The sequence below is a fragment of the Ceratotherium simum genome, chromosome 28 (genome assembly GCF_057802395.1).
Source record: "Ceratotherium simum simum isolate JZ-2026a chromosome 28, ASM5780239v1, whole genome shotgun sequence".
NCBI lineage: Eukaryota > Metazoa > Chordata > Mammalia > Perissodactyla > Rhinocerotidae > Ceratotherium > Ceratotherium simum.
In genome coordinates this window covers 33,140,962-33,213,050 of record NC_141927.1, presented here as the reverse complement: position 1 = coordinate 33,213,050, position 72,089 = coordinate 33,140,962, and positions in this window count along the sequence as shown.

Below are 72,089 nucleotides of genomic sequence, written 5' to 3'. Positions count from 1 at the left end.
GGATATGAATAGAGATTTCTCCAAAGAAGACATACAAATGGCCAACAGGTACCCGAGAATGTTCTCAACATCATTAATCAACAGAAAAATTCAAATCAAAACCACAGTGAGATATCACCTCACATGATGTACAATGACTATGATCAAAAAGACAAGAGATAACAAGGGTTGGTAAGGATGTAGAGAAAAGGGAATCCTTGTCTGCTGTTGGTGGGAATGTCAGTTGGTGCAGCCACTATGGAAAACACTATGGAGGTTCCTCAAAAAATTAAAAATAGAACTACAGTATGATCCAGCAAGCCTAGTTCTCAGTATAGATTCAAAGGAAATGAAATCACTATTTCAAAGAGATAACTGCACCCTCATGTTCATTGCAGCATTATTCACAATAGCCAAGACACGGAAGCAACCTAAGTGTCCATCGATGAATGAATGGAGGAAGAAAAAGTGATACACACACACACACACAGGAATATTATTCAGCCATAAAAAGAAGGAAATTCTACCACTTGTGACAACATGGATGGGCCTTGAGAGACTTATGTTAAATGAAATAAGTTAGACATACAAAGACAAATACAGTCATGAGCCGCATAATGACATTTTGGTCAACAACACACCACATATACAACAGTGGTCCCATAAGATTAGTATCGTATAGCCTAGATGTGAAGTAATCTATACCATCTAGATTTGTGTAAGTATACTCTATGATGTTCACACAACAATAAAATCACCTAATGACACATTTCTTAGAATCTATCCCTGTTGTTAAGTGACACATGACTGCACTGTATGATCACACTTATATGTGGAATATTAGAAAAATCAAACTCATAGAAACAGAGAGTAGACTGGTGGTTGCCAGGGGCTGGGAGTGGGGGAAATGGGGAGATGTTGGTCAAAGAGTACACTCTCCTAGTGATAAGATGAATTAGTTCTGGGGAGCTAAGTTACATCACAGTGACTATAGTTAACAATACTGTATTTTGTACTTGAAAGTTGCTAAGAGAGTAAATCTTAAATGTTCTCACAACATTCAAACACAAATGGTAACTATGTGAGGTGATAGACGTGTAAATAACCTTATTGTGGTAATCATTTCACAATATATACATATATCAAATTATCACATTGTACACTTCAAATTCACACAGTTTCATGTCAATTATATCTCAGTAAAGCTGATAAAAAAGCTAATTAGTTGGAATTTTTTTATAGGCAGAAGAGGGAGTGTTTGCTTTTTGTTTGTTTGTGTCTTTTTTTTTTTTTAAAGCTAAGGAGCATATTAATCAATTCATGTTTTAGAAAAGGAACTCCAGAGGTATTGTAGAGGATAGACTGGGCCGGGAGAAGATGATGCAGGAAGACCGGTTTCATCCTTTCACTTATTTATTTTTTATTTCATTCCTCCTCTACTCTATCTTCCTCCCTCCCCCCTTTCCTCCTCCCTTCTTTCCAGTTATTATTTGTTGAGAGCACACCAGATTCTGAGCACTGTGTTTCATCTTCTTTAATTCTCAAAGCGATCCTGTGTAGTAGATATCATTGTTCCTCGCTTTTAGACTCAGGCACACTGAGAATTAAACTGAGAGGATAAATACCAACCCTGTTCAAGCAGCTGGCAAGTGGCCCAGGTGATCTGAATCCACACCCACAGGCTTCCTGACCACAATAATTCACGACTGTCCAGATCTATACTTTATTGATTGTTCTTTCTACATTTATGCATTTTCTAAATTCAAGTCACTAAATGTGCATTATTTTATGATATGACTTAATATGTGATCAGTAGATTCCTAGAGACACTGAAATTTAATACATGCACACATATAATAAGAATTTCAACATCATTAATACCTTAATTATTTTTAGGATAATTTGTGAATTTAACCACTTACCAATAAAAATAGTTTAAACATTTTGTTTTAGTTAGACAAACTGGCTTCATTTGAAAATGCTCATTTGGAAAAAATAAAAAACAGGATTAGCCAAAACAACTTGTGAAAAAGAATATAAAAGAAAAAACACTTACCCTGCGAGCTATTTAGACATATTATAAACCTATACTAATTATAAAAATCGAGTTGTTTCTCTTGGAACTTTTTAGGTATAGAAATACATCATTGCAGATATATATGTCCTCCTTTCTGATTCTTAGGACTATTTTTCTTTTTCTTGTCAAATTGTGTTAATATTTGCAGAATAACGCAATCTATTAAAATATTTCTCTACCTTTTCGTAGTTTTTAAAAAATAGACTTTATTTTTTAAAGTAGTTTTACATTCACAGAAAAATTGTGTGGAAGGTATAGGGATTTCACACATACTCTTCTGCTCTCACATATGTACACAGCCTACCCAACATCAACATCTTACATCAGAGTGCTACATTTGTTACAATCGACAAACCTACAGTGACCTGTCATTATCACTTAAAGTCCATAGTTTACATTAGGGTTCACTCGTAAAATGTACATTCTGTGGGTTTGGACAAATTTATAGTGACATGTATCCACCATTATAGTATCATGCAGAGTAGTTTCACTGTCCTAAAAATCTTCTGTGCTCTGCCTATTCATGCCTCCCTCCCCCATAACTCTTGGCAACCACTAATCATTTTACTGTCTCCATAGTTGTGCCTTTCCCAGAATGTCATACAGTTGGAATTATATAGTGTGTAGCCTTTTCAGATTGACTTCTTTTTCTTAACAATATGCATTTAAGGTTCCTCCATGTCTTTTCATGGCTTGATAGCTTGTTTCTTTTCAACATTGATAGCTTGTTTCTTTTCAACATTGAATAATATTCCATTGTCTGGATGTACCACAGTTTATTTATACATTTACCTACTGAAGTACATATTGGCTGTTTCCAAGTTTTGGCAATTATGAATAAAGCTGCTATAAACATCTATGTGCAGGTTTTGTGTGGACATAAGTTTTCAACTTGAGTCAATACCAAGGAGTGGAATTATGGAATTATGGAATACAGTAAGAGTACATTTCATTTTGTAAGAAACTGACAACGTGTCTTCCAAAGTGGTTGTACCATTTGAATCCCTACCAAAAATGTATGAGAGTTCCTGTTGCTCCACATCCTTGTCAGCATTTGATGTTGTCGGTGTTCTGGATTTTGGCCATTCTAATAGGTGTGTAATAGTATCTCACTGTTGTTTTAAGTTGTAATTGCCTAATGACATATGATGTGGAATATCTTTTCATATGCTTATTTTCCACCTGTCTGTCTTCTTTGGTCATGTGTGTGTTCATTCTTTAATCAGGTTGTTTGTTTTCTTATTGTTGAGTTTTAAGACTTCTTTGTATATTTTGGGTAACAGTATTTTATCAAATATTTCTTATGCAAATATTTTCTCCCAGTCTGTGGCTTGTATTCTCATCCTTTGACAGAAACTTGTTTTCTCATTGTTTTTGACAAAAGAGCAAAGGTTTTAATTTTAATGAAGTCCAGCTTATCAATTCTTTTTTTAATGGATTGTGCCTTCGGTGTTGTGTCTAAAAATTAATTGCCATGCCCAAGATCATTGAGATTTTCTCCTGTATTATGTTCTAGGGTTTTACATTCAGGTCTATGATCCATGTTGAGCTCATTTTTGTGAAGGATGTAAGGTCTGTGCCTATATTCATTTTTTTTGCATCTGGATGCCTAGTTGTTCCAACATCATTTGTTGAAAAGACTATCTTTGCTCCATTGTATGGCCTTTGCTCCTTTATCAAAGCTCAGTTGGTTATATTTATGTGGGTTTATTTTTGGACTCTCTATTCTGTTCCATTAATCTATTTGTCTGTTCTTTCACAATGTCCCACTGTCTTGATTACTATAGTAAGTCTTGAGGTTAGGTAGTGTCAGTCTTTTGAATTTGTTCTTCTCCTTAAATATTGTGTTGTCTATTCTAGATCTTTTGCCTCTCTCTATAAAGTTTAGAATCAGCTTGTCAACATCCACAAAATGACTTGCTGGGATTTTGATTGGGATTGTGTTGAATCTACAGATCAAGTTGAGAAGAACTGACATCTTAACAATATTGAGTCTTCCTATCCATAAATATGGAATATCTCTCCACTTATTTAGTTCTTTGATTTCTCTCATCAGAACTTTATAGTTTTCCTCATATAGATCTTATACATATTTTGTTAGATTTATTCCTAAGTATTTAATTTTTTTCAGGTGCTAATGTAAATGGTGTTATGTTTTAATTTCAAATTCCATTTGTTTATTGCTGACATGTAGGAAAATAATTGACTTTTGTATATTAACTTTGTATCTTGCAACATTGCTATATTCACTTATTAGTTCCAGGAGGTTTTTTGTTGATTCTTTCAGATTTTCTACATGGACAATTATGTCACCTGTGAACAAAGTTTTAATTTTCCCTTTCATCCCTGTAGTGTCTGTACTGTGATCAAAGAGGAAAAATAGACATTAAGGGCTGTATTTTGTAGCCAAATCTGTCTCTTAATTTAAAGTCGTTTTTACTCCAAGACCTCCGTTCTTCATCTGTGAAGTGAAGGGACTGATCTACCTAGTCTCTAAGCCACTTTTAGCTCTAATATGTTATGTTCTATCTGTGATTCTACTCTCCTGATTTTCAGGCATCTTTCTTGAGAATGAGTTATCCTGATAGAGTCCTGGGAACTCCTCCTCTATTTCTGGAGTGAGCTCCTGCTGCCTTTGTATTCGTTAGGCTGTCTGGACAAGCAGTTGTTCTCAGAAAAGGCTGACATACACTGAGTCTCCAGCTGCCATCAGAGTGATAAAAGCTTGTCCTGAAGCTTGTGATTTCCAGGGTTTGCATATTATGAAGCTGCTAGTTTGAGGATGTAACAAATGGAAGGGGAAGCATTCCTATGGAAACATCTCTAAATATATTCAAGTTGCTGCAATTTCTATAGTTCAGAATTGTACATGAAAAGTCTACAAACAAAAGGTAATGAAGCATGATGACCAAAGTCTGGTTTAACTTGCTATTTGAAATTGAGCAAGCCACTTAGCCTCCATTTCCCTACCTATAAAATGGGAGTTTGCAGTAACAGGTGCACCTCATCATTTTCCAGGTAGTGGAGGGATATACTAGACAAAACTTAGTGACACTTTGAGCAGTGTGAAATATATAATGAGTCTTTGAGCTATGTTTAGTTTTAGCCTAGCCTGTGGACATTAGAAAGTTCCACTGAAGTAAATCCATACAGCAAGTGTTTACATGAATCATTCAAAACTATCACTGACATTTGTCTTCTTTTTTCTTTTCTGAGATGACCATGGGATACATTATATTTACTTGAAATGTTTATAATTCTTTTTGTCATGGGATAATATCCCAAGTGTGAGCTTCAGAAGGGGAATAATGATATCTGTGCCACTATACTCAGTTCCTTCTGTCTCTAGCCATATCCTGCACACATCTCCCTGATAGACCAAATGAGCCAAATGTAAAGTGGATGCTAGAGGTTTAGACATACATATATGCAATACACACACACACACACACACACACACACACACACATACTTACCCTTTTTTATCATGAAGTATTGAATAACCAAATTATCTTTAGATGCTCTTTTGAGAATGCCAAACATGGTTGCGTAGATTTATTGATCTGACAGTATGTATGTATCAGGTTATTAGTTTAAGCTCTGGAGATATAACAGTAATCAAATCATACTCCTTGCTGTTACAGAACTTACATTCTAGATGGAGGAGATAGATAATACATAAATAAATATGAATGTAAGATGGTGATAACGTTCATAAAAATATATAAAACAGAATAAGAAAGTAAAGAAGGAGGTGTTATTTTAAATAGCATGGTCATGGGAACCTTTTCGATGAAGTGACGTTTGAGGAGAGACCTGAATGAAGTGAAGAAGTGAGCCATGTGGATATGGACATCTGGGAGCATAATGTTCCAAGAAAAAGGAACAGAAAGTGAAAAAGCAGACATATTAAAAAATTTACTTTAGGCCCTATATGACTGGATCAGAGTGAATGAGGGGGAGTGGCAGGAAATGAAGTTGAAGAATAACAAGTGGCCAGATCTTAGAGACCATGTTGATCATGGTGAGAGTTTCAAATGTTATGCTGAGTGAAATGGGAGCCACCAGAGAACATAAGATATCTATTTTGGTGCAGTTAAATAATACATATTCTAAATTAGAAGTAAACAATTTGTATAATATTCTATCATTCTTCTGATACTTAACCTATAGCATCTCTGCTAAGAGTCATAAAATGTCAAGGAAATCACCTCCTTGGAGATATTCCCTTCAATCTTTATATATATATATTTTTTTTTGTGAGGAGGATCAGTTCTGAGCTAACATCCATGCCAATCCTCCTCTTTTTGCTGAGGAAGACTGGCCCTGAGCTAACATGCATTCCTATCTTCCTCCACTTTATGTGGGAGGCCGCCACATCATGGCCTGACAAACGGTGTGTTGGTGTGCACCCGGGATCCGAACCTGGGCCGCAAGCAGCAGAGTGCGCACACTTAACCGCTACGCCACGGGGCCAGCCCCCTTATATGTTACTTTTTGTCAAAATATTTTTTCCCATCTGGACACAGAATCTGTCTCCGTGACCTCTTCACCACTAGGTACCACTTGTATTTACACCACAAGTTTTCTTCCTTAAGAAAACCATTCATGTATTTTCCCCCTGTTTCACCTCTAAAGTAATCCACTCTGTCTTGATCTGACACACAAGTGAATCTTCTAATTATGTTCTGCAGGTCCATTTTTATACTTTTATATGTTTGGTGACCAGAACTAAATGTTAGATTCATTTCTATCCATCTTTCTTTTTTTTTTTTTTTAATTTTTTGTTTATTGCAGTAACATTGGTTTATAACATTGTATAAATTTCAGGTGTACATCATTATACTTCTATTTCTGCATAGATTACATCATGTTCACCACACAAATACTAATTACAATCCCTCACCACACACATGTGCTGAATTATCCCTTTCGTCCTCCACCCTCCCCCGTTCCCCTCTGGTAACCACCAATCCAACCTCTGTCTCTGTGTGTTTGTTTATTGTTGTTGTTATCTACTACTTAATGAAGGAAATCATACGGTATTTGACCTTCTCCCTCTGACTTATTTCACTTTCTTTATTGTTATTTTTCACATTAGTTCAAGGCAGTTTATTTTCCAACTTTTGAAATAATTTCATGCATTCTCTTTGAGTAACCTATTTTCCTTACATCAATTGGCTTCAATTTGATGGCTCATGAGAAACTAGGCATGTTGGCATTAAGTATTTCTGCTCTCAATCAGCAGTGTGCACCCTATGAGCTGGAGTCAAACAGCCCTGTAGCAATTCCTGAGAAGACCCTACTATCCCCAACATAAGCAGCTCTTTTTTCTCCCTCCCTCTTCATTTTTTTCCCTTCCTTTTCCTTCCTTTTTTGTTATTATCTCCTTCACTTTTATCTTTTTCTCCTTTCATTTCCATCTATTTACTTCTCATCTTGGAACTGAGAGTAATATTTAGTGATACCCATAAACATTTCTTGGTCTTATTATAGACCAGAACCAAGTTTCAAGTATAGAGAAAGGATGACAGTAATTTGGATTACACACTTTGCATGGTACTAAGAATAAATCTTAATATCTGAAATTCCACACTCAGAGATTCTTCCTTTGGCCCAAATATCCAAGATAACACAATAGTCAGATTATCATGCTGAAAAGAATCAGAGATCTTACCCCATATCAAACTTTACTAATAGTTTCAAGGATACATATAATCAAGAGATATAGGTAGAACAAAGAAAGGTCTGTGATCCTCAAGACAATTCTACAGTCCTTCCTTCCACATTTAGATGCACCCAATTTTTTCCAAGATCCAAGGGGTCCCTGGTACAAATTTAACACCTAAGGTCTCTAAGAGAGATGTGTGTGTGTGTACGTGTTTCTGCAAAGGTAGCTGTTTCAAGCATGCAACCTTTCCATTTCAGTCTCACGTAACTACAAAGTTGATCACATTTTCCAGAGAGTCCTGCCCCGTAAATCTATAGATTTACCATACTAATCTTAGCTGACCAGGTATCCTGCTAAAAGCATCCTATAGATAAAGACATTTTTCAAGTAAATACTATCAACAGGTCCAATTAGCATGTTTATAAGGAAATTAGACTAGTTTATTTTGCTTTGTTCATTGTTTTCACTTTCTAGAAATTCCCATGTTAGGAAAGATGGATTTCAGACCAGCTGATAACTTTTTTCTTTGCAGAAGAACTCAAACCACTATTACCGGCTTTTAGAGATGGAGGAAGAAGGAATGTGGGTGCCCTCCAGAAACCGGAAAGGGCAAGAAAATGGATTCTCCTTTAAAGCCTCCAGAAATAGCCCTGCTGCATCTCAATTTTAGCCCAGCGAGATCCATTTCAGACTTCTGAACTATAGAAACTTAAGAAAATAAATTTGTGTTCTTTTTAAGCCACTTACATTGTGATTTTTTTTAGGGCAGCAGGAGAAAAATAACGCAGGCATGTACAACTAGAGTTCATTCAGAGGCCATCCATGAGGAAGGAAAACCGAGTCATATGAGGAAGAATAGGAAATACTAAAGGAAAATATATTTGGGATATGAATAGGAACAATATTTCAAAAGCCTTTATATGGAAGAGAGATTTGCTGTGATTTTTTTTTTCCTTTGGTCTCAAGAGAGAGAATTAGGAACAATGAATGACTCAAAGCAAAGTGAGATAAATTTTATGCCAAAATAAGCAAAAAATTAATAGTTAGATATCTTCAAAGATGTTCTGGGTTGCCTCAGAAGATAATGAATTCTCCATTACTGGAGAAATTCACACACTATCTAGTCATCCACATAGTTAGAAAGGAAGAATTAGATGGGTGATCATATAAGATGTTATGTTCTCACGAAATCCTGGTAGGGAGAAGATCCCTTGAATATGAGCTAAATAGCTAGAGTGGAAAGTTTAAATCTGCAAGCCCTTACCAGAACTGTCACAGACTAATTGACCCAAGGAACTCAAGGGAGGATTAGGAAGCATTTAACTGTTTCTCCAAATTGTTTTTCTTTTTCTCTTTTGGTATATTAAAAGATGCAATCATCAACCACCCTGAACCAGATGGAGCCCCATCACAAGAGGAGCACCTGCTCAGATGAGCTGAGAGATGACCTAAAGTCACTCTTTGCTTAACATGTGGGTATGTGGAAGCACGTTTTCCAACTGAGCCTAAGCAAGCAAATATGCAGCTCTCCCTTTTGAATATTCGTTCCCCATCTGAAAAAAAAGACCCCCATTGTTCCATGATCTGGGAGACCCATGACTTTGGAAATGATTCTGTGTGGTCTCCTATTTGCTGCAAATAAACTCTAATTTGTGTGACAACTACTTCTGGTGGAGAGTCTGATTTTAACTCACCAGGAAGCAAATCCACTTTGGTTTGGTAACAGAACCACCAGATTTCAATCACAATAATAGGCAAATAATATTCCATTTTAGAAATTTGGTCTATTAAGAACTTCACAACTGAATTATCTAAAACTGGATATACAGACCATTCACACTCTGAGAATTTTTCCAAAGGATTGCACTTTAGGAATAGCTTTTTAAAGTGAGAACATGTCTACTGTCCATTTCTTTTTTATTTTTTAAAGCATTAATGTATTTAGTTCTTAAGTTACTTTCTAAACAATGTCATAAGCCAGGAAAAATATCTTCATGGACAAATTGATTGTACAGCCCAGTTGAAAGCTGTGTCACTACTATATTTGAAAAAAAGGACAAAAATGATACTGCTTTCCACAGTTCCATGATCCAATTTAATATGTTTCTTCCTATTTGTGGCACTATAATGTAAACTCTCTAGGTCTTCCCTTTTATTTACTTGCAAGGAAGTTTTATAATAACAGGTCAACGTAATAAGCACATGGCAGTATTTAATATTGCCTTTGACTTTGAGATGCTTATTGTGTATGAACTTGTGGCATAGGTAAGAGCAAAGAAGGCCTGAGCAGGTGGACTCAGGATCTGAAGTCTCTTAGATATCATGGGTCACCAAGTTAGTTAGTGCTTTAAGAACCAGGCAGCTATGGTAGGCTACTCAGGTGAGATATTGACTCTGGAGGGGTAGATGAGGTTAGAAATTTGATGGAGGAAGAATGGGAAAGAAATTCATTCATATAAAGGAGGAATTCAGAGGAAAAAAAAAATCAGCAGATTTCAATTGTCTGAACAGATGTGCTGGTGGAAAGCATAAGAAGTCAGGTCATCAAGGAACCCAGGATCCTTGGGCAGAAGCTGTTCACTCGCCCTTCAGGTTTGTTCTTCACTTTGTGTGTAATGACTTGAAACGCTCTATTTGCAGCCTGAGGGAAAGCCTGGATCTGGTAATTGTATGTACTCCTGAATAATACAAAGACAAATTTCCTGACCTCTTAGGGATTTTTTGCACCAAAGAATGAACACAAGAAGCTTAGATTGAGCCAACTGAAAGCCAATTACAATCTTTCCCTAACAATATTGCCATCAGAATATCTAAGAAGAGCATATGTTCCTTTATTATTCATTCATTAATATCATTCAGATATTTATTGATTTTGCCCATTATATGCCAGGCACTGTTCTAAGTGCTGGGGATACAGCGGTAAACAAAGTACATAAATGTCCTCTCCTGTTGAAGCTGATATTCTGGGGGTTGAAGGAGACATAATACAAACAAATAATGAAATAAACATTTAATATTTTAGATGGTAATAAACATTATAGAGGCAAATAAAACCGGGCAAGGGAAGTACCTAGAGGAAAGTCTTCCTGTTTTACATAATGTGGACAGGAAAGCTCTTGTTGATGAGGTGGCATTGGAGTAGAAACTTGAAGGATGTGGGCGATGAGCTCAGATGATTCTAAAAATATATCAACAAATTCTTTAATATTCCTTCCTCCTTAAATGGATGAAGTTTAATTTCTCTCCTCTTGAGCATAGTCTGGACTCAGAGACTCCTAGGATCCAGACTGTCGTGAACAACCCTATCAAGTGGCTATGTGAGGAGGTACTGAAACCTCCTGCCAATGAGATCTGGAAGCAGATCCTTCAGCCCTAGTCAAGTGTTCAGAGGCTGCAACCCTGGCCAACACCTTGACTGCAACCTCACAAAAGACTCTGAGACAGAACCACCTTCTCCCAGATTCTACACCACTCTCAGATTCTTGATACTCAGAAATTATGCAAAATCGTAAATGTTGACTGTTTTCAGCTGCTAAATTGTGGAGTAATAGATAACTTATTCATGAGCCATGGGGATATCTGGAGTACGAGCAATTCAGAAAGAAGAGCACCAATTACAACGATCTCATGGAGGGAGCCTGGCATGTCTGAGTAAAGCAAGCAGGCTATTTGACTTGACACAGAGTGAATCTAATGGTAGAATAGAGGGAGATGGTATCTGAAATGTAGTGTGGATCAGAACAGTCTTAGAAGCCATTGTGAGTTGAATTATAAACAGACATGTAAGCAACCCAAGTGCCCATCAACAGATGAATAGGTAAAGAAGATGTGGTATATATATATATACAAGGGAATACTACACAGCCATAAAAAAAGACAAAATCGTGCCATTTGTGACATCATGGATGGACCTTGAGGGTATTGTGTTAAGTGAAGTTGGCAGACAGAGAAAGACAAATACCATATGATTTCACTTATATGTGGAAAATAAACCAACAAACAAACACATAGATAAGGAGAACAGATTGGTGGTTACCAGAGAAAAGGGGGTGGGGGGAGGGCAAAAGGTGTAAAGGGGCACATATGTATGATGACGGATGAAAACTAGTCTATTGGTGGTGAACATGATGCAGTCCATACAGAAGCTGAAATATAATAATGTACAACTGAAATGTACATAATGTTATAAGCTAATATGACCCAAATAAAATAATTGCAAAAAATAATAAAATAAATAAAAGGAAGTCAGCTGGAAAGATTGGAGGTAGTGGTTGGAGAATGGATGATTGAAACTGAAATTGTGGAAGGGTACAGTTATTGGTCGAGGATGTCATGACAGAGGATTGGATGCAAGATTATTGATAAAGAGGTTAAAAAAACCTGAAGAAAAAATCAAGTTTTAGACTTTCTCTATGAAGATTTCAGTTTGTTTCACCCCGACATGTCTGCTTACATGTATGCTACATTAGTCACAAGGAGAAACAGGCAAAATGTTGAATAAGTCATCTCAATTCCAACATCATCACTATTAGTAAGACAAGACAAAACGTATTATTTTCTTGCAAAGCACGCATAACCTCGATTTCAAAAATGAATACAAGTTAGTAAACTTTCTAATTCTTAGAGAAGTAAATTGCACGAGCACTCCTAAATTAACACCTCCAGCTCTCTATCACTCTCATCTGTTTTATTCAGTGTAAATTGATTTTATTTTCCTGTTCCAAAGAGATTTATCAAATTTAAGCTCTCAAAATTTGGTAATTTCTCAGTCAACTGTCTTTATACATATTTCTCATTTAAAGAGTGGCTAATTTTGTTAAGTATAAATTGGAATTTATTTCTTAATTTTTTTTTTTTTTTTGGTGAGGAAGATCAGCCCTGTGCTAATATCTGTCAATCCTCCTCTTTTTTTTTTTTTTTTTTTGCTGAGGAAGATTGACCCTGGGCTAAATCTGTGCCCATCTTCCTCCACTATATATGGGACGCCACCACAACATGGCTTGCCAAATGGTGCGTCGGTGCACGCCTGGGATCCCAACCTGCGAACTCTGGGCTGCCACAGCAGAGTGTGCACACTTAACGACTTGTGTCACTGGGCTGGCCCCTGGAATTTATTTCTTCAAGTGATATTTGAGAAAAGCATTGAATCCCTCAGTCTGAAGGAGGGGTCCTCTTCCTTCTGGATTGAATTTAGTACAAACAGAATTAGTGAGGTTATAATTGCAAGATGCTCAACTTTGAATAAAGATGGTAATTAACAGTGGTCACAGTTAAAAAACTGACTTCAGAAAGAATTTGTATATATAAGGCAATAATAAATATATGTTGTTCTGTCACCTCAGTCTTTTCAATGAAGCATGTTTTCTATTTTCTAAGATCACTCTTGTCAATTGATTAATTAACTACAACCATGCAGCCAAATATTAAATAGCACATATGAATTAGACTATTCCACAGCATCAATTTTATTTTATAGAGCCACTGTGAGCACAGTAATCTCAGACTGTGAGAAACACTTAATACTATTTAATATTTTAAGCTGTATAGCTTGTCAGACATTTGGAAGTTATTTTGTAATCATTTTATTTCCATCTTTTGAAGTTTTGAAACACTTGATTTAGAATTATTTTTTTCTCAGGCAGTTTTTGCCACCTCTCCCTCCTCCTCCAGCACTCAGGGAAGCATACAATGTAGAATCATTTAACTATTTGAGTTTTAGAGGATCTATAATTCAAAATTGCAGGTTTAAAGTTTTTCTTAAAAGCGCCAATTAAAAGAATGCCAATAATTTTTTTTTGTAAATAACTGTTTTCAGCAGATGGCTGCGAACAATGGCAAGCTAAAATCTCACAGTGCTTAATTACCTGTGAATATAAAATTGGGTAGAAAACACACATTATGCAGATTGGTATGTGTGTGAGTGTATAGTATGTGTCTTATAGGAAAAAATGTTGGGGAAAAACAGTAGTATTTTCTTAAAGCTATAACTTGCCACAGAAGAAATATAACTAAAGTAACTGAGAAAAGATCAAAGTTCATGTTCTACTCAATACCATTTGATCTAAATATGTCAATGAGTACCGTGTGGCAAATTAAGCAAATGGGCAAAGAATAATTTTCTGTGAAATAGGGGACTATTAAGAAACAGAATATGCCATCAGCATTGAAGTTCCAGAAACATTATTTAAAGTAATTTATAGGTTGGCCAATGATTACATTTTTCTTTCTCATTTGCACTCAAGAGAATTATTTTTAATTAAAATAATACACAGAGCTCAATTTAGCTTGACACATAGTAGATGAAAATAAAAGTTTGCTAAGCTATTTACGTTTGTTTAGTTTGGCAGGATTATTTGCCCCTTCTTTCTCACTTTTTCATGAAATCTCAGCTACAGAAGATTTACTGTGTTAACAGTGTGAAATATGAAGGAGAAAACTGGGAAGGTATTGTTTCTGTTTTTGTTTTGTGTCATTTACCTGGGGTTTTTATTAGCACTGATGAGAAATTTTATTGCATTCACATAAATTGACATAAGAGGAGCAAATCCTACTGCTTGTGCCTAAAACCAGCTTGGATGTTTTACTTATCTGGAAAACAAAGCCAGATGCTCCCTTTGTCTCACAAACTGTGAAGTTCTATTCCTAAGAAATAATTTATTTATTCATCAAATGTTTACTGAGATCTTGCCAAATATTAGCCAATCTAGGCATTGGGGGTACATTGATGGAAAAATAGACAAAAATCCCTGCCCCTATGTAGCTTACTTCTAATTGGGAAGACAAACAATAAATATATTGAGTTAGTGAATTGTATAGGAAGTTGGAAAGTGATAAGCAGTGTGAGAAAGGAAAAAACTAAAAAGGAAGGGAAAGGGGGTAGGGAGGAGAAATGCAGCTTTATTATTTTTTTTCCGGCTCTATGTGTTTGTTTATTGTTGTTATTATCTACTACTTAATGAAGGAAATCATACGGTATTTGACCTTCTCTCTCTGATTTATTTCACTTTGCATAATACCTTCAATGTCCATCCATCTTGTCACAAATGGCTGGATTTCATCGTTTCTTATGGCTGAGTAGTATTCCATTGTGTATATATACCACAGCTTCTTTGTCCTTTGATGCACACTTAGGTGGCTTCCAAGTCTTGGCTATTGTGAATAACGCTGCAATGAACACATGGGTGCATGTATCTTTACGCATTGGTGTTTTCAAGTTCTTTGGATAAATACCCAGCAGTGGAATAGCTGGATCATATGGTAGTTCTATCCTTGATTTTTTGAGGAATCTCCATACTGTTTTCCATAGTGGCTGCACCAGTTTGCACTCCCACCAGCAGTGTATGAGAGTTCCCTTCTCTCCACATCCTCTCCAACACATGTTGTTTCCTGTCTTGTTAATTATAGCCATTCTGACGGGCGTCAGGTGATATCTCATTGTAGTTTTGATTTGCATTTCCTTGATAGTTAATGATTTTGAACATCTTTTCATGTGTCTGTTGGCCATCTGTATATCTTCTTTGGAGAAATGTCTGTTCAGGTCTTTTGCCCATTTTTTAATTGGGTTGTTACTTTTTTTGTTGTTGAGATGCATGAGTTCTTTATATATTTTGGAGATTAAGCCCTTATCAGATGTATGGTTTGCAAGTATCTTCTCCCAATTGTTGGGTTGTCTTTTCGTTTTGTTGATGGTTTCCTTTGCTGTGCAGAAGCTTTTTAGTTTGATGTAGACCCATTTGTTTATTTTTTCCATTATTTCTCTTGCCCAGTCAGACATGGTGCTTGAAAATATGTTGCTAAGACCAATGTCAAAGAGCGTACTGCCTATGTTTTCTTCTAGAAGTTTCATAGTTTCAGGTCTTACATTCAAGTCTTTAATCCATTTGGAGTTAATTTTTGTGTATGGTGTAAGGTAAGGGTCTACTTTCATTTTTTTGCATGTGGCTATACAGTTTTCTCAACACCATTTGTTGAAGAGATTTTCTTTTCTCCATTGTATGTTCTTGGCTCCTTTGTCAAAGATTAGCTATCCATAGATGTGTGGGTTTATTTCTGGGCTTTCAATTCTATTTCATTGATCTGTGTGTCTCTTTTTGTGCCAGTACCATGCTGTTTTGGTTACTATAGCTTTGTAGTATATTTTGAAATCAGGGAGTTTGACACCTCCAGCTTTGTTCTTTTTTCTCAGGATTCCTTTAGCTATTCGGGGTCTTTTGTTGTTCCATATAAATTTTAGGATTCCTTGTTGTATTTCTGTGAAAAATGTTGTTGGAACTTTGATAGGGATTGCATTGAATCTACAGATGGCTTTAGGAAGTATGGACATCTTAACTATGTTAATTCTTCCAATCCAAGCGTACGGAATATCTTTCCATTTCTTTGTGTCTTCTTCAATTTATTTCAGCAATGTTTTATAGTTTTCTGTGTACAGCTCTTTCACCTCTTTGGTTAAGTTTATTCCTAGGAATTTATTCTTTTTGTTGCAGTTGGAAATGGGATAGTGTTCTTAATTTCTCTTTCTGCTACTGCGTTGTTAGTGTATAGAAATGCAACTGATTTTTGTATGTTGATTTTGTATCCTACAACTTTACCATATTCGTTTATTACTTCTAAAAGTTTTCTGGTGGATTCTTTAGGGTTTTCTATATATAAATTCATGGCATCTTCAAATAGTGACAGTATCACTTCTTCCTTTCCAATTTGGATCCCTTTTCTTTCTTTCTCTTGCCTGATTGCTCTGGCTAGGACTTCCAATACTATGTTAAATAGGAGTGGTGACAGTGGGCATCTTTGTCTGGTTCCTGTTCCTAGAAGGATAGGTTTCGGTGTTTCACCATTGAGGATGATATTAGCTGTGGGTTTGTCATATATGGCCTTTATTATGTTGAAGTACTTTCCTTCTATACCCATTTTATTCAGAGTTTTTGCATAAATGGATGCTGTATCTTGTCAAATGCTTTCTCTGCATCTAGTGAGATGATCATGTGATTTTTATTCTTCATTTTATTAATGTGGTGTATTATGTTGATTGATTTGCGAATGTTGAACCATCCCTGCATATCTGGAATAAATCCCACTTGATCATGGGGTATAATCTTTTTAACATATTGTTGTATGTGATTTGCTAGTATTTTGTTGAGGGTTTTGGCATCTATGTTCATCAGTGATATTGGCCTGTAATTTTCTTTTTTTGTGTTGTTCTTGTCTGGTTTTGGTATCAGGGTGATGTCAGCTTCATAGAATGAGTTAGGGAGCCTACCCCCCTCCTCAAATTTTTGGAAGAGTTTGAAAAGGATAGGTATTATGTATTCTTTAAATGTTTGGCAGAATTCACCAGGGAAGCCGTCTGGTCCTGGACTTTTATTTTTGGGGAGGTTTGTGATTACTGTTTCGATCTCCTTACTGGTGATTGGTCTATTCAAATTCTCTACTTCCTCCTGATCCAGTTTTGGAAGGTTGTATGATTCTAAAAATTTATCCATTTATTCCAGATTGTCGAATTGGTTGGCATATAGATTTTCATAGTATTCTCTTATAATCTTTTGTATTTCTGAAGTGTCTGTTGTAATTTCTCCTCTTTCATTTCTGATTTTACTTATTTGTGCCTTCTCTCTTTTTTTCTTGGTGAGTCTAGCTAAAGGTTTGTCAATTTTGTTGATCTTTTCAAAGAACCAGCTCTTGGTTTTATTAATTTTTTCTATTTATTTTTTTTTAGTGTCTATTTCATTTGTTTCTGCTCTGATTTTTATTATTTCCCTTCTTCTACTGATTTTGGGCTTTGTTTGTTCTCCTTTTTCCAGTTCCTTTAGGTGCATTGTTAGATTATTTATTTGCGATTTTTCTTGTTGGTTGAGATAGGCCTGTATTGCTACAAACTTCCCTCTTAGAACCGCTTTTGCTGTATCCCATAAATTCTGGCATGTCATATTTTCATTTTCATTTGTCTCCAGGTATTTTTTGATTTTTTCTTTGATTTCTTCGTTGACCCAGTCATTGTTCAGTAGCATTTTGTGTAATCTCCACGTATTTGTGGCTTTTCTGATTTTCTTCCTATAGTTGATTTCTAGTTTCATAACATTGTGGTCAGAAAAGATGCTTGGTATTATTTCAATCTTCTTAAATTTATGGAGACTTGTTTTGTGGCCTAATATGTGATCAATCCTGGAGAATGTTCCATGTGCATTTGAAATAATGTGTATTCTTCAGTTTTTGGATGGAATGCTCTGTATATATCTAGTAGGTCCATTCGTTCTAGTGTGTCATTTAAGGCCAATGTTTCCTTATTGATCTTCTGTTTGGATGATCTATCCGTTGGTGTAAGTGGAGTGTTAAAGTTTCCTACTATTATTGTGTTCCTGTCTATTTCTGTTTTTATGTCTGTTAATAATTGCTTTATATATTTAGGTGCACCCACATTGGGTGTGTAGATATTTACAAGTGTTATTTCCTCTTGTTGGATTGTACCCTTGATCATTATGTAATACCCTTCTTGGTCTCTTTTTACAGTTTTTGTTTTAAAGTCTATTTTGTCTGATATGAGTACTGCTACCCCAGCTTTCTTTTCATTGCCATTTTTGTGGACTATATTTTTCCATCCCTTCACTTTCAGTTTGTGAGTGTCTTTAGGTCTGAAGTGTGTCTCTTGTATGCAGCATATATATGGGTCTTGTTTTTTTATCCAGTCAGCCACCCTATGCCTTTTAATTGGAGCATTTAGTCCATTGATGTTTAAAGTAGCTATTGATAAGTATGTACTTACTGACATTTTTTAACTTTTTTTTTTCTCAGTGTTTTAGTAGTCCTCCTCTGTTTCTTCTTCTCTACAGAATTGATGGTCTCTTTAGTTTGACCTCTGTCTGAAAACTATATTCTTTAACTCCCCTCCTCCCTCCTTTTATGTTTTTGATGTCATATCTAACCTCGTTTTTGTGCGTTTGTATCCATTACCCTCTTATCATGGAAATAGACAATTTTTCCTATTTGCAGTCTTCTCTTTTCCCCTTATATCAGTCCCTTTAACATTTCTTGTAGCACTGGTTTCTTGGTGACAAACTCCTTTAATTTTTGCTTGTCTAGGAAATTTTTGATCTCTCCTTCCATTTTGAATGATAACCCTGCTGGGTAGAGTATTCTTGGCTGTAAGTTTTTTCCTTTTAGCACTTTAAATATATCATGCCACTCTCTTCTAGCCTGTAAGGTTTCTGCTGAGAAGTAAGCTGATAGTCTTATGGGATTTCCTTTGTATGTAACTTGACTTTCTCTTGCGGCTTTTAGGATTCTCTCTTTATCTTTAATTCTGGACATTTTGATTATGATGTATCTTGGTGTGGGCCTCTTTGGGTTTATCTTGTTTGGGGCTCTCTGTGCTTCCTGTACCTGGATGTCTGTTTCCTTCCTTAGGTTAGGGAAGTTTTCATGTATTATTTCTTGAAATAGATTCTCTGCCCCTTTGTCTCCCTCTTCTCCTTCCACGACACCTATAACACGGATGTTAGTGCGCTTGATGTTGTCCTAGAGGTCCCTTAGACTGTCCTCACTCTTTTTAATTCTTTTCTCTTTTACCTGTTCACCTCTGGTAATTTCTTCTAGTCTTTCATCCAGCTCATAGATCTGTTCTTCTGTATCCTCTACTCTGCTTTTGAGTTCCTCTAGTGAATTTTTCATTTCCAGTATTGTATTCTTCACTTCTGATTGGTTCTTTTTTATATCTTCCATTTCTTTGGTGACATTCTCACTGAGTTTGTCTATTCTTCTCCCCAGATCAGTGAGCATCCTTAACACTCTTTGTTTGAACTCTCTGTTGGGTAGGTTGCTCATTTCTGTTTCATTTAGTTCCTTTTTTGGGGTTTTGTCCTGTTCCCTTACTTGGAATATATTCCTTTGCCTCCTCATTTTGCTTCTTTTGCTGTGATTGTGTCTACTATTAGGTAGGTCAGCTAAGCCTCCTGCTCTTGGAGAGGTGACCTTATGTAAGTGATGGCATAGGAGGCCTGCAGTGTGCTTCCATCAGTTCTCAATGTTCCAGGGGTGACCCATTTGTGGGCTACATGTGTCCTTCTGTTGTGGCCTGTTTGCTCTCCCTGTAGGCATCCAGGGAGGCCGAGTTATGCTCCTGGCTAGCTGTTGTAATGCTCAGCTGCTTGTAATTTTTGTGGGCCCTTCAGTCTCTTTATCAGGTGTGGGGAGTCCCAGCACAGTTGGCTGCAAGTTCTAATACCACATTTGTGTTGCAGTATTTCTTTTAACTGAGTAGGCCCCCAGCGTGGCAGGTTGTTAGGCTCAGGGCCTTACAATTGCTATAAGCCTCCAGCCTTTAGGTCTCTTGTCAGCTCTCTGAGGATTGCAGCTGGATGGGGCTGGCCTCAGGGACAGGAGCACCCAATTGTTTCAGGCTTTGGAAGGTGGGGCAAACCCCCTCTATGGGTCTTTGAGAAGCACAAGTCTTCTGCAGCTGACAAGCCCTGACACCCACAGGTCCACACACAGTCAACACAATCCTGCCCCGTGTGTGCTCCTCGACCTTCTGTAGCAGACCCAGTCTCTCCATGGCAGGAGCCCCACACACTCCACCACCGCCCCACACTCTCTACCCACTCCTTGTGCACGCCCTGCCCCACTGAAGTGGGCTCAGTTGCCAGGCTGCAGAGAATCCAGTCACCAATCTATGCAGGCCCACAAGTTGCCTGAGGGCTTGTTGTTGGGTGGGGCTAGTCTCTAGGGTGGGCTGCCTGTCCTGGTTGAGCTTATTAAATTGCTGCTCTAGTGGATGGGGCAGACCCTGGGCTAGCACACCCCAAGGAGAACTCCAATGGCGTCTGTGTCAGTACGCCCACACCAGGCCACAACAATGGCCGCCGCCAATGTTCCAGTCCCTGGAGAGGTCTCACCTCTCACCAAGTTGCACTCAGGGCCTATCAGGTGAGTCGCTTTTCACCAAAGCACTGTGTACCTTTCTTTCTGGTGATTTTAGCTTGCTTTCTGAAACTGGTGAGTTTGCCCAGGGGCCCTTTAAGACCCGGTTTTAGTTTCTTTGTGAACCACCTTTTCTTGGGTTACTCCCCAATGTTTCAGTAGCAGGCAAAGTCAGATATAATGCCACTCATCTTGATTGTGCTGGGTCCACAAAATGCCCCCAGTGGGGGCGCTCCCCGGCTCAGGGCCTCTCTCCTCCAGGGAGGGCTGCGTACCTTTGGGCTGCTCCCGGGCAGCCGTGAGGCACTGCGGCTTGTGAAGGCGGTGTTTTTCCTCTCCAGCAGGGAGTTTCTGCCTCTTCTACCTCAATTAGGGTTGTCCTTTGTTGCAGGAGTTCCTCTTATCCAGTTTTCAGTTTTGTCTCAGGGACAATTTTTCCACAAGTAGTTGTAAATTGGCTGTGTCCATGGGAGGAGGTGAGTTCAGAGTCTGCCTATGCCACCATCTTGACTTCTCAATCTGAGAAATGCAGTTGTAAATAGCAGGTTAAACCTGTTGAAGATTTAATTACATTGTATTCTGGCTCCTCTTGTTCCTGTTTAGAAATCTTCTCTCAGTCTAATTTTCACAATTGATCCAAATTTGTTTACAACTCTTGTAGGTGGTTTGAATTATATTCCATAGCAACTTGTGGGGCTATCATAATTTTAAAAATCAAATTTCCGCATGGCCAGAAATTTACTATCCAGTTTCCATGATTTGGACTTTCTTGACTCGCAAGGACTCTAGAAGAATTTAGGATATTATTTTGGGTTCCTTTGGCCTTCATTCCATATTGGTCACCACGAATACACTCAATTTCTAACCCAAAGGTTGCTTGAAGACACTCAGCATAAGGGCTGTTGTCAGCTCTTACTCCTCTGTAATCTACGAAGTCATTCCCCTCTGAAGGATTTTTTAGTGCTATAAGGATGAGCAGTGACTATCTATTCTTGGAACCTGCCTCAAACCCTGTCCATTTTCTCATGGTTAGCTTTTCTTACTCTCTGATTATTTGCCACTTCTCTATAATCCCTCACCTGTCCATGGTTTCTACCCAATGAACACTCAAAGAAACTCAAGATTGACTTGTTCTTCCCAGAAGAAATGGCATGAAAGGAGATGTTGACACCTGTCAGCTATATTACTTCTCCCCCCTCCCCCGACTCACCCTTTTACACACCTATGTAAAAGGACACCAGTATTTTTTTGATGATTTAACCCTGTGTGGATTACTTCAAATCGGGAACCCTTGACATCCCTGGGGTGGGGAAATGTGATTATCATATGTCTCTTTTAATTATCACAAAACCTGAGGGGCAGATGGGACAAGGAAGTGTTAGACCATTTTATGGATGTGGAGATGAGGCAGGCAGACAGAAGGTAAAGTGAGACATGGAGCCAGAACCTAAACCCAGGTCTTCCAGGTTCATAGTCCAAGCTCTTGATCACTGCAGAAGGAGATAAAGAAATACTTGATTATGTAAAACAAGTGCATCAGTCCAAATTTCGTAGACAGTTTTTTATTTGCCCAAGTTTGCCATTTTTTTCTAGACTTAAATTATTTCTTAACTTTTCAATGTGATTTCCTTTGTCACCATAACAGTACCTATAGATAAATAGCACTAAATTGTCTTAATAGTGCACAACCGTAATCCCTCCAGTGGTTCACAGAACTTCTGCACGTACCATAGCACCACTTCTTCCATGACATTTATTTTCTCACACGATATGCCTCTGTGCAAAGAAACTATATTTTGTTTCTTCAAAGAGGAGATGGATTAATGATTATATTCCATTACTATGTAAGTTTTGCTTATATTCCTTACCAGTTTTTTCCAAACTATGTTCTATGAATGCTAGTGCTCTTCAGCAAAAATAGGTTATTTGATAATGTATGATTGAAAATATTTGGTTAAACACATTTCATCAGGTCTCTTATTATAGGACTTCTCAGAATGTTCCTTAGGTTAAAATGCATAAGTGTCTCAAGAGGGGAAAGGTACATGAAGAATTTCGCCAATTTTTTGTCAGTGGAACACTTTTTCTGGTAGAATGCCAATCAATATTGTGTAAGACACTAACATCCAAAGAATAAAGTTTGAGAGATGCCAATCTGAAGCCATCAGTAAGATTCCTTACCCAAGAGTCCTAGCCATAGCTTAATGCTGGACAGCTGCCTTTTACACACATCGTGTAATTTGGTTCCAAATGAGGAAACTTAAGTTTAGATACATTAAATTGAGTTTCTAAATCTAGCAGTATGACAGATTAGGTATTCTGAACAAACTGCCTACTTCAAAGAGCTAAACTTATGGATAAATTAAGTTTAAAATATATTATTGAGCTGGCGCAAAAATAAGAAATCCACAGAACCCTGAGAATTAAGCCAGTGCCAATGTGGGCTTTTGATATGAAAATTTTTATCAACACGCTCGAGACCTTAAAGCTTCTTTTGATGACTTTATTGGACCAAATGAAGGTAGAGAACTGATTAGAAAATCTGTAAATAGAGCTGGGAAAGCAAAGAACTCTACCCTCAGTTTAAGCATGAAAGAAAAATAAACCCATCATGCAGAAAGAGACAGGAACGTAAGTTGCCCGTTTGGACTCGGATGCTGGATAGAGAGAGAAAAAATATCCCTAAGAATTCTTCTATAGGCCTTATGCAGGATTGCAGTCTAAATTTATGCTACCATTATGGTGTGAAAAACTTCAAATACAGAATTTAGGTTAAAGCGGTCTCTTTGGTAGTGATTATAGATGTTTGGCAGAAGCAAATGCAAATTTTCTTTGCAGGAACTCAAAGTTAATTCAGGCTTCAAAGAATTCAACAGATAAAGTTCCAAGTAAAATGTCCTTTTATAGTCAAACATCATAAAAACAGATCAGGACAAAAGGTATCATGAATGAGAAGAAGTAGAAATAAGAAGCAGTAGATACAGAATGACAAATTCTTCAGATATTGGATTCAGACACAAAATTCAAATTAACTATTTTAAATATATTTAAAAATAATAAAGCAGTTTGAAATTATGATTAGAGAACAAGCACATATGACAAAGTGGAACTACTATAAATGGAAAATGTATTTGAATTTTAAACTTGAGTGGATAGTTTGAACAGCAGAGTTGACACAGCTGTAGACAAAATGTCCTCAAAAAGAGATCTGAAGAAGTTATCCAGAACACAGTCAATAGATTGAAAATATAAAGGGAGGGTGATGGACAAGGAGGAAAGTATCAGAAAATCTAAAACACTCATAGTTTTTACAGGAAGATAACAAAATGGAGAAGAAGGAATATCCGAAGATAAAATGGCTGACAATTTCCAGTCTTTTTGAAAGACACTAGCATTTAGATCTGGGAAGTCTGGCATATTCCAAGCCAGATGAATATAAAGAAATCAATCCAGACTTTGACACATTAAAGTGAAACTGAAAGAAATCAAAGAAAAAGAGAAAATGTTAAGAACAGCTAGAGAAAAAAGACCAATTATCTACAAATAAATGACAATTAGTGTGAAGGATCACTCGTTATTGCAAGAAAATAAGCTGCAAGAGAGTTGAAGAGTATCTTCAGTGTGCTGAGAGAAATGAAAGTAATCTATAATCCTATACCAAGTAAAACATTTTACAAGAGTAAGCGAGAAATAATAATTATTAAAAAAAAAAATCTACCAAAGACATTTTGTAAAGCAAAGTTAAAGAATGTACTTTAAATACATGCACCCAGAGGGAAGGTCTGTATTGAATAAATGAGTGGTGAGCAAAGATAATGACAAATGTTTAGACACAACTCAGCAAATATGGAGTGTATTATAATAACAATGCCTACTTTGTGTGTGTTGAGGGGAAGAGACTATAAATAAAAGACTGGAAAATAACATCTTATACATTAAATATGAACATTAAAGAACAGGGTAAACACTAAAGAATTGACAAAGAGTGCCTAGAAGTAAAGGAAAATTGAATGAGACAAAGAAAAGAAATTCAAAAGGCAAGAAAAGAGGGAAAGATACGTATATACATATATATAAACAGGACAAATGGAAACTGTTTCATAAGATTAGTAGAAATGAATCCAAATATATCAGTGATTATAATGTTGATGCCCATCTGTCAAAGACCACCAGAGACATACCTATAGTCAAAAAAGGTTGTGTTTATTGGCTCATTGTCACAAGGAAGAGAGCATACCACGAGGGACCACAGGACATCTCAGGAGGTTTTAGAAGAAGCTTATAATAAGATTTGGTCATGTTGAGTAATTGGGGGAAGGATTTAAAGATTTGATTTGCACTGGATTACATATTATTAGGAAGAAGGGGAAATTCTATGGATTAGTCTCTTAATGATTTTTTACTAAGTGGTAGGAGGAATGAAGAGGGGCTGAATCTGTAATTAGTAGAGAAGCAGCAGGGTTACTAGTGTTAATCAGACAATGGGATTTTTGGTCTTTTTTTGGAGGGGGTTTGGACAATGTTTTTGTTTGTGCTGAGACATGATGAATGGAGAGTTCTTGTTTGTGACATTCTTCATCATGGTCACAGAGAGACATTATCTGATGTTTATGTTCTGTGAAATAGTTTATTTTTGGCAAAAGAACACCACAACCAAGCTGTGAGTGCCAGGCCAGCTCCTAGAAATACCAAGGTCTAACTCTTATTGCCAGGCCAGTTTGTGGGTATAAAGGACTGCTTTTCTCTTTTTTTCAGTAATAACTGTAAATGGACTAAATTTGCCAGGTAAAAGACAAAATTGCTAAACTAGCCCAAAGTAATACAATTTTATGATATTTATAAGAGAATTAAACATATGGACACAGATGATTAAAAGTCAAATGATGAAAAATAAATACCAAGCAAATAGAAGTCAAAAAACAACATTGTGAAATTACATTAATATTTGACAAAATAGACGTCAATCTCCCAAACTACTACTCCATTACTAGAGAAAAGCAAATAATAATAAATAATTATAATAATAAAGTGTTCAATTCACCATAAGAATATTGCAGTTCTAACATTTTTTTATTTAATACTATAACTGCAAAATATGTAAAAAAGAAACTGACAGATAAAAGAGAAATAGAAAAATCTACAATCATGGGGGGAAATTTTAAATAATAACGTTTCATTATGGAAGTTTTCAAGTATTTACAAAACTGAAAAGAATAGTATTATAAACATTTAAGTGCCCATTACCCACGTTTCTGTTGAAGTTTACTGCTTATTTGTATCTCTTTTTGGGGAATTATCTGTTTATATCCTTTGTCAATTATCCAATTTGGTTTTCTGGTCTCTGCAATACTCATTTCACTCTTCCCCCATTGTGTAACAGTAAAGCAGTTAGCACAGAATTAATTCTATACAAGGCGAGAAGCAGAACCAATTAGGGAAATTCCATCCCGCCTGCTACAGTAATTGATTCAGGTAACAGAGGTTTAAACCAATCAGTACTTAGCTAATTCCCCTGCAGAGATGATTGGTTCATGGGTGTTCCAGTCAGTACAAACCTCAAGACTGCAGTGTGATGACATGTGAGTAAGGACTCATGCAACACCAGATACTCCTGGGAATCATTTGAACCCATGAGGAAAGCCAACACAAGGGTTGGTAATCATCAGAAATGAGAAGAAAAGTAGCAGGAGCCTAATAAAATTGTATTGGAGGCCAAATTTTGTTGAACTTCTCATTGTTTAAGCCAGTTAGGGTCAGTTCTTTTGTTGTGATGACTAAAATTATAAAACAGCTTTTTTTCTTATTGATTTGAAGCTTCTTTTTATTGTTTTGTTTTTATAAATTAGTCTGGATATCTTGATGCTTATCCTGTTATATATGTAAAAATGTGTTTTCAGAGTTAGCCATTTATCTGTTCACTTAGTATATAGAAAGCACCCCCCCACACACACATACAGAGGGTCAGATGCAGGATTTGTGAGGCATAAAAGAATTTCCAAGGCCCTCTTTAGAGAAAAATACAATTATAAAACCAACTTTAAATATGAAAATAAATATTTTGAATGAGAAAAGAAATCACAAGAAACTGTAAATATAAAAGAGATGATAAATATCACAAGTATCGCGAACCTTTGATGATTTTGTCATATATCAAAGATTTTGTAACATTTTCTAGAGTTAATTTAGTATTTTCTATACCTTGGTTGATTATATTTTATATTTCATTATTGGAAATTGAGATGCATAAAACTTGATACTTCACTCACACGTAAACTCACTGAAGTATCATTACTAATTTGGACTCTACAAGCAGAGTGATTCTGATAAATTTTACTTCACTAAATTCCCAAGGGAAAATGTTTTAAAATGTGTGGTGTGTTTATAATTATAATGCTGTATTAACAAGTATATTTCTGGCAGGAGAGAATTTCCATTTTGACTAGGCATCGATGAAAGCCAAATCTTCTATAAATTTTATGTATCTGATATGCAGAAGAATTTTACACAGACTAGCTGCTGGCTCTTTAATTTCAATAATGTTTTGTTTCCATGCACAGAACTTATTGTAAATCACCTAAATATATGCAACTAAATCTAAATTAAATATATCCCTCATTCAATACTTCTTTAGCCAACCCCTCAAAAATGTCTCTGGCCAGTCCAATGCTTCCTGACAAGGAAGAAATGCAACAGAGGGAAAGTCCCAGCTGAAGGAGACAGTGATATAAATAAGGAGTTGGCAAACTTCTTTTGTGTAGGGTCAGATAGTAAATGTTGTAGGGTTGGGGACCAGAAGGCCTCTGTCACAGCTATTCAACTCTGTCATTGTAGCACCAAGCATCCCTAGGCGATAGGAAGAGGAATGAGTATGGTTGTGTCCTAATAAAACTTTATTTATAAAAACAGACAGTGGACTGGATTTGCCCATCCCTGATCTAAACCAACTGGAGTGAAAATATCATTCCAGTGTACATTTCACATAAATATCTGATCATTTGAGCATATTTAAGGCCCCATGTGGCCTTGAAGGAGTTCAAGTCAGCATACTATTAAAGCTTAATAATTGTTAACGTCAAAGAAAATCCTCCTCTGATCACAAATATTTACATTTCTTATCCTTTATGATTTTAGCTTTCTATGACTTGTTTAAGGTATTCCCAACACAGACACATAAAGATAGTTTCCTGTCTTTCCTTCCAAAACTTTAAAATTTTCTTTCTGTATTTATGTCCTCAATCTCCGTGGAATTTATTGTTTCGAATGTTGTGATGTAGGGATCTACTTTTTTGTAAGTTTAAAAGTTTCCTAGAAACATTTATTGAATAATTTATCTTCCCACTGACTTGAAGTGCCACTTCTATCATAATATTGAATATTGAACTATTTTTCTTTCTTTTCTTAAGATCTCTTAATTCCTTCAGTAAATTTAATATTTTCTCCATGAGGAATAAAGGCTTAATACATTTTTGTTGAGTTAATATCAAGACACTGTGTCATTTTTGTAGCTTCAGTGAATAGAATCTTTTTATTCTTGCTACAGTTTTGAATTAGTTGTTGCAGGCATATGCAAAGCCATTGGCTTTTGTATGTTGATTATGTATCAGGCCATGTCTTAGTGATAATATTTGTCAGTTGCTTCTTTTGAAGATTCAAACTAGATGATTACGTTGTCTGTAAAAGTTTTAACCCACTTTGGCCTACATTTTAATTTTATTAGTTTAGTATCAAGGTTGTGCTAGCTTATAAAATAAGTTGGGTAGTAATCCATCGTTTTGTATTTTCTGGAACAATTGTAAAACTTGGAATGATCTGTTCCTCTGTTCTTTGAAGTTATCATACAGAATTCATATTTAAATTATGAATGTCTGGTGCCTTTTGAGGGGTAGATCTTTCACCACCACTTAAATTTATGTTAAAGACATGATCCAAGAAGAATAAAAAGATTGACTGTAAGGCTGGCCCAGTGGCATAGTCGTTAAGTTAGCATGCTCCGCTTTGGCAGCCCGGGGTTTACAGGCTCGAATCTCGGGCATGGACCTATGCACCACTTATCAACCCATGCTGGGTGGAGTCCCATATAAAGTAGAGGAAAATGGGCAAGGATGTTAGTCCAGGGCCAATATTCTGCAGCAAAAAGAGGAGGATTGGCAACAGATGTTAGCTCAGGGCTAATCTTCCTCACCAAAAAAAAAAAAAAAAAGATCAACTATACCAATGATTAATAGTAGAGTCTCATGTTCTTAACATATCTGCTGTCTCTGCATATAGCCATGTTTCTATTCTGTCTGTTGTTTACTTTGTTCTTTCTTTTGTTTTTCTTGTGAATACTTCCCAAAAATTTGTTTATTGATCTTTTTTTTTAATAGCTAGCTGTTACTCTCATATCTATTTGCTTAAGTTTTGCTTTGTAGTTACAATTTTCTTCTTTATTTGAGTTTATTTTAATATGCTTTTTCAAATTAAATGACATCAGCATCATGGCGGAGTGAGCTTTTCTGTGAATTCTTCCCCCACAAGATACAACAAAAGCAACAGCCACAGACCAACAATGGAATCCCAGACAGTGAAAACCTAGAGCGGAGGGATCCACACTGCCGCACATCTGAGAGCGGAACGTGCTGGGCCCCCGGAGGAAGTGGGGAGAGGTAAAGAGAACTCCGCTCCCTCCCCATCAGATCAGTGATCCCGGTCCCTGCGGCTCCCAGAGAGGGGGGAGGGGCAGCCCTTGGCGGGAAAACTGTAGCTCTTCGGGCTCTCTCAGCCAGTGGGAAACTCCCACACAGAGGACTCAGAGGAGCCACAGCATTACCATCAACATCTGAGCACCCCAGAGAGCAGATAAAGAGGGGCAAACGAGAAGCCTCCCACGTCAGGGACCCAGAGGGCAAAAGAGAGAGCTCCCCCCTCCCCGCAACCCGGAGTCTGCAGCTCGACCAGACCTAGCGATCCAAGGCAGACCTGAACAAACTGGACTGGACCCGTGGATCACAGCGGGAAAAAAAAAAAAAAAAAAACTGCGGATCGCAGCAGAAAAACTGGGGCAGAGCACAGGGGCTTAGACTACACAGCCCTTTACCACCAGACAGTGGTGGCAGGTGGAAATTGCAACCAGAGACTTCCAGGTCAAGGAAAATCAAAACCAACACAGGAACCACAATGCAAAAATATATGAAATCACCAGACCAGAAACAAAATGACAAGCACCCAGAAATCAACCCCGAAGACACAGAAATCCATAAACTAAATGACAGAGATTACAAAATAGCTATCATAAAAACACTCAACGAAATACGAGACAACACAGACAAACAATTCAATGAGATTAGGAGTTTCTTCACAAAAGAAATTGAAATCATAAAGAAAAACCAATCAGTGCTGATGGAGATGAAGAACACAATGGAGGAGATAAAGGAGAATCTGGAATCTTTAAAGAACAGAGCTGACAATATGGAGGAAATAATTAGTACTTTAGAGGATAGGAATACAGATATACTCCAGATGGAAGAAGAGAGAGAACTAAGACTAAAAAGAAATGAAGAAAGACTCCAAGAAATATCTGACTCTATTAGAAAATGTAACATAAGAATTATAGGTATTCCTGAGGGAGAGGAGAGGGAAAGAGGAACAGAGAGCCTATTCAAGGAAATAATAGCTGAAAATTTCCCAAATCTGGGGAAGGAGCAGGAAATACCAGTAAGCGAAGCCAACAGGACACCTATATATATTAACAGACAAAGGCCTTCACCACGACACCTAGTGGTAAGGCTAGCCAGGGTCAACGACAAAGAAACAATATTAAGGGCAGCTAGACAAAAACAAAAAATAACGTACAAAGGAACTCCCATCAGGCTCTCAGTGGATTTCTCAACAGAAACTTTTCAGGCTAGAAGAGACTGGAATGATATATTCAAAATACTAAAAGACAAAAACTTTCAGCCAAGAATACTCTATCCAGCAAAAATATCCTTCAAATATGATGGAGAAATAGTAACTCTCCCAGATAAACAAAAGCTAAGGGAGTTCATGGCCACGAGACCCCCACTACAAGAAATACTCAAGAAGGCCGTCAGGCCTGAAAAAAAGAAGAGAAAGGGAACACAAAGCTTGGAGTAAGGAGAAAAGTAGGTAGACAAAATCAGAGAAATAGTAGATCCTTACCGGAATAGGTTAGCAACCACTTAAATACTAAATTCAAAGATCAAAGGAAGGAATTCACCAAAAATAAATTTAACCTCATCACTGTAAACACACAGCCACAACACAAGACAGAATAAGGTATAACAAGAGCAACTTAGAAGGGGAAGAGGAAAGTGACTGAATTGACTTAGTATAAGGAAATAGGAGGCTATCAGATAATGGACTATCTCATACACAAGATTTTTTGCCCAAACCTCAAGGTAACCACTAAACAAATAATCAAAGCAAAACCACATATGATAAACAAAGAGAAAACTAGAAGAATCATAAGACAGAACAACCAAACTGAATTGGCAGTCCAAAACAAATGGGACAAGAAACAAAGGAAATGCAAAAGAACCAGAAAATAAGTGACAAAACAGCAACATTCAGCCCTCATATTTCAATAATTACCCTAAATTTAAATGGATTGAACTCTCCAATCAAAAGATACAGAGTGGCAGGATGGATTAAAAAGCAAGACCCAACAATATGCTGCCTTCAGGAAACACATCTTAACACTAAAGACAAGCACAGGCTCAGAGTGAAAGGATGGAAGACAATACTCCAAGCTAACGGCAAACAAAAGAAAGCAGGTGTTGCCATACTCATATCAGACAAAGTAGACTTCAAGATAAAACAGGTTAAGAAAGACAAAGAAGGGAAATATATAATGATAAAAGGGACACTCCATCAAGAAGACATCTCACTTGTAAATATATATGCACCCAACATAGGAGCACCAATGTATATAAAAAACTATTAACAAACCTAAAAGGAGAAATCAACAACAACACAATAATAGTAGGGGATCTTAATACCCCACTTACAGCAATGGATAGATCATCCAGACAAAAAGTTAATAAAGAAATATTAGACTTAAATGATAAACTGGAGGAGATGGACCTAGTAGACATATACAGAGCACTCCAACCAAAAACAGCTGACTACACATTCTTCTCAAGCGCGCATGGAACATTCTCTAGGATAGACCATAAGTTGGGAACCAAAGCAAGCCTCAATAAATTTAAGAAGATTGAAATCATAACAAGCATCTTTTCAGACCATAAGGCTATGAAACTGGAAATCAACCACGAAAAAAAAACTGGGAAAGTGACAAAAATGTGGAGATTAAACAACATGCTACTGAACAACCAATGGATCATTGATGAAATTAAAGGAGAAATCAAAAACTATCTGGAAACAAACGAGAATGATAACATGCCATATCAAACCATATGGGATGCAGCAAAAGTGGTCCTGAGAGGGAAACTCATAGCAATACAAGCCCACCTTAACAAACAAGAAAAAGCCCTAATAGGCAACCTTAAATTACACCTAACAGAACTAGAAAAAGAAGAACAGACAAAGCCCAAAGCCAGCAGAAGGAGAGAAATAATAAAAATCAGAGCAGAAATAAATGATATTGAGACCAAAAAAACAGTAGAAAGGATTAATGAAACAAAGAGTTGGTTCTTCGAGAAGATAAACAAAATAGACAAGCCCTTAGCCAGGCTTACTAAGAAAAAAAGAGAAAAGGCTCAAGTAAATAAAATTAGAAATGAAAGAGGAGAAATCACAACAGATACCATGGAAATACAGAGGATTATAAGAGAATACTATGAGAAATTATATGCCTACAAATTGGAAAATCTAGAAGAAATTGATAAATTCTTAGACTTATACAACCCCCCAAAATTGAACCAAGAAGAAATGGAGAATCTGAATAGACCAATAACAAGTAAAGAGATTGAAATAGTAATCAAAAATCTCCCAAAAAATAAAAGTCCAGGACCAGATGGCTTCTCCAGTGAATTTTACCGAACATTCAAAGAAGATTTAATACCCATCCTCCTCAAACTATTCCAAAAAATAGAGGAAGATGGAACACTTCCTGACTCATTCTATGAGGCCAACATCACCCTGATACCAAAACCAGACAAAGACAATACAAAGAAAGAAAATTACAGGCCAATATCGCTAATGAACATTGATGCAAAAATCCTCAACAAAATATTGGCAAACCGAATACAACAATATATTAAAAAGATCATACACCATGATCAAGTGGGATTTATACCAGAGACGCAAGGATGGTTCAACATCCGCAAATCAATCAACGTGATACATCACATCAACAAAACAAAGAATAAAAACCACATGATCATCTCAATAGATGCACAGAAGGCATTTGACAAGATACAACATCCATTTATGATAAAAACTCTCAATAAAATGGGAATAGAGGAAAGTACCTCAACATAATAAAGGCCATATATGACAAACCCACAGCTAACATCATCCTCAACGGGGAAAGACTGGAAGCCATTCCTCTGAGAACAGGAACGAGGCAGGGCTGCCCACTCTCACCACTCCTGTTCAACATAGTACTGGAGGGTTTGGCCAGAGCAATTAGGCAAGAAAAAGGAATAAAAGGAATCCAAATAGGTAACGAAGAAGTGAAACTCTCACTATTTGCAGATGACATGATTGTATATATAGAAAACCCTAAAGAATCTGTTGGAAAACTATTTTAGAAATAATCAACAACTACAGCAAAATTGCAGGGTACAAAATCAATCTACAAAAATCTGTTGCATTTCTATATGCTAATAATGAACTAACAGAAAGAGAGCTCAAAAAGATAATACCATTTACAATTACATCAAAAAGAATAAAATACCTAGGAATAAATCTTACCAAGGAGGTGAAGGACCTATACAATGAGAACTACAAGACATTATTGAGGGAAATCCATGATGACATAAAGAAATGGAAAGATATCCCATGCATGTGGATTGGAAGAATAAACATAGTTAGAATGTCTATATTACCTAAAGCAATCTACAGATTCAATGCAATCCCAATCAGAATCCCAATGACATTCCTCACAGAAATAGAAAAAAGAATACTAAAATTTATATGGGGCAACAAAAGACCCCGAATAGCTAAAGCAATCCTAAAGAAAAAGAACAAAGCAGGAGGCATCACAATTCCTGACTTCAAAACATACTACAAAGCAATAGTAATCAAAACAGCATGGTACTGGTACAAAAACAGACACGCAGATCAATGGAACAGAATTGAAAGCCCAGAAATAAAACCACACATATACGGACAGCTAATTTTCGACAAAGGTGCTAAGAACATGCAATGGAGAAAGGAAAGTCTCTTCAATAAATGGTGTTGGGAAAACTGGACAGCCACATGCAAAAGAATGAAAGTGGACCATCTGCTATCGCCATTCACAAAAATTAACTCAAAATGGATCAAAGACCTGAAGGTGAGACCTGAAACTATAAAACTCATACAAGAAAATATAGGCAACACACTATTTGACATTGGTTTTAAAGGAATCTTTTTGGATGACATGCCTACCCAGACTAGGGAAACTAAAGAAAAAATAAACAAGTGGGACTTTATCAGATTAAAGAGCTTTTATAAGACAAATGAAACCAGAATCAAGATGAACAAACAACCAACCAGCTGGGAGAGAATATTTGCAAAACATACATCTGACAAGGGGTTGATCTCCATAATATATAAAGAACCCACACAATTGAACAACAAAAAAACAAACAACCCGATCAAAAAATGGGCAGAGGAAATGAACAGACACTTCTCCAAGGAAGATATACAGATGGCCAATAGGCACATGAAAAGATGCTCAACATCACTAATCATCAGGGAAATGCAAATCAAAACTACACTAAGATACCACCTCACGCCCGTTAGAATGGCTATAATCACCAAGACAAAAAACAACAAATGTTGGAGAGGAGGTAGAGAAACAGGAACCCTCATACACAGCTGGTGGGAATGCAAATTGGTGCAGCCTCTATGGAAAACGGTATGGAGATTCCTCAAAGAATTAAAAATAGAGATGCCCTATGATCCAGCCATCCCATTACTGGGAATCTATCCAACGCACCTGAAATCAACAATCCAAAGAGGCTTATGCACCCCTATGTTCATTGCAGCATTATTCACCATAGCCAAGAAGTGGAAGCAACCTAAGTGTCTCTCGACTGACGATTGGATTAAGAAAATGTGGTATATATATACAATGGAATACTACTCAGCCATAAAAAAGACAAAATCGTCCCATTTGCAACAACATGGATGGGCCTGGAGCGTATTATGTTAAGTGAAATAAGCCAGAAAGAGAAAGACAAACACTGTATGATCTCACTCATATGTGGAATATAAACCAACACATGGACAGAGAAAACTGGACTGTGGTTACCAGGGCAGTGGGGGTGGGGGGTGGGGGGTGGGCACAAGGGGTGAAGGGAGTCATATATGTGATGATGGACAAACAAAAATGTACAACCCAAAATTTCACAATGTTAGAAACCATTAAAACATCAATAAAAAAAAAAAAAGATTATCATTCATTCTCCTCATTCATTTAAAAAATGTTTATTATTTTTTTTATTTTTGTGAGGAAGATTGGCCCTGAGCTAACATCTGCCAATCCTCCTCTTTTATTTTTTTGCTAAAGAAGACTGGCCCTGGGCTAACATCCATGCCCATCTTCCTCCACTTTATATGGGACACCACCACAGCATGGCTTGACAAGCAGTGCGTCACTGCGTGCCCGGGGATCCAAACCGGGGAACCCCAGGCTGCCATAGCAGAGCATGCACACTTAACTGCTTGCGCCACCGGGCTGGCCCCTAAAAAATTATTTAATAATATGCATTTCCTTCTGAATATTACTTTGTTTACATTCTACAAATTTTACATCCCTTGCCCACTTCTAAGTATTTGTTAATTTCCATTTTCTATTTACTGTGTAACTCTTGAATTATATAAAATAAGGTTTTAAAATATTTTAAAATGTGGAATTTTTAAACTTTCTCTTACGAGGTGATTTCTAATTGTATTTAATTAGACATCTCTGATGTTTGGCCTGTATGATGCTAATATTTTGGAATTTGTTAAGACTCCTTTTTTTCCTACTACGTTCTCAAGTTTTTCAACTATTCCAAGTGTATTTGAAAATATGTGTTCTGTGCTTGTTTAGTTTGGAAGACAACACATGGTTATTGGTATACTCACCAATATTTCTGTCTTCATTCCCCCTTCATACATTGGAAGATTAAATTCCTTGCCCCCTTAAACTCAGCCATGGCCACATTGCTTGCCTGAGAGAATAAAATGTGAGTGGAAGTGACATGTGTTCCTCCCAGTGGAAGCGAGAAAGAGCTAGTGCACAATCCCTTGTGCTGTCTTCCCTTGCTGCTGCCATCGTTGGAGCTTCGTTTTGAGATGGTACAGTATCAAAAGGTGGTGCAGCCTCTCTCAGCCTGATTCCCTGAGCATTGACTACACAGAGCAGAGCTCCCTGCTGAGACTCTGGCATACGTAGCAAGAGTGGGAAATAAGATTTCTTTTTTAAGCCCTGAGATTTGGGGTTTATTTGCTGGTACAATGTATCGTCAGTCAGCTGGGGCCAATTTATGTTCTCATAACAAATAACCCTCAAATTATGGTGGCTTATAGCAACAAAGGCTTACTTCTTGCTTATGTGACATAGCACATGCATCTGACTTTGGATTTTCGTCTAGGACCCAGGATGAAGGAGCAGTCCCTCTGAGATATGGTTCATGCCACAGCGGAGGGACAAACAGAGATAGTGGTACACATGATGGCTCTTAAAACTTGTGCCCAGAAGTAGCACATGTTATGTGCACTCACATTGCTTTGCCCAAGAGTACATCCAGTACATGGTATGGCCATGCTTGGTATCAATGAAGTAGAAAGTGTTACATTTTCTTTAGGATGGGTCTAATAGGGAAGGGCTGGTGGGGAAGGCAGTGCATATTTTGACGATAATAAACTCTAACATATGCAACTTAACCTAGTCTATCTTGTCCAATATACCTCATTTTCTATTTCTGCCTGATATGTCAGGTTTTGAGAGAAGTGAATTAAAGTATTACAGTTGGATGGTGGAACTGTTTCTTTTTGTCATTGTCCTATACATTTCAAAGGAATGTTGCAAAATGCATGCTTACTTCATGACTACCATATCTTCTTGGTGAATTATTACGTTTATAACTAGTAAATATCTTACTCTGTCCTTTTTTTAGAGATTTTCACCTTAAATTTTATTTTCTCTGATAATATATTCGCAAGCCTAATTTTTATTATTTTCACCAGTGTATATTATAAAGAAATTGAAGGCAAGATTTTGGAGTTACAATTTGTCATTGTCTTGGTTTGAAACCTGGCTGTGATACTTACTACCTGTGTGAGCTTGAGCAAGGTAACTAACCTGTCTGTGCCTGAATTCCCTTGTCTGTAAAATGAAAATAATAGTAGATCTACCTCCTGACATTGTTGTGAGAATTGGAATTATGTCTGGCATGTGGTAAGAAGTATATGAGTATTTACATGGTTTATCATGATGTTTTATTATTTACTTAGTGTCTTTTGTAAACAAATTAAAAACAGCAGGATTAGGTTTGCTTTGTTTTTATTACAGTCTGAGAATTTTAGTAGACTAGGCTCATCACAGTTATTGTGACTACTAATATTTTTGGACTAACTTTTATTTTCCTTTCTTAGTGATGTTATTTACCATGTTTTCTCTTTTTGTCTCCCTTCCGTCTTTTGTTGGGTATATTAGATTTCTTTTATTCCATTGTTTCTCTATACTGGCTTAAAAGTTATTTTACTTTTATTCTTCTAAAAAGTATTTTTAATATAACACTACCACCTACATTGACAATTTCCTTGTAAAAACTTTTATTGATGCTTTAATAGTTTTTAACATTGTGAAATTTTGGGTTGTACATTTTTGTTTGTCCATCGCCATATATATGTCTCCCTTTCCCCCTGGGGCCCACCCCCCCACCCCCCTTGCCCCTGGTAACCACAATGCAGTTTTCTCTGTCCACGTGTTGGTTTATGTTCCACATATGAGTGAGATCATACAGTGTTTGTCTTTCTCTTTCTGGCTTATTTCACTTAACATAATACCCTCCAGGCCCATGCATGTTGTTGCAAATGGGATGATTTTGTCTTTTTTTATGGTTGAGTAGTATTCCATTGTATATATATACCACATCTTCTTGATCCAATCATCAGTCGAGGGACACTTAGGTTGCTTCCACTTCTTGGCTATAGTGAATAATGCTGCAATGAACATAGGGGTGCATAAGCCTCTTTGGATTGTTGATTTCAGGTTTATTGGATAGATTCCCAGTAATGGGATGGCTGGATCATAGAGCATCTCTATTTTTAATTCTTTGAGGAATCTCCATACCGTTTTCCATAGAGGCTGCACCAATTTGCATTCCCACCAGCTGTGTATGAGTGTTCCTGTTTCTCCACATCCTCTCCAACATTTGTTGTTTTTTGTCTTGGTGATTATAGCAATTCTAACAGGCATCAGGTGATATCTTAGTGTTGTTTTGATTTGTATTTCCCTGATGATTAGTGATGTTGAACATCTTTTCATGTGCCTAGTGGCCATCTGTATATCTTCTTTGGAGAAGTGTCTGTTCACTTCCTCTGCCCATTTTTTGATCGGGTAGTTTGTTTTTTTGTTGTTCAGTTGTGTGAGTTCTTTATATATTATGGAGATCAACCCCTTGTGAGATGTATGTTTTGCAAATATTCTCTCCCAGCTGGTAGGTTGTCTGTTCATCTCGATTCTGGTTTTGTTTGTCTTGTAGAAGCTCTTTAATCTGATAAAGTCCCACTTGTTTATTTTTTCTTTAGTTTCCCTAGTCTGGGTAGGCATGTCATCCGAAAAGATTCCTTTATGACCAATGTCAAATAATGTGTTGCCTATATTTTCTTGTATGAGTTTTATAGTTTCAGGTCTCACCTTCAGGTCTTTGATGCATTTTGAGTTAATTTTTGTGAATGGCGATAGCAGATGGTCCACTTTCATTCTTTTGCATGTGGCTGTCCAGTTTTCCCAACACCATTTATTGAAGAGACTTTCCTTTCTCCATTGTATGTTCTTAGCTCCTTTGTCGAAAATTAGCTGTCCGTATATTTGTGGTTTTGTTTCTGGGCTTTCAACTCTGTTCCGTTGATCTGCGTGTCTGTTTTTGTACCAGTACCATGCTGCTTTGATTACCGTTGCTTTGTAGTAGGTTTTGAAGTCAGAGATTGTGATGCCTCCTGTGTTGTTCTTTTATCTTAGGATTGCTTTAGCTATTCGGGGTCTTTTGTTGCCCCATATGAATTTTAGTATTCTTTTTTCTATTTCCGTGAAGAATGTCATTGGGATTCTGATTGGGATTGCATTGCATCTGTAGATTGCTTTAGGTAATATAGACATCTTAACTATGTTTATTCTTCCAATCCATGTGCATGGGATGTCTTTCCATTTCTTTATGTCATCATCATTTCTTTCAATAATGTCTTGTAGTTTTCATTGTATAGGTCTTTCACCTCCTTGGTAAGATTTATTCCTAGGTATTTTATTCTTTTTGATGTAATTGTAAATGGTATTATCTTTTTGAGCTCTCTTTCTGTTAGTTCGTTATTAGCATACAGAAATGCAACTGATTTTTGTAGATTGATTTTGTACCCTGCGACTTTTCTGTAGTTGTTGATTATTTCTAATAGTTTTCCAACAGATTCTTTAGGCTTTTCTATATATAAAATCATGTCATCTGCAGATAGTGAGAGTTTCACTTCTTCATTACCTATTTGGATTCCTTTTATTCATTTTTCTTGCCCAATTGGTCTAGCCAAAACCTCCAGTACTATGTTGAACAGGAGTGGTGAGAGTGGGCAGCCCTGCCTCATTCATGTTCTCAGAGGAAAGGCTTTCAGTCTTTCCCCGTTGAGTATGATGTTGGCTGTGGGTTTGTCATAAATAGCCTTTATTATGTTGAGGTAATTTCCTTGTATTCCCATTTTGTTGAGAGTTTTCTCACAAATGGATGTTGGATCTTGTCAAATGCCTTCTTTGCATCTATTGAGAGGACCATATGGTTTTTATTCTTTGTTTTGTTGATGTGGTGTATCACGTTGATTGATTTGCGGATGTTGAACCATCCCTGTGTCCCTGGTATAAATCCCACTTGACCATGGTTTATGATCTTTTTAATATATTGCTGTATCTGGTTTGCCAATATTTTGTTGAGGATTTTTGCATCTATATTCATCAGCAATATTGGCCTGTAATTTCCTTCTTTGTATTGTCTTTGTCTGGCTTTGGTATCAGGGTGATATTGGCCTCGTAGAATGATTTAGGAAGTGTTCCATCTTCCTCTATTTTTTGGAATAGTTTGAGAAGGATGGATGTTAAATCTTTTTTGAATGTTTGGTAAAATTCACCAGAGAAGCCATCTGGTCCTGGACTTTTATTTTTTGGGAGGTTTTTGATTACTATTTCAATCTCTTTACTTGTGATTGGTGTATTCAGATTCTCCATTTCTTCTTGGTTCAGTTTTAGGAGGTTGTATGAGTCTAAGAATTTATCCATTTATACTAGATTGTCCAATTTGTTGGTATATAATTTCTCATAGTATTCTCTTATAATCCTCTGTATTTCCATGGTATCCATTGTAATTTCTCCTCTTTCCTTTCTAATTTTATTTACTGGAGCCTTTTCTCTTTTTTTCTTAGTAAGTCTGGCTAAGGGTTTGTCAATTTTGTTTATCTTCTCAAAGAAACAACTCTTTGTTTCATTAATCCTTTCTACTGTTTTTTTGGTCTCAATTTCATTTATTTCTGCTCTGATTTTTAGTATTTCTCACCTTCTGCTGACTTTGGACTTTGTTTGTTCTTTTTTTTCTAGTTCTGTTAGGTGTAATTTAAGGTTGTTTATTTGGGCTTTTTCTTGTTTGTTAAGGTGGGCTTGTATCGCTACGAGTTTCCCTCTCAGGACCGCTTTTGCTGCATCCCATATGGTTTGGTATGGCATATTTTCATTCTCATTTGTTTCCAGATAGTTTTTGATTTCTCCTTTAATTTCATCAATGATCCATTGGTTGTTCAGTAGCATGTTGTTTAAGTTCCACATTTTTGTCACTTTCCCCGTTTTTTTTTCGTGGTTGATTTCCAGTTTCATAGCATTATGGTCTGAAAAGATGCTTGTTATGATTTCAATCTTCTTAAATTTATTGAGGCTTGCTTTGTTTCCCAACATATGGTCTATCCTTGAGAATGTTCCATATGCACTTGAGAAGAATGTGTAGTCAGCTGTTTTTGGTTGGAGTGCTCTGTATATGTCTACTAGGTCCATCTCCTCCAGTTTTTCATTTAAATCTACTGTTTCCTTATTGACTTTTTGTCTGGATGATCTATCCATTGATGTAAGTGGGGTATTAAGATCCTCTACTATTATTGTGTTGTTGTTAATGTCTCCTTTTAAGTTTGTTAATAGTTGCTTTATGTACATTGGTGCTCCTATGTTGGATGCATATATATTTATAAGTGATATGTCTTCTTGGTGGAGTGTCCCTTTTATCATTATATATTTCCCTTCTTTGTCTCTCTTAACCTGTTTTATCTTGAAGTCTACTTTGTCTGATATGAGTATGGCAACACCTGCTTTCTTTTGTTTGCCATTAGCTTGGAGTATTATCTTCCATCCTTTCACTCTGAGCTTGTGCGTGTCTTTAGAGCTGAGACGTGTTTCCTGGAGGAAACATATTGTTGAGTCTTGCTTTTTAATCCATCCTGCCACTCTGTATCTTTTGATTAGAGAGTTCAATCTATTTACATTTAGGGTAATTACTGATATATGAGGACTTAATGTTGCTGTTTTGTCACATATTTTCTGGTTCTTTTGCATTTCCTTTGTTTCTTGTCCCATTAGTTTCAGACTGCCAATTCAGTTTGGTTTTTCTGTTTTATGACTCTTCTAGTTTTCTCTTTGTTTATCATATGTTATTTTGTTTTGATTATTTCTTTAGTGGTTACCTTGAGGTTTGTGTAAAAAACCTTGTGTATGAGATAGTCCATTATCTGATGGCCTCCTATTTCCTTAAACTAAGTCAATTCAATCACTTTCCTCTTCCCCTTCTAAGTAGTTCTTGTTATACCTTATTCTATCTTGTGTTGTGAGTGTGTGTTTACAGTGATGAGGTTAAATTTACTTTTGGTGAATTCCTTCCTTTGATCTTTGATTTTGGTATTTAAGAGATTGCAAACCTATTCCGGTAAAGATCTGCTATTTTTCTGATTTTGTCTACTTATTTTTCTCCTTGCTCCAAGCTTTGTATTCCCTTTCTCTTCTTTTTTTCAGGCCTGAGGGTCTTCTTGAGTATTTCTTGTAGTGGGGGTCTCATGGCCATGAACTCCCTTAGCTTTTGTTTATCTGGGAAAGTTACTATTAGCCCATCATATTTGAAGGATATTTTTGCCAGATAGAGTATTCTTGGCTGAAAGTTTTTGTCTTTCATTATTTTGAATATATCATTCCAGTCTCTCCTAGCCTGTAAAGTTTCTGTTAAGAAATCTGCTGAGATCCTGATGGGAGTTCCTTTGTACGTTATTTTTTGTTTTTGTCTAGCTGTCCTTAATATTGTTTCTTTGTCATTGACTTTGGCCAGCCTTACCACTACATGTCGTCGAGTGGGCCTTTGCCTGTTGACGTATTTAGGTGATCTATTGGCTTTGCTTAGTGGTATTTCCTGCTCCTCCCCCAGATTTGGGAAGTTCTCAGCTATTATTTCCTTGAATAGGCTCTCTTTTCCTCTTTTCCTCTCTTCTCCCTCAGGAATACCTATAATTCTTATATTATGTTTCCTAATAGAGTCAGATATTTCTCAGAGACTTTCTTCATTTCTTTTTAGTCTTAGTTCTCTCTTCTCTTCCATCTGGAGCATATCTGTATTCCTATCCTCAATGCTAATTCTTTCCTCTATATTGTCAGCTCTGTTCTTTAAAGATTCCACATTCTCCTTTATCTCCTCCATTGTGTTCTTCATCTCCATCAGCACTGATTGGTTTTTCTTTATGATTTCAATCTCTTTTGTGAAGAAACTCCTAATCTCATTGAATTGTTTGTCTGTGTTGTCTCATTTTGTTGAGTTTTTTTATGATAACTATTTTGAAATCTCTGTTGTTTAGGTTATGGATTTCTGTGTCTTCAGGGTTGGTTTCTGGGTGCTTGTCATTTTCCTTCTGGTCTGGTGATTTCATGTACCTTTGCATTGTGGTTCCTGTATTGGCTTTGTTTTTCCTCATCCTGAAAATATCTGGTTGCATTTTCCACCCACTGCCACTGAGAGGGGGTAATCTGAGCCCCCTGTGCTCTGCCCCAACTGTTCACTGCTATCCACTGGTCGCTTGGTGTGGTCTGGTCGGCTGAGCTGCAGGGTTGGACTTGCGGTGGGTAGGCTCTTTCTTTTGCCTGCTGGGTCCCTGGTATGGGGGGCGTCTCTTTCGCTTCTCATTATCTGCTATCCTGGGGTGCTCAGATGTTGATGGTACCCCATAGCAGTTCTGAGTCCTCTCTCCTCACTTCCTCCAGGGCCCAGCACGTTCCACTCTCATATGTGTGGCAGTGTGGATCTTTCTGATCTTGCTTTTCACTGTCTAGGATTCCGTTGTTGGTCTGTGACTTTTCTTTGTGTTGTATCTTATCAGGGGAAGAGTTTATGGGAAAACTCACTCCGCCATGATGCTGACATCCCAAAATGATCCAATTTTAAATTCAATTTTCTGTGGGGTCCACAGCGTGTCTTGCCTCAGGGATGGAGACCTTCATTTGACTACCGTGCACCAAAATGTCGTCATCAAGCTGCGTGTGGGATCACGACCCCTTGCCTGGAGGAGAAAACCTAAAATTTGTTTTAATCGGTATCTCTATACTTGCACCTCTAGTCTCTACCTCATCTCCAATGTTGATGCAATTTATAATCTTTATTTTAGATTGTAAAAAAAAATAAATCATTTATTTAAACTAATAATACTTTATTAAGACTGTAAAGTTTACATATCTATTTTCTTACTATTATTTTTTGTATGCCATCCTATCTACATGGAATCATTTTTCTTTTTATTTGGGTATGTTACTCTCAATTTTTAAAAAGAAACTGTCCTAAAGACCCCCACATGCTTATTAGTTGCCAATTCTTCTTCAATCCAATTCCATCTCTATTCAATCTCAGGGCTTCCTCACAGTTTCTTTTGCTCTGAAATTCTCCCTTGTATTTTTGGGCATGAATATGTATTCACTTAAAAAATTTTTACCATCATTTAAAAAGTTTGATAAGAAAGAACAACTGCCTAATATTTTAACCTATTCCATTTTTAAATCATAATTATATCTAAGATGATTTTAAGAGTATATTGTGACAAATGATGGATGAATTTGAAGGCTACTGATCAGTGACTGAGGAACATTAATTACAAATATATTTACTTTAATTCATGAGCCACTAAATCTATTTCAAAATTTTCAGTGTAGTGTTTTCTGAATTCTAACAGTACCATCAGATTAGGTGCATAAAACACCCAATTTTATGAATCTTTAACAATTAACCAAGTCATAGAAATGGCTATGGTTAAATTTATTTTAATTTCTTCTTAGAAAATACCTTATTACCAATTATTTTCTTCATGACAAGAAATTTAGGAAAATCTGAAGCCATTTAGAAACAAAAGGAACATTAGCTACAATAAATTCAAGTGCCAATGGAATGATATGTGAACAAAATAACTTCTCATCTAATCTTGTCTTTTCCTAATTTAAAAGAAATTTACCCTGGCCAGAATCATCTTTCTCAGGTACAGATCCTATTGTACCAAAATTCTCATTGGTTCCCATGTGCATTCTGAATTTATCTCACATTATTCACCACGACAATCAACATTATGGTCCCAACTTACCTTTTTAGTTGATGTTCAAACAAATTGATACGAATGTTTACCTGACCTTGTCCACACATTCCTGTGTTCATGTTTTAGCTGACACTATTAAGAATTCCAGGCATGGGTTCTTCTAACATTTCTGAAAGTTCAAATCCTACAAATCATTTAAAATCCCATTCAGGAAGACATACCCAATGAAGGCTTTTGGATTTCCTCAACAGTTTATAAATTGACTTGCTTTTCAATTCCAAGAGGACCTTGTTTCTTTGATGATATTTATTCATCTCAATCTAATGATACAATTTTGGGTAATTATATATTTGACACTAATACACACACATACCACCTTCACATTATACACAGAACTGTATATTCTTAGGAGCTAAAGAATGTCTAATTCAGCTTTGGTGGCCCCTGCAGGAATTGGCACAGTATCTTGCTCTTTTATAAACTCTCAGTACATTTACAAAATGAATTGAATTGGATCCTATTTCTTACTTGTACACCACTACCAGTGGCTTCGTCTACAAATTTCACTACTGGATCAGATATGACAGGTGGGCCATTGTTCTTTTGATTTTAAATGAATATACCAGATTTTATTTTAACAGTTTTAGTGGTGTTAGTCTACCTTTAGCCAAATTTCCTACAGAAGCCTCTATTGGGATATGAGTCACCATCTTATAAATAATGACCTCAACATCAACCCCTGAAATTAACCCTTATGTAAAAATACATAATAAATGTAATGCATCAGAGGAATCTGATTGCAAGAATTTATCTTTGGTGAAGGGGAAAAGGCGCTGGGAGGAAGGTCCCACAGAAATGCTTTAATTTGTTGATGAGTGCTAAATACAATTTACAATCTCTGAACATTTGGTAAAACCCGTTTATTTTGCTGATTAGCCATTTCAATGAGTGTCTAGGGAAAAGATAGTCTCCGTTCAATTCTAAAGCTGTATTCAAACGCAGGCTTGATTTGCTGAGATAATTCTCAGCTAAACTGTCAAGGCTTGGCATCATGCTGTGTGTGATGTCTCAGTCCCCCTGTGGGTGGCCCAGATGAGAGGATGGCTAATTTATACCTGGACGGAACTACGTAGATGGAGAGTGTTACATCCAGAAGAAATCTAGAGATGGGCTAATCCTATTCTCTGAGCTTAGTTTTCATCATTTTTAAAATGAAGAATTGAAAGTATAAAAATCATGAAAAGCATGTATTAAGAAACTTAGAAAGTCAAAGCAAAATTCCAACAAGTGACCTATCTTTCCTTTGGTTAATTGCAAAACAAATAAATCTTCATCAAAAATAATTGTACAGAGGAAATAAGAAGTGACTGCTAGTGAGTATTGGGTTTCTTTTGGGGGTGATGGAGAGTTCTGGAATTAGATAGTGGTGATGGTGCATAAAAACCACTAAATTAAACACTTTAAAAGGGTGAATTTTATAGTATAGGGATTATATCTCAATAAAAAAATCAACTTTAAAAGCACAAAAGGCATTTTGTGTTTTGTATAATTTTAGAGGATATAGTAGAGTTTGCATAAAAGACTCAGACATTTGTCTAGTATATATACATATATATATATATGTATATATATTTGGTGTGGAAGATTGTCCCTGAGCTAACATCTGTTGACAGTCTTCATTTTGCATATTGGATGCCACCACAGCATGGCCTGATGATGAGTGATGTGTGGGTCCATGCCTGGGATCCAAACTGGCGAACCCCAGAGTGCCAAAGTGGAGCACAAGAACCCAACCACTACACCACCGGGCTAGCCCCTATCTAGTATGTTATTAAAAGGCATAACAACAGATTTTTGGCAGTTTTAAATAATTTTACTTTAGAAATAAAACCTTAAGAACATTTCTATCATAATATTTGGAAATGGGAAAAACTGGAAAGAGAATGATGTATTGTTTGTAATTTTCAAGTATATAATAAATGTTTAAACTACCAAAAAATATAATTACAATATCTGGATTTCCCTAGGTCTTACAAGATGAGTCACATATTTCAATTGCTCTACCCTTTGCTTGCCTATAAGGGACATCTAGCCCTCTTCTAAATTTCACTCACTTATTTCTGGATGTCCTTCAGAATATACCACAGAAGTTCTTAAATCGTCCTTTCTGTAGTGTTGCTCCTGCCCCGCTCTGGGTTACCTTTTTGATGTCTCCTCCACTGAAGCCTCTTGAAGGCACCTTCCATCCCACTGCATTTCTTGTCCACCAGGACTGAACTGTATCAGCCCTAAGGGTGCTACTTCTCAAACTCATAAATCTGAAAACATTTCAAATGCTACCTGGAGTCCTAAAAGCACTGCAGTGATGCTGTGTTCCAAAAGAATTATGAAGCATCTCCTCTTCTCTGCTCTCTGTCAACATGTTTCATTAAGAATAAACCAGTACTGTTATCAGCTGAAGTAGCAGAATAATCAACAAATAATGAATTAAATAATGCAGACATTTAATACATTCCTCAGCTGGAGGACTGGCTCATCCCATCCTTTAGCTCTTCTTTAGCCAGTAGGCTGTGTCTCCTCTTTTGGTCACAAAATGGCTACAGGAGCACAAAGCTTCACATTATCACGTGATATCCATCAGGAATAATCACTAATGACTTTAAAATGAGCAAAGAAGAGTACTGCATGTCCTGTCTAATGTACCCTTCTTAGTTATATTTTGATACATCTCAAGAAGAAAGAAATGCGTACAGGACGAGATTCCTCAGATACATTTCTCTTTTATGAAGGAAATGTAATCTGGAATTGGCTCAAATGGCTACCCATGACTTTATGAAAGAGTGCAAAAATATCTGGCATTTTCGAATTCTATAGTAGGAGGGTGGCAAGCAAGACGGTGGATGAGCGTGGCGTGTACTTGCCCAGCACACTGAGTTCTTTAGAAGAGCTCCTTGAGCTTCTGCCTGGGACCCTTATCTCCAGAAATAGCAGACTACATCTTTGGAGCCTAATGTCTTGAATAGAACTTGTGCTATTCTCAAAATACTCTTCCTCTTAGATATGTGCATATTCCCCTGATCTTCCTGAATCCCACCTTGTGAATAGGCTCCCAATAATTTTGCCAACTTAGTTCATCATGAGTGTCTGGTCTTGCCTGAAAAGTGGTAGCAAATACAACTTGAGCTCAAGGTTGATGTCTCAACATACCAGTAAAAGGAGCAACATCTTCTACCCGGAGGGAACTCATCATGTGTCAAGAGGAGTAACTAAGAGGAAATGAATAACCAAGAATTTGCTTCAAACCCTAACATATTAGCAATGACTAGCGTGAAAAGGAAAATCCCCCCAAAAGAACTAAGGCACCTGATTTGTAGCGCCAAATTTGCCCAGCTAGAATTTAACTTCTATAGGTCTTAGTTTTCTCATCTGTAAAATAAGTGTTGAATTACACACAAACTGTGACCTTACAGTTCAACATGACATGATTCTGTGAAATATAACTCATCCCTGGATCATACATCCTTTAAAACAGAGTGGAATAAAGCTGACCATTAAGCTAAACAAGAGGTATGGAGAAGCTGCCAAAAGTAAGGTTATTATATTTTTCTTGGCAAATGTTCCACTATCTAACCAAACTAAAATTATGATACATCAAGGCCTAATAGAGAGAAGAATGGGCAAGTCCTTTGCCACTAACTAGCTATATGATATTGGTAAGTTACTTACCTTATCTGTGCCTCAAGTCCAGAGGGGTTAGACTTTAATGCCTAAAGTCTCTTCTAGCTCTAAAATGTGATGATATAGGATGCACTTCTTTGTTACTCTCATGTCTCCACTTGACTCTAAACAAGGATTTAATGTTCAGAATAACTCTTCTCTCCACTGTAATTTAAAGAGGTAAACAAAGTTTGTGGCAATAAAACCAGAGCAAAGAAGGTCAAAAAACACAAAATTCAATATATTGTATTTGTCTTTATCAGGGAAGTACATCCTTGAAGATCTATATAATTGATCACAAAACTCTAAATTAATAGCTCGCTATTTCTTATGTATCAGCTCAAGCCATTACAAAATTATCTTAAAAAATAAGTGAATTAAAAACTTTAACAGTATTGGAACATAGAAAATACATATTTAATAAATCGATGGATAACTTATAACTATAATGTTGATAGAATAAAGCCAGACCCCAAAGAAAACATCTATGATTTCATCTATATACCATGTAAAAATAGACAAAATTAATCGCTGATGTTAAAAGTCAGAATAGCGGGGAGAGTGTAGTGACCTGAGGGGGATAACAGCAGTGGTATCTGTGATGCTAGAGATGTTCCACTTCTTGGTCAGGATGCTGTCAATACCATTGTGTTCATTTCATGGAAATCCATAAAGCTACACACCTATGATTAGTGCTCTTTTCTGGGTGTTTATTATACTTCAATAAAAAATATTTTCTATGGGTAAATACTTACAGTGATCTATGTAAGATTCATAGGGTTAACAAGAGTGTTCATTTTTATCATTTTAACTAATCATTATTTGTCATTAATCCAGAGGGCATAGATGATTAATATTTCCCAATATTTTTTTTTCTTAAAAAGATACTGGAATAAATGATAGAAAAAGTATTTAAAATGGTTGTCTGAGTGATGGGATTATGGGTAGTTTTCATTTTCTTCTTCATAATTTTTTACATTTTCCAAATTTTCTACCTCAAACATGTATTAATTCTATATTCATAAAAAAATTAATTTTATATAGGAAGAAAATAAATTAACAGAGAATAATTGTGAGAGGAGAGGTTTTTTTTTATTAGAAAGTCTGCACATATTGTGGATAGATGGTAGGGAGCTACTGAGACCAATTTATTTTTCAAGGTGAAAATTACATATTGTTGACGCTGTCTTTTCTTTGTGTAGTTATAAAATATTAACAAGACATGTGGCACCAAAATGTAAGTTTAGATCATGCCATTTTTTGGTACTCACTATTTCTGTCCAACCTCAGAGAACCTTTACAGATTCATGGAAACTGTTTACCACTCTGATGCATTGGTGAAGAATCCACATTCTTGGTCTAGTTGGTACAACTCACTTATTTTGATGGCACCTAATAATCCTTTCCCTCTATGTGCAGTACTTGCTTGCTAGAGAATTAGAGATGCCTTATTCTCATATCACTTTAGAGGAGTCCAGGATGCTAACAACACTTAGAGAGAATTACGTTGGGCCCTGTGGCTTATGTTAAAACTTTATCATAAGACTGTTCAACTATATAAATATAGATGGACCGTTTAAGTTATTTATGAAAACTCCTATGGATTATCAGTATTAGGCTTTTAGCATTCTTTCTCACTTCCCTCCGACTTTTCTCTTCTTTCTTTCTTTTTTTCTTCTCAAGCTCTGCATGTTGCTTGTAGATTACAAGTCTGAGATAAGTCAGCCCCTTGGTCAACATGAACAAGAGTCAAGGTAGTAACTAACGTTATCCCAAGGAAAGTCTGTGCTGGAAACAAACTACAAATAAAAGTACTAATTAGAATAATTATGGCCATTATGATTATAATATCACAGCAAGGTCTTGCAGTGAGCTAAGTATCCAGAGCTATCACATCTGCAAAGAGCATAATTACACATATGAAGGTTTAGAATTCTTTTACTCACTATGAAAATTAGGCCATTTCTTTACATCCTGCAAATAAGCACATCACATATCCAGAATTATTATGGTGTCAAAGAGGGCTGACTAATACACAAGGTGAAAGAATATGGGCAAGGAAAGAAGAGTGAAATTTTAGCTAAGAAAATGAAAACTCACTTAAGATCCCAAGGAAGTATCCATCTGTGTACATACTGAGTTACTTCTCTTATGTCAAGAAAAAATATAGTAGTAATAATGATATTAATTATAATAATAATAATGAAAGCAGGTACTCTTCTGATTATTCACAAATATCGTCATTTAATTCTATTAAAAACCTTACTCAGAAACGGTGTCATGATGGTGTTGTAGGCAGACTCTGAACTCACCTTCTATAAACACAATGAATTTACAACTACTCTTGGAAGAATTACCCCTGAGGACTGAAAACTGGATAAAAGAAGCCCCACAACAAGGGACAGTGCTGACTGAGGTGAAAGAGGCAGAAATTCCTTTCTGGAGAGAAAAAAAGCCACCCTTGAAGTGTGATGCTTCATGGCCAGCTGGAAGCAATCCTAAGGTATGAAGCCTTCCCAGGAGGATCAGGGGATCTGAGTGGGGGAGCATTATCACAATAAGAAGCTTTTGGACTCAGCACAACCAAGACAAGGATCATAACACCTGACTTTTCTGGCTATTAACTATAAGGGGGAATACCCCCAGAAAAGCTATCAGACATAACGGGGGGGGGGGAAGCCTGCTCTTAAAGGACCCACGCACAAATTCATCCATTTCAGAAAGCAACCTAAAATCACCAGAATGAAAGGTTCACAGTCCTTTGGTGAAAAGAGACTCACCTGATTGGCTTTGGGTGTATCTCAGTGAGAGATGAGACCTCTCCAGGAACTGAGACATTGGCAGCAGCCATTAATGTGACCTAGCACAGGTGTGCGGACGCAGACACTGGCAGATGCCATTAGAGTTCTTCCCGGGCCTGTCAGCCCAGGGGTCTTCCCCACCCACTAGAGCACCAATTTAATCCAGCTCATCCAGGGCAGACAGCCCACTCTAGGGACTGGCGCAACCCAACAGCAAGCCCTTGGGAAACTTGTGGGCCCACATAGGCAGGGTTTATGGAAACTCTGTAGCCAGGTGAATGGTTCTGCCTCTGTGGGGCAGGGCAGTAGTGAGGGGCAGGACAGGAGTGAGGGGCAGGCCTGCATTGTTGGAGTGGTGGGGCCTCTGCAGTGGAGGTGACTGGGTCTGCTTCAGCGGGTCAGGGTAGACACATGAGGCAGGACTGTGTTGACAGGATGTGTGGTCCTATGGGCAGTGGGGCTTATTAGGAGCAGCAGACTTGTGCTTCTCAAACAGCCACATAGGAGATTTTCCCCAACTTCCAAACCCTGAAACAATTGGCTGCTCCCCTGCCTGGGGCCAGCCCCACTCATCTTCACTCCTGAGAGAGGTGACAACAGCCTTGCAAGCTGGAGGCCTACAGCAATTGTAATCCCTTGAGCCTAGCAACTAGCCATGCTGGGGGCCTACTCACTTAACAGAAAAACTGCAACAGGAATGTGCTATTAGACCTTGCAGCCAACTGTGCTGGGGCTCCCCACACCCAATAAAGTGACTGAAGAGACCAGGGCAGCAATAAGCAGCTGAGCATTACAACCAGCTAGTCAGCAGAATCTCCCTGGCACCTGCAGCAAGAACAACCATGCCACAACAGAAGGACACATGTACCCCACATGGGGGTCACTCCTGGAACATTTGTAACTGGTGATGAGAGGGAAGCACATTGCTAGGCCTCATAAGGCATCTCTTACATAAGGCTCCCTCTTCAAGATTGGGAGATGTAGCTGACCTACATAATACGTAGATATAAGAACAGAGAAACAGGAAAAGTGAGGAGACAGAGGAATACATTTCAAGTAAGGGAACAGGACAAAAACCCCAAAAAGAACTAAGTGAAACAGAGATAAACAATCTACCTGATAAAGAGTACAAACTAAGAGTCATAACAATGCTCATTGATCTTGGGAGCAGAATGGATGAACTCAGTGAGAACTACAACAAAGAACTGGACAATACAAAAAAGAACCAGGGACGAGCCTGGTGGCATAGCAGTTAAGTTTGCTTGCTCTGCTTCAGTGGCCCAGGGTTTGCAGGTTTTGATCCTGGTCATGGACCTATGCACAAATTATCAAGCCATGCTGTTGTGGTGTCTCATATAAAGTAGAGGAAGATAGGCATGGATGTTAGCCCAGGGCCAATATTCCTCAAAAAAAGAAGAGGATTGGCAACAGATGTTAGCTCAGGGCTAATCTTCCTTAAAAAAAAAAAAGAAATAAGCAATCAGAAGTTAAGAATACAATACAGGGAGTGAAAAACACACTAGAGGTACTCAAAAGCAGAGGAGATGATACAGAAGAATGGATCAGCGAGCTGGATGAAAGTCTAGAGGAAATCACCCAAGCCAAACAGATAAAAGAAAAAAGAACTGAAAAGAACAAGGACAGTCTAAGGGACTGCTGGGACAACATCAAGTGCATGAATATGTGTATTATAGGTGTTCCAGAAGGAGAAGAGAGAGACAAAGGGGCAGAGAACCTACTTGAAGAAATAATAGCTGAAAATTTCCCTAACTTAAGAAAAGAAACAGACATCTAGGTACAGGAAGCACAGAGAGCACCAAACAAGATAAACCCAAAGAGGGCACACCAAGTCACATCATAATTAAAACATCAAGAATTAAAGATAAAGAAAGAATCTTAAAAGCCACAAGAGACATACAACAAGTTACATACAAAGGAAAGCCTATAAGGCTATCAGCTGACTTCTCAGCAGAAACCTTACAGGCTAGAAGGGAGAGGCATGATATATTTAAAGGGCTGAAAGGAAAAAAGCTACAGCCAAGAGTACTCTACCTGGCACAGTTATCATTCAGAATGGAAGGAGAGATAAAGAGTTTCCCATACAAGCAAAAACTAAAGGAGATGATCACCAAGAAACCAGTACTACAAGAAATGCTAAAGGGACTCATCTAAGTGGAAGAGAAAAGATCACAAATAGAAATAAGAACATTCCAAAAAAAGCAATAAAATCACTGGTAAAGGCAAATATACGGTGAAGGTAGATCAACCACCTGTGAAGCTAATATGAAGGTCAAATGACAAAACTATTAAAACTATCTATTTCCATGGTAAAAGGGTAATGGATACACACACACACAAAAAGAGGTTAAATATGGTATCAAAAAGATAAAATGTGGGACGAGGGAAGTAAAAAAGTAGAGCTTTTAGTGAGAGGTCACACTAAAGAAGCCATCAGCTTAATATAGATAGCTATATACGAAGGGTATTATATATGAACCTTATGGTAATCACAAGTGATAAACCTATAATAAATACCCCCAAAATTAAGAGAAAGAAACCCAGACATAACACTAAAGAAAGCCATAAAATCACAAGAGAAGAGAGCAAGAAAAGAAGAAAGGAAGAGAGAAGAACTACTAAACACACAGAAAAAAAGTAACAAAAATGCAATAAGTACATTGTTATCAATCTCTACTTTAAATGTCAATGGACTAAATGCTCCATCAAATGGCATAGTGTGGCCGATTGGATAAAAAAACAAGACCCATATATATCCTGCATACAAGAGACACATGTCAGACCTAAGCACATTCACAAACTGAAAGTGAGGGGATGGAAAAAGATACTTCATGCAAAAGGCAATGAAAAGAAAGCTGGGGTAGCAATACTTAGAGAAAATAAACTTTAAAACAAAACTGTAAAAAGAGACAAAGAAGGGCACTACATAATGATCAAGGGAATAATCCAGCAAGAGGGTTATAACGCTTGTAAATATCTATGCACCCGACATAGGACCACCTAAATATATAAAGCAATTATTAACAGACATAAAAGGAGAAATAGACAGTAACACAATAATAGTAGGGGACATTAACACTCCACTTACACCAATAGATAGATCATCCAAACAGAAGACCAATAAGGAAACATTGACATTAAATGACACATTAGAACAGATGGACCTAGTGGATATATACAGAACATTTCATCCAAAAACCTAAGAATACACATTATTTTCAAAGACACATGAAACATTCTCCATGATTGATCACATATTAGGCCACAAAACAAGTCTCAATAAATTTAAGGAGATAGAAATAATACCAAGCTTCTTTTCTGATCACAATTGTATGAAACTAGAAATCAACCACAGGAAGAAAGTCAAAAAAGCCACAAATATGTGGAGATTAAAGAAAATGCTACGGAACAATGATTGGGTCAATGAAGAAATCAAAGGAGAAATCAAAAAACACCAGGAGACAAATGAAAATGAAAATACAACATGCCAATATGTATGGGACACAACAAAAGTGGTTCTGAGAGGGAAGGTTATAGCAATACAGGCCTACCTCCACAAACAAGAAAAATCTCAAATAAACAATCTAACAGTGTGCCTAAATGAACTGGAAAAAGAAGAACAAAGCCCAAAATCAGTAGAAGGAGGGAAACAATAAAAATCAGAGCAGAAATAAATGAAATAGAGACAATAAATACAATAGAAAAATTAATGACACTAACAGCTGTTCTTTGAAAAGATAAACAATATTGACAAACTTTTAGCTAGACTCACCAAGAAAAAAGAGAGAAGGCTCAAATAAATAAAATCAGAAAGGAAAGAGGAGAAATTACAACAGACACCTCAGAAATACAAAAGATTATTAGAGAATACTACGAAAATCTATATGCCAATAAATTGGATAATCTAGAAGAAATGGATAAATTCTTAGAATTATACAACCTTCCAAAACTGAATCAAGGTGAAATAGAGAATTTGAATAGACTAATCACCAGTAAGGAGATCGAAACAGTAATCAAAAACCTCCCCAAAAATAAAAGCCCAGGACCAGATGTCTTCTCTGGTGAATTCTATCAAATATTCAAAGAAGACTAAATACTTATCCTTCTCAAACTCTTCCAAAAAATTGAAGATGAGGGGAAGCCTCCTAAATCATTCTATGAAGCCCAAATTACCCTGATACCAAAACCAGATAAGGACAATACCAAAAAAGAAAATTATAGGGCCAGTCCAGTGGCATAGCGGTTAAGTCTGCATTCTGCTTCGGCGGCCCAGGGTTCCCAGGTTTGGATCCCCGGTGTGCACCGATGCACCGCTTGTCAAGCCATTCTGTGGGGGCGTCTCATATAAAGTAGAGGAAGATGGGCATGGATGTTAGCTCAGGGCCAATATTCCTCAGCAAAAAGAGTAGGATTAGAGTTGGATGTTAGCTCTGGGCAATCTTCCTAACAAAAAAAAAAAGAAAGAAAGGAAATTACAGGCCAATTTCACTGATGAACATCAATGCAAAAATCCTCAACAAAATACTAGCAAATCGCATACAACAATACATTAAAAAGATCATACACCATGATGAAGTGGGATTTATTCCAGGGATGCAGGAATGGTTCAACATCCACAAAACAATCGAGATGATACACCACATTAACAAAATGAACAATGCAAATCACATGATCATCTCAATAGATGCAGAGAAAGCATTTGACAAGATACAGCATCCATTTATGATAAAAACTCTGAATAAAATGGCTATATAAGTAAAGTACCTCAACACAATAAAGGCCATATATGACAAAGCCACAGCTAATATCATTGTCAATGGTGAAAAACTGAAAGTTATCCCCCTAAGAACAGGAGCCAGACAAGGATGCACACTTTAGCCACTCCTATTTAACACAATATTGGAAGTACTAGCCAGAGCAATCAGGCAAGAAAAAGAAATAAAAAGTATCCAAATTGGAAAAGAAGCAAAACTCTCACTATTTGCAGATAACATGATTTTATATATAGAAAACCCTAAAGAATCTGCCAAAAATCTTTTAGAAATAAGAAATGAATACAGTAAATTTGCAAGATACAAAATCGACATACAAAAATCAGTTGTGTTTCTATACACTAACGATGAAATAGCAGAAAGAGAAATTAAGAATACAATGCCATTTACAATTGCAACAAAAACAATAAAATACCTAAGAATAAACTTAACCAAAGAGGTGAAAGACCTGTACACTGAAAACTATAAAACATTGTTGAAAGAAATTGGAGAAGACACAAAGAAATGGAAAGATGCTCCATGCTCTTGGATTGAAAGAATTAACATAGTTAAAATGTCCTCACTTCCTAAAGCAATCTGTAGATTCGACACAATCCCTATCAAAGTTCCAATAACGTTTTGCACAGAAATAGAACAAAGAATCCTAAAATTTATTTGAAAGAGCAAAAGACCCCAAATAGCCAAAGGAATCCTAAGAAAAAGAACAAAACTGGAGGTATCACACTCCTGATTTCAAAATATACTACAAAGCAACAGTAGACAAAACAGCATGGTACTGGCACAAAAACAGACACACAGACCAAATGGGATAGAATTGAAAGCCCAGAAATAAAACCACATATCTATGGGCAGCTAATTTTCGACAAGGGAGCCAAGAGCATACAATGGAGAAAGGAAAGTTTCTTCAACAAGTGGTGTTGGGAAAACTGGACAGCCACATGCAAAAGAATGAAAGTACACCACTATCTTACACCATACACAAAAATTAACTCAAAATGGATTAAAGACTTGAACATAAGACTTGAAACCATGAAACTTCTAGAAGAAAACATAAGCATTATGCTCTTTGACATCAGTCTTAGCAGCATAGTTTCAAGTACCATGTCTGACTGGGCAAGGGAAACAATCGAAAAAATAAACAAATGGGACTACATCAAACTAAAAAGCTTCTGCACAGCAAAGGAAATCATCAGCAAAATGAAAAGACAACCTAACAATTGGGAGAAGATATTTTGAAACCATATTTTGATAAAGGGTTAATGTTTAAAAAATAAAGAACCCATACATCTCAACAACAAAGCAACTAATAACTCAATTAAAAAATGGGCAAAAGATCTGAATAGACATTTCTCCAAAGAAGATATACAGATGGCCAACAGGCACGTGAAAAAATATTCAACATCACTAATTGTCAAGCAAATGCAAATCAAAACTACATCAGAATGGCTGTAATTAACAAGATAGGAAACAACAAGTGTTGGAGAGGATGTGGAGAGAAGGGAACTCTCATAAACTACTGGTGGGAGTGCAAATTGGTGCAGCCAATATGAAAAACAGTATGGAGATTCCTCAAAAAATTAAGAATAGAACTACCATACAATCCAGCTGTTCCACTGCTGGGTATTTATCCAAAGAACATGAAAACACTAATGGGTAAAGATAAAAGCACCCCTATGTTCATTGCAGCATTATTCACAATACCAAGACTTGGAAGTAACATAGGTATCCATCAAGGGATGAATGGATAAAGAAGATGTGGTACATATACACAATGGAATACTACTTAGCCATAAAAAAGGATGACATCTGGTCCGTCTAGACAACATGGATGGACTTTGAGGGTATTATGTCAAGTGAAATAAGTCAGAAGGAGAAATTCAAATATCGTATGATCTCATTCATAAATAGAAGATAAAAACAGCAACAAACAAACACATAGAGACAGAGATTGGATTTGTGGTTACCAGAGAGGAAGGGGGAAGGGAGGAGGGTGAAAGGTGTGATTAGGCGCAAGTGTATGGTGATGAATTATAATTAGTCTTTGGGTGGTGAACATGATGTAATCCACACAGAAATCAAATATAATGATGTACACCTGAAATTTATATAATTCAGGTTATAAACCAATGTTACCTCAATAAAAAAATTAAATTAAAGAAGCTTGTGTAAGATAAAAAAAAAAAAAAAAAACAACCTTATTCATTAGCCACAATCATTACCCTAGTTTTGTAGGTGAAAATACTGAAGTATACAGAGAATCAATAATTTGCCCAAGGTCACACATAGTGAGTGAAACAACTGGGATTCAAACTAGGGCAGTCTGACTCCTAAGCTTGTGCCATTAGCTATCAGGCAACTAGTCATAAATGAACAATCTTCTATTAGTACTGTGAATCCACTCAAGCTCTGTAGGAAGTGAGAGTCCTTACATCATAATCAGAGAAGTCTTCATCACCATTCCTCTATTGCTTCAATCTTGGATGGCTTCCCTGTTTGTATTTATGACACCCAAATAGCTCATACAGAGTTTAGACCTTATATAACTATGGGGTCAATGTCAATTTGCCAATAGAAACACCTCCTTCACAGACTAAATGTCACAAAATACCATCCAAGATTGGGAAGCAAGAGCTGTCTGAAGAGCTAAAGTTTCACATAGTGAGTGAATGAAGAAATTAAACTGCTCAGTGCCATGTCTCTTGGTGGTTGGTATTCAGTCACTAACAGTTTGAGCAGCCATAGTTCAAATTAAACCATCTTTCTTGATTGCTGTTAGGTCCTTGAGTGGGTACTTGTTCTGAGGGCTGTCTGATTACTGGTTCTTTAAAACACGAACATGGAACTGTTTTAGGAGGAAAAAAGGGAAAAATGACACCAGTGAAAATACTTTAGGACAGTGCTTCTCCAACTGAAATGTGCCTATGGATCATGTGGGGGGCTTGTTAACATGCAGAGATTGTGATTTAGCAGGTGTGGCCGATTGCAAATATGACCACAGTTCTCCATTTCTCCTTTCTCAATGTGACTTTGCAGATCCTCCCAACAATGGATAGACTCTCTTTTCCTTATACCTGAATCTGGATTGGCCTGTGACTTGCTTTGACCAATAGAATGTGGAGGAAATTACATTATGCCAGTTCCACGCTTAGGCCACTTTCATTCCTGGAATCTTGCAACCACTATGGGACAAGCCCAAGCTAGCCTTTCGGAGAATAAGAGGTTACAAGGAGGAGAACCCAGGTACTCTAGATGACAGCAAACCAACGTCTAGTAGCAGAGGTGTCTGGCTCACCTGCACCTTACTCTAGTAGACACACGAGGGAACCCAGCCAAGACCAGAAGAACCTCCTGGCCAACCTATATACTCATGAACAATTATGAATGATTGTTGTTTTAAGTCACTTTGTTTTGTGGTAGTTTGTTACACAGTGATAGTCAACTGATTGAATAGGTCTAGGAAGGACCCTAATAATCCACATTTCTAACAAAATCCCAGGTAAAGCCGATGACACTGATTTGTGGACCACACCAAGTAGCAAGGACTTAGAATGGAGTGAAAAACTATATTAAATCTGGCCTATGTTCTGTTTTTGTGTGACCAGTGAGCTAAGAATGTTCTTTATATTTTTAAAGAGTTGTAAAGAAGAAGAAGAGGAGGAGGGGACGATGAAAAGGAGGAGAGAGAAGAGGAGGGGGAAAAGGAGGAGAAGGAAGAGATGGAGGGGGAGGAGGATCAAGAGGAGGGTGGAGGATAAAGAAGGAGGAGGAGCATAGATGGAGGGTGGAGAAGGGGAAGGAGAAGAGGGAAGAGAAAAAGAAAGAGAAGGAGAGGGGAAGAGGAAATGATAGAGTTTGTAGCCTTCAAGGCTACAATATTTACTATGTGGCACTTTAGAGAACAAGTTTACCCAACTCTGTTCCAGGATATACTAAGAATCCTCTACACTATAAGATATGAGTGGATTTTTAATCTTTAGATGGGCTCTGGGTTGTGCATTAACCTTTTATATCCTGGATTTCTAGGTATATTAGATGCTTAACACATATTTGAAGTGTCGATGAATGAAAGAATGAAAGATTGAATGCAGCGGTTTTCCTGGACTGACGTTCTGGGCAACCATCCTTGTCATCACCCTCCCATAATGATGATAGTAAAATGTAGCAAGTCTCTGTCTGGAACATGTGACATAGATTCTCCTTCAATGACACCTCCATGCCAATGCTCCAAACTACCTTTATGTCCCACAATATAGAAATTGGAATGGACAGAGCCCCATGTCTTTGCTCAAGTGGACCTCCTAATAGATTTTAACATCTCCTTGAAATTCTCTGGGCAATCCCACTCTCATATTACAAAGTGTGGCTAAGATGTTAGAGTAAGGGCAGAGGTGAAGTCCAAGTCTGAAGTCAAGTCAGAATGGAGGCAAGGTGGAGGGAGGGTTCCATTTCTATCCATAGAAAATAATAAAGGGAATGAGGCACGAGGTGGTGCTGATGACTTTCGTATTTTATTAGAGTACATAGAGTGTGTGTGTGTGAGTGTACACATACACACACACATATACCTCAGGCATTTCACAGTTTTTCTTGAAATCATACTATACATTAATCTATGTGAGGCGTGCAAACCTAAATTCAGTACTGATAACAGCTTTAAATTCTCTGTCCTTTCAACTTCCTCTGTGTAATTACATCAAACAGAAACCCAACAATTACACAGATGTGTTAGGTCTGGAAGCCAATAACTCTGACTTGACATTTAGAGAATATTCTCATAAAAACTAAGGGACTAAAATTATGACTGTAGAAGGAGCGGAGGATGGATTTACGAAAAGGAGCCCTTACTCTTCAAAGAGTTTCTGACACATAGAATATATTCCGTGAACACCTGCTGCCATTATTTTACCACTGCTGCTCTCATCCACCTTCCATTAAGCCTGGTCCTGTGGGTATGCATTGGATTCTACCCGAGCCTTGAGAAATTGCATTTTTAATAGCATCAATGGCCATTTATTTGGCCTTAGAGAATCTCTAACTACTGGCTTGAATCCTGACTGTCGTGTTGTCAGTGCTGAATGGGAACACACACAGGTCTGTGGAGACTGGATCCTGACTTTATTCAGTTTGTCTTCAGCTGTTGAATGTGTAACAACTGTCCCCTCTTGCCTCAAGTTTTCCTCATTAAAACAGAGGCATCAAAACATGCTAGCAGAAATTGTAGCTAAATTTCCCTGTTTAATTGGTGCGGGTGATCTGTGACTTGGTAATATCACTGCCTTCAAGAAAAGTAAGGAAGCACCAGTAGTTCTTTTTGTGGAGAAATATTACCTTGTTCAGGAGAAGTACCCGGCATGATATTCATTAGTGAGCATGTACGTCTGGGGAGCAGGAGTGAGGAAAAGTGGTCAGGAGGCAGAACTCACTAGTTCCCGTGGAAACAAACAGGACAACCTGCCCAGTTTATTTGGTTCTATAATTTTAAGAGATTTCATTCTTAACTGGGCTCCAAAATTCCCTGGGAGGGAAGTCTAGAACTAATTTATGTATATTATGGACTAATCTATTTCTCCAAAGATCAAAGCTAGCTGAGCAGAGCAGAAGTAAGATTAAGTATATGGTGAAGCGCTGGGGGTAAAGTCTGAATCTATTATTCCATTGGGAGCAATAATTTCCTATTGTATAAAAAGCTAGAGTGAAGAATAGAATGAGATACTGAACTTTAAAAATCCTGCATCTGCCTACTTTTCCACTTTCCCTTTCTGGTCACCTTCCCTCCACTTCTCTCCCAATCTTATAGAATTAATTAATTAGCATCATAGCCCTTGAACGCATATATTTGAGCTGAAAATCTTCACTAGTTATTGTCTCCAGTCATTTTCCTCCAATTGAGTAAATCTCTTGCCCTTCTTCTTTTATTTTTTTGAAATTTTACCCTATTATCATAATCATATATTTAATACATGAACTTGGTAAAAATATCCAAACACCACAGAAGTATAAGTAAATGTACCATTTCTCTCTATCTTTCGCACAATCCTTCTCCTTAGAGTCAGTCATTTTCAGCAACTGAATGTATATCCTTCCAATGCTTTTATCTGTTTAATCACACTCACATACAGATACTTACACATGCCTGCAGACACACACACACATGTACACGTATATGCATACTAGTGTACTTTTAAAAACACAATTGGGACCCTCTGCAGTTTACTTCTTTCGTTCAACAATAAATTGGGAATACCTTCCCAGTTCCACACAAGCAGGTCTACTGTATTCTTTTCCAATATTGTCAGTATCCCACATGGTATTTTAAAATTAGTTTTCTTTAAAATTTTACAAAGATTGCATGCACATTGTTAAAATAACTGCAAAAAATAATTAAAGGCATAAAATGAGAGGTAAATATATCCATTCATACGTCCTACCCTTAATTCCACTCTCCAAAAGCTACTAATGTCAATCATTATATATTATAAATATATATATATACACACACACACACACTTTTGCTATTTGGTCTACCAATTTTTGTTAGTTCTATGGGTATTTGTTCATTTTTAAGCTTTTCAAAATTTACAACATGTTCAGTGAGTATAATTGTATCTGTAAGTATAAATATGTACTGTTAACCAAGTTGTGTGTTAGAACCAAAAGAAAATTACATGTAATCCTTTGTCATTCAACTTTACCATTCAAAGGAGAATCTTTCCAGTTAAAGACCCAAATGGGTCCTCTTTAAATTCCAGCTGAAGTTCATTCATTTATACTGGAAGAGGCAGATGGTAGGGTGGTGAAGGGTGTAGCTCTGGTGTTGGGCAGCCCCTGGCTCTGGGATTTCCCAGCTCAGAGAACTGGGTGGAGTTACTGAAGCTCTCTGGGCCTTAAATGGTGATCACATCAGTACCTATCTGGTTTATTTATTTTGAGATTAAATGAATTTATATATCCAAAGCATTTAGTGTCTAGAGGGGTTTGCTGTCATTATTAATCACTGCTAGTGGGCCACAGTTACTTGCCACTGCCTTCTTGTATCCTGTGTCATCTTTTTTCTTGAATTCCTTGCACATTAGTTTGATTCCAATATTTGTGCTGTTACAAATCAAGCTCTTTTGAGGAATTATGGGAAAAAGTTTGCTTTCAGAGTAGATTAATATTTTGGCTGGCCACAGGTACGCAGCCCTCCCTGGAGGCGCGGGGCCCTGAGCCGGGGAGCGCCCCCACTGGGGGCATTTTGTGGACCCAGCACAATCGAGACCAGCAGCATAATATCTGACTTTGCCTGATGGTAAAACATTGGGAAGTACCCCCAGAAAAGCTGATTCACAAAGATATTAAAACCGGCTCTTAAAGGGCCCACACACAAACTCACCAGGGAGGCCGAGTTATGCTCCTGGCCTGCTGTTGTAATTCTCTTTAAATTCCTGTAATTTAGGTTTCAGAAAGCAACCTAAATTCAACAGAAAGAAAGGTGCACAGTGCCTTGGTGAAAAGAGACTCACCTGATAGGCCCTGAGTACATCTCGGTGAGAGGTGACACCTCTCCAGGGACTGGGACATTGGCAGGGGCCATTATTGTAGCTGGTGTGGGTGTGCTGACAAAGACACAATTGGAGACCTGCTAGCCCAGGTCTGCCCCACCCGCTAGAGCACCAATTTAATCCAGCTCAGCCAGGGAAGGCAGCCCACCCTAGACACTGGCCCCACCCAACTACAAGCCCTCAGGCAACTTATGGGCCTGCATAGATTGGTGACTGGATTCGATACACCTGGCAACTAAGCTCAATTCAGTGGGGCAGGGCGGGCACAAGGAGTGGGTGGAGAGTGTGGGGCAGTGGTGGAGTGTCTAGGGCACCCGCCATGGGGAGACTGGGTCCGCTTCCGGAGGTCGGGGCACACATGGGGCAGGACTGTGTTGACTGTGTGTGTGGACCTGTGGGTGGCAGGGCTTGTCAGCTGCAGAAGACTTGTGGTTCTCAAAGACCCACATAGGGGGTTTGCCCCACCTTCCAAACCTGAAACAATTGGGTGCTCCTGTCCCTGAGGCCAGCCACACCCAGCTGCAGTCCTCAGAGAGCTGACAAGAGACCTAAAGGCTGGAGGCTTATAGCAATTGTAAGGCCCTGAGCCTAACAACCTGCCACACTGGGGGCCTACTCACTTAAAAGAAAAACTGCAACACAAATGTGGTATTAGAACTTGCAGCCAACTGTGCTGGGGCTCCCACACTGGATAAAGAGACTGAAGGACCCACAACAACTACAAGCAGATGAGAATTACAACAGCGGGCCAGGAGCATAACTCGGCCTCCCTGGGTGCCTACAGGGAGAGAAAACAGGCCACAACTGAAGGACACATGTAGCCCACATAGGGGTCACCCCTGGAACATTGAGAACTGAGGGAAGCACACTGCAGGCCTCCTATGCCATCACTTACATAAGATCACCTATTCAAGTGCAGGAGACGTAGCTGACCTACATAATATGTAGACACAAGCACAGTGAAAGAGGCAAAATAAGGAGGTAAAGGAATACATTCCAAGTAAGGGAACAGGACAAAACAACAGAAAAGGAACTAAGTGAAACAGAAATGAGCAACCTACCTGACAGAAAGTTCAAACTAAGAGTGTTAAGGATGTTCACTGATCTGGGGAGAAGAATAGATGAACTCAGTGAGAATGTCAACAAAGAAATGGAAGATATAAAAAAGAACCAATCAGAAATGAAGAATACGATACTGGAAATGAAAAATTCACTAGAGGGACTCAAAGCAGAGTAGAGGATACAGAAGAAGAGATCTGTGAGTTGGACGAAAGACTAGAAGAAATTACCCAAGCTGAACAGGTAAAAGAGAAAAGAATTAAAAAGAGTGAGGATAGTCTCAGGGACCTCTGGGACAACATCAAGCACACTAACAGCCATGTTATAGGTGTCCCGGAAGGAGAAGAGGGAGACAAAGGGCCAGAGAATCTATTTCAAGAAATAATAGATGAAAACTTTGCTAACCTAAGGAAGGAAACAGACATCCAGGTACAGGAAACACAGAGAGCCCCAAACAAGATAAACCCAAAGAGGCCCACACCAAAACACATCATAATCAAAATGCCCAGAGTTTAAGATAAAGAGAGAATCCTAAAAGCCACAAGAGAAAGTCAAGTTACATACAAAGGAAACCCCATGAGGCTATCAGCTGACTTCTCAGCAGAAACCTTACAGGCTAGAAGAGAGTGGCATGATATATTTAAAGTGCCAAAAGGAAAAAACTTTTACAGCCAAGAATACTCTACCCAGCAAGGTTATCATTCAAAATGGAAGGAGAGATCAAAAATTTCCCAGACAAGCAAAAATTAAAGGAGTTTGTCACCAAGAAACCAGTGCTACGAGAAATGTTCAAGGGACTGATTTAAGGGGAAAAGAGAAGACCACAAATAGGAAAATTTATCTATCTCCATGATAAGAGGGTAATGGATACAAATGCACAAAAAAGAGGTTAGATATGACATCAAAAACATAAAAGGAGGGAGGAGGGGAGTTAAAGACTAGAGCTTTCAGACAGAGGTCAAACTAAAGAGACCATCAATTCTGTATAGAAGAAGAAAGGAATAGAGAAGGACTACTAAAACACTGAGGAAAAAAAATAAAGTTAAAAAATGACAGTAAGTACATACTTATCAATAGCTACTTTAAACATCAATGGACTAAATGCTCCAATTAAAAGGCATAAGGTGGCTGATCGGATAAAAAAACAAGACCCATATATGTGCTGCATACAAGAGACACACTTCAGACCTAAAGACACTCATAAACTGAAAACGAAAGGATGGAAAAAGACGTTCCATGCAAATGGCAATGAAAAGAAAGCTGGGGTAGCAGTACTCATATCAGACAAAATAGACTTTAAAACAAAAACTGTAAAAAGAGACCAAGGAGGGCATTACATAATGATCCAGGGAACAATCCAACAAGAGGATATAACACTTGTAAATATCTATGCACCCAATGTAGGTGCACCTAAATATATAAAGCAATTATTACCAGACATAAAAACAGAAATAGACAGTAACACAATAATAATAGGGGACTTTAACACTCCACTTACACCAACGGATAGATCATCCAAACAGAAGATCAATAAGAAAACATTGGCCTTAAATGACACACTAGAACAGATGGACCTAGTAGATATATACAGAGCATTCCATCCAAAAACCGAAGAATACACATTCTTTTCAAATGCACATGGAACATTCTCCAGGATTGATCACATATTAGGCCACAAAACAAGTCTCCATAAATTTAAGAAGATTGAAATAATACCAAGCATCTTTTCTGACCACAACGGTATAAAACTAGAAATCAACTATAGGAAGAAAATCAGAAAAGCCACAAATACGTGGAGATTAAACAAAATGTTACTGAACAACGACTGGGTCAACGAAGAAATCAAAGAAGAAATCAAAAAATACCTGAAGACAAATGAAAATGAAAATACGACATGCCAGAATTTATGACATACAGCAAAAGCGGTTCTAAGAGGGAAGTTTATAGCAATACAGGCCTATCTCAACCAACAAGAAAAATCGCAAATAAACAATCTAACAATGCACCTAAAGGAACTGGAAAAAGAAGAGCAAACAAAGCCCAAAATCAGTAGAAGAAGGGAAATAATAAAAATCAGAGCAAAAATAAATGAAATAGAGACCAAAAATCAATATAAAAAATTAACAAAACCAAGAGCTTGTTCTTTGAAAAGTTAAAAAAAATTGACAAACCTTTAGGTAGACTCACCAAGAAAAAAAGAGAGAAGGCACAGATAAGTATAATCAGAAATGAAAGAGGAGATATTACAACAGACACCTCAGAAATACAAAAGATTATGAGACTACTATGAAAAGCTATATGCCAACGAATTCAACAATCTGGAAGAAATGGATAAATTCTTAGAATCATACAACTTTCCAAAACTGGATCAGGAAGAAGTAGAGAAGTTGAATAGACCAATCACCAGTAAGGAGATTGAAACAGTAATCAAAATCCTCCCCAAAAATAAAACTCCAGGACCAGACGGCTTCCCTGGTGAATTCTACCAAACATTCAAAGAAGACTTAATACCTATCCTTCTTAAACTCTTCCAAAAAATTAAGGAGGGGGGGAAGCTCCCTAACTCATTCTACAAAGCTGACATTACCCTGATACCAAAACCAGACAAAGACAACAGAAAAAAAGAAAATTACAGGCCAATATCACTGATGAACATTGATGCAAAATTCCTCAACAAAATACTAGGAAATCGCATACAACAATACGTTAAAAAGATTATACACCAGTTCAAGTGGGATTTATTCCAGGGATGCAGGGATGGTTTAACATTCGCAAATCAATCAACGTAATACACCACATTAATAAAATGAAGAATAAAAATCACATGATCATCTCAATAGATGCAGAGAAAGCATTTGACAAGATATAGCATCCATTTATGTAAAAACTCTGAATGAAATGGGTATAGAAGGAAAGTACCTCAACATAATAAAGACCATATATGAGAAACCCACAGCTAATATCATCCTCAATGGTGAAAAACTGAAAGCTATCCCTCTAAGAACAGGAACCAGACAAGGATGCCCACTGTCACCACTCCTATTTAACATAGTACTGCAAGTCCTAGCCAGAGCAATGAGGCAAGAAAAAGAAATAAACGGGATCCAAATTGGAAAGGAAGAAGTGAAACTGTTACTGTTTGCAGATGACATGATTTTATACATAGAAAACCCTAGAAAATCCGCCAGAAAACATTTAGAAGTAATAAACGAATATGGTAAACTTGCAGGATACAAAATCAACATACAAAAATCAGTTGCATTTCTATACACTAACAACGAAGCAGCAGAAAGAGAAATTAAGAATACCATCCCATTTACAATTGCAACAAAAAGAATAAAATACCTAGGAATAAACTTAACCAAAGAGGTGAAAGATCTGTACATCAAAAACTATAAAACATTTCTGAAAGAAATTGAAGAAGACACAAAGAAATGGAAAGATATTCTGTGCTCTTGGATTGGAAGAATTAACATAGTTAAGATGTCCATACTTCCTAAAGCCATCTATAGATTCAATGCAATCCCTATCAAAGTTCCAACAACATTTTTCATAGAAATAAAACAAAGAATCCTAAAATTTATATGGAAAAACAAAAGACTCCAAAAGGCTAAAGGAATCCTGAGAAAAAAGAACAAAGCTGGAGGTATCACACTCCCTGATTTCAAAATATACTACAAAGCTATAGTAACCAAAACAGCATGGTACTAGCACAAATATAGACACACAGATCAATGGAATAGAATCAAAAGCCCAGAAATAAACCCACACATCTATGGACAGCGAATCTTTGACAAAGGAGCCAAGAATATACAATGGAGAAAAGAAAGTCTCTTCAACAAATGGTGTTGGGAAAACTGGATAGCCACATGCAAAAAAGTGAAAGTAGACCCTTACCTTACACCATACACAAAAATTAATTCCAAATGGATTAAAGACTTGAATGTAAGACTTGAAACTATGAAACTTCTAGAAGAAAACATAGGCAGTACACTCTTCGACATCGGTCATAGCAACATATTTTCAAGCACCATGTCTGACTGGGCAACAGAAACAATAGAAAAAATAAACAAATGGGACTACATCAAACTAAAAAGCTTCTGCACAGCAAAGGAAACCATCAACAAAATGAAAAAACAACCTAACAATTGGGAGAAGATATTTGCAAACCATAATTCTGATAAGGGCTTAATCTCCAAAATATATAAAGAACTCATGCATCTCAACAACAAAAATACTACCAACCCAATTAAAAAATGGGCAAAAGACCTGAACAGACATTTCTCCAAAGAAGATATACAGATGGCCAACAGACACATGAAAAGATGTTCAAAATCATTAACTATCAGAGAAATGCAAATCAAAACTACAATGAGATATCACCTGACGCCCATCAGAATGGCTATAATTAACAAGACAGGAAACAACGTGTGTTGGAGAGGATGTGGAGAGAAGGGAACTCTCATACACTGCTGGTGGGAGTGCAAACTGGTGCAGCCACTATGGAAAACAGTATGGAGATTCCTCAAAAAATCAAGGATTGAACTCCATATGATCCAGCTATTCCACTGCTGGGTATTTATCCAAAGAACTTGAAAATACCAATGCGTAAAGATACATGCACCCCTGTGTTCATTGCAGCGTTATTCACAATAGCCAAGACTTGGAAGCAACCTAAGTGTCCATCAAGGGACGAATGGATAAAGAAGATGTGGTATATATACACAATGGAATACTACTCAGCCATAAGAAACGATGAAATCCAGCCATTTTTGACAACGTGGATGGACATTGAGGGTATTATGCAAAGCGAAATAATTCAGAGGGAGAAGGTCAAATACCGTATGATTTCCTTCATTAAGTAGTAGATAATAACAACAATAAACAAACACATAGAGACAGAGATTGGATTGGTGGTTACCAAAGGGGAAGGGGGGAGGGAGGAGGGTGAAATGGATAATTTGGCACATGTGTGAGGTGATGGGCTGTAATTAGTATTTGGGTGGTGAACATGATGTAATCCATGCAGAAATAGAAGTATAATGATGTATACCTGAAATTTATACAATGTTATAAACCAATGTTACTGCAATAAACAAACCAACAAACAAACAAAAAAATATTTTGGCTGGGTAGAGAATTCTAGAATAAAAATTTATTTTTCCTAAAAACTTAGAAGACGTTATTCTGGTTTTTTTTTTTTTTTCAATATTGGGTGCTCTGCTGAAAAGTCTAATGCAGTCTAATTTCCTTTCCTTTATAAGTAATTTCCTTTAAATATTTTTTTCCCCTGGAAAATCAATATTCTCAAATAGTTTTAATTGTGACTGTTTACATTTTTAATCAGATTTATGATATGAATTCACAAGCAAATCAGGGGAATATTTCTTTCCCATGATTGGCAAATTTTATGTTGGATGGTGTAAATTTGGAGAGGAGAATTTTTTATATGAGTTCACTATTCAGAACATTTTATAGTTTTATATTAATAAGATGGTTATAATTTTTTTCTGAAACAATTTCACAATTATAGAATTGTTTCAAATGTAATATTAGAAAAGAACACTTCCTTTATATATTTTCTAAATCAGTTTCATATAGTCCTATATAAATAGTTCCTGTGTGACCAGATCATGGATCACAGATCTCAATTCATGAAGTCATCTACTTAATGAAACCCTGGAATCCTGGCTCAGTCACCTGACACAGCCTAAGTGTTTGCGTATAGTGATGATGTCTATACTGGGGAGCCTGAACCCACGGGTCTTTTTCGTGCAGTATCATTAGTCAGAGAACTTGGTACAGTCCTTTGCAGAAGATATGATTTCACTGATGTTGCTTCCAAGAGATTCCATTTCTGACCCATAGCTTGTAGCATGGGCTTTGGGCAAGTGTGAAACAACAGCTGGCACCATCTGCAGGTGATAAGGTTGAACAATTTTGGTTAATTTATTGTAGTAACCAACAAAATGGAAATAAAAGAGAATGGAATCCTCTCCTGGTATATAATATAATTATTTCATGATTATTTACTACGATGTTTAACTTAATAGTAAAAGCATATCATGGATAGCAATAGCATTGATGCACCTCCAGGTCCGTACTATCTATCCTGATGCCTCATCACCCCAGAATACTACAGTGTATAATTCCAACAAACAAAGACTTTCTCCCACATAACCACAATATAACCATCAAAATTAGGAAATTAATATTAATACATTACTACCAGCTAATCCTCAGAACCCATTCAAGTTTTGCAAATAAAAAGAGCAAGTTCAAAATCATGTATTTGTCCTAGTACAGATGATGTTAAGTTTGATTACTCGATAAAGGTATTTTCTACCAGACTTCTCCACTGTCTTCTGCAAATAATAACTATTTTGGGGTGAGGTACTTTGAGAACACATAAATATTCCACTATTCATAAAACTTTCAGTTTGTTCATTTTTTTAAAATTTATCATGAATTCAGGTTTTCTATTTTAATCAATGTATTACGTATTACAATTATTATTTATTTTGATGCTTAAACTGTCCTCTTTTGACCAGCAAGAGCATCTTTAAGCAGATTTCTTGTCATATTGGCAAGACCCAATCATTTTTTGAGCACTCCCATACTTTCAGGCACAATGAGATTTTCCAAGCTCATGTTACCTGTTTCCTGTACAAACCCTGCCATCAGCCAATTTTCCAAGAAGTACTAGTTCTATTGACTGGAAAATGGTACTTAACACCACCTAGGTGTAGTCACTGCTATGTACAGGTTTATGTATATGCATATACATTTGATGTGTGCAGGTATTATGTACATGCACACGTTTTCCTCTATGTTTATTTCTGTACCTATATATGCATTGAATATCGTAAGTTCATACTGATACCTCTAATTCCAACTGTGGGAGATCAAGATTTGGCCACCCTGAAATATATCTCTTTACCTTGATTGTTTTCTCTGAGGGACATTTGACCTCCCCCACTAACTGCCTAAAGAATTTGACATGGTGGCTCCTTCCTGGAACAGATCTTCTATCATGATGGTTATAAAGATAACGTAGGATAGAGGTTACAATAGCAAAAACACCAAGCCTCTTTTATCAAAAAACTCTGTCTCTCCCTGACCACATTATCTATAGATGACCCCAAAAAGAATTGTCCTCCTGCCCTCTGAAGTCCCAGGCCACTACCCACCCCCAACACGCTCCTTGCCTTTAGCTGCAATACTTAAGCAAGCAGCTTAGACAGAGGGACAAGTTGCTCATTTCTGAGTTTCTCCCATGTATACATGTTATTAAACTTGGTATTATTTTCTCCTGCTAACCTGTCTTGTTGATTATTTGGCCAGCCAGAAGAACCTTAAGGGAAAGGGCAGAGGGGGATTCTCCCTCCTCCCCCTACACAACCAATATCACAGGTCTGTTCTAGTTTTCTCCCTTTCCAGATTTGTAACTCCCTTCTTCCAGTATAAGAAATGTGGCTCTCATTATCCTTAATGTATTTGTTATACTTGCTTATATGTAAACAATCTGCATTAGCCACAGCACCCTTCCCTACCCCCCCACCCCCAACACCCTCTTCACACCTCCTGAGCTCTGACAAC